General features: G+C 49.7%; 2 protein-coding genes across 15 annotated transcripts; both read right to left on the reverse strand.

Moving 5' to 3' along the window:
• Nucleotides 1-3,015: 3,015 nt before the first annotated feature.
• Nucleotides 3,016-12,532, reverse strand: LOC101007399 (ubiquitin carboxyl-terminal hydrolase 6). Of its 6 annotated transcripts, none has more exons than XM_031661834.1 (5): nt 11,693-12,532; nt 10,394-10,442; nt 9,279-9,399; nt 6,966-7,115; nt 3,016-5,692 (listed from the first exon to the last, which is right to left on the reverse strand). In XM_031661834.1, the coding sequence occupies exons 1-5, from the start codon at nt 12,004-12,006 to the stop codon at nt 5,640-5,642; spliced, it is 687 nt and encodes a 228-aa protein (XP_031517694.1). In that variant the 5' UTR covers nt 12,007-12,532; the 3' UTR covers nt 3,016-5,639. The 6 variants fall into 6 exon arrangements, 2 of the variants coding, with proteins under 2 accessions (XP_031517694.1, XP_031517693.1); XR_004181449.1 differs by lacking the exon at nt 3,016-5,692 and having other exon boundaries at nt 7,000-7,115; nt 8,487-9,399; nt 11,693-11,802; nt 12,129-12,532; XR_004181450.1 differs by lacking the exon at nt 3,016-5,692 and having other exon boundaries at nt 7,000-7,115; nt 8,487-9,399; nt 11,693-11,815; nt 12,129-12,532.
• A 3,192-nt stretch (nt 12,533-15,724) lies between these two features.
• On the reverse strand, nt 15,725-54,667 carry TNFRSF13B (TNF receptor superfamily member 13B). Of its 9 annotated transcripts, XR_002518015.2 has the most exons (9): nt 53,864-54,071; nt 34,927-35,064; nt 30,650-30,895; nt 23,049-23,234; nt 22,394-22,535; nt 17,657-17,832; nt 16,627-16,671; nt 15,965-16,070; nt 15,725-15,837 (listed from the first exon to the last, which is right to left on the reverse strand). XR_002518015.2 is itself a non-coding variant. In XM_031661835.1 (7 exons), exons 1-6 carry the CDS (start codon nt 53,922-53,924, stop codon nt 17,688-17,690), a joined length of 918 nt encoding a protein of 305 aa, XP_031517695.1. In that variant the 5' UTR covers nt 53,925-54,071; the 3' UTR covers nt 15,727-15,837; nt 17,657-17,687. The 9 variants fall into 9 exon arrangements, 6 of the variants coding, with proteins under 6 accessions (XP_031517695.1, XP_031517698.1, XP_031517697.1 ...); XR_004181451.1 differs by lacking the exon at nt 34,927-35,064 and having other exon boundaries at nt 53,864-54,667; XR_002518017.2 differs by lacking the exon at nt 15,965-16,070 and having other exon boundaries at nt 15,758-15,837.
• Between the last annotated feature and the right edge of the window lie 15,544 nt (nt 54,668-70,211).

Raw genomic sequence — 70,211 nt, forward strand, 5'->3', positions numbered from 1 at the left:
AGCCTGAAATTTATTGCACCCACTCGCCCCAGGGACAAAGTCCTCTGCACAGGGCAGGCAGCCAGCCCCTGGACCAACGCCTCAGGAAGGTAAAGAAGCTGGGTCCACCCGCGCTCGTCACCTGATTTTGGTCCAGGGCAAGCGGTCCAGGGCTCCTCCCGCCTAAACTGGTTCCTCCCAGCGCCATCCAGAACCCGGGGTGCAGAGGAGCCTAGTGCTTAGGTCAGAGGCGCCACCTGCTGGTGACCATCAGGAGGTGCTGGCGCCTGGTTCTCTGCTGGAAGACTGGCATCCACTCTGGAGTATCCAGGGCTGTCACCCAGGAGGGCTGTCACGCAGGAGGGCTGTCACCCAGGGAGGCTGTCACCCAGGAGGGCTGTTACTCAGAAGGGCTGTCACCTAGGGGGCTGTTTCAGGAAGGCTGTCATCCAGCCAGGCTTTCACCCAGGGCTGTCATCCAGGGGGTCTGTTACCCGGGACTGTCACCCAGGAGGCATGTCACCCAAGAGGGCTGTCTGCCAGAAGGGTTGTCACCCAGCAAGGGCTGTCACCCAGGACTGTTAACCAGGAGGGTTGTCACCCAAGGCTGTCACCTCTGGCTGTCACTCAGGAGGGCTGTCACCCAGGAGAAGCGGCTGCCCACCCACAGGTGCCTAGGGGCCTTTAGATAAGGTCTGCTTCAAGCTGCTGGGGTGTCCTGTGGCAGTCCTCACACAGTGTTACAAAGGGGGTTTAACACAACAGAAGTTTATCCTGTCAGGCCAGAGTCCAGGATCGAGGGGTCGGCAGGTTCCCCCCTCCTGGCCCCTTCCCTGGCTTCTGCTGGTGGCCGGAAGCCCTCAGTATTCCTGGGCTCTGGATGCAACCTCTGCCTCCGTCTTCACATGGCCTTCCTTCCTGTGTCTCTGTCCAAATGTCCCCTGCCTTATAATGATACCAGTTACTGGGTTAGAGCCCTCCCTAATCCAGCAAGATCTCATCTTTCCTTGATCACATCTATGAAGACCCCATTTCCAAATCAGGTCACGTTCACAGGTGCTGGGTGGACATGACTTTTGGGGAGGTCGCTACTGAACTCAGCACAGAGGTCAGTTCAAACACAGCCCCCTCCCCTCAAAAAAAAAAAAAAGGAAAATTTCCCACCAGAATGCAGATTTACAGCTTATGCTGGAAAATCAGAGCTGCCTAATCAATCAGTGTAATCCATTGCATTACAAGAATGAAGGGAGAAACATGATCTTTTTTTTTTTTCTTTTTTTTTTTTTTGAGACAGGGTCTCCTTCTGTCACCCAGGCTGAAGTGCAGTGGCGCGATCTCAGCTTGCTGCCACCTCCGCCTCCTGAGCTCAAGATCCTCCCACCTCAGCCTCCTGAGTAGCTGGAACTACAAGAATACACCACACCACCATGCCTGGCTAATTTTTTTATTTTTTTGTAGAGACAGGGTCTCCATGTTGCCCAGGCTGGTCTCTAACTCCTGGGCTCAAGTTATCTGCCTATCTTGACCTCCCAAAGTGCTGGGATTACAGGTGTGAGCCACCACACCTAACTGATAAAGCACATTTATTAGTTTATAGTTTATACTTTAAAACAAAGATGATAACAGCCCTTTCCCAAAACAAACCTCCTTCTCGCCTAAGGACTAGACGGCCTTTGTAAGACGAACAAATGAGCCACAAGATTAGAAATTATGGTTTAGGACTCATGCAGCTGGAGGCTACAAGATTCTGCCCCTCCCCAAATTGCTCCTGGGAATTACGTCCCTATTGTAAAACCTAAGATCGGTGCTTGAGAGATTTGCTCTTGATGGATCAACTGGCACCACCCAGATTGATAAACTGCCTCATCTGATTTTGTGGCTCTTACCCAGGAACTGACTCAGCTCGAGAAGACAGCTTCGACTCCCTGTGATTTCATGTCTGACCCAAGCAATCAGCACTCCCGACTCACTGGCCTCCCCCACCACCTACTAAATTATCCTTCCAAACTCTGATCCCCGAATGCTGATGGATCATGCCAATGGAGACTGATTGGAGTATAACTCTGTCTCTCCTATGGCCAGCTTTGAATGAATTACTCTTTCTCTGTTGCAATTCCCCTGTCTCAATAAATCGGCTCTGTCTAGGCCGCGGACAAGGTGAACCTGTTTGGCAGTTACAGGGGCACCCCTGCTTTCCTGGGGTGTCCACCACAGAGTGCAGAACACAGGTGTGTGGCCCTCTGGCAGCTGCCTGTGGTCGGGCTGCCTCCCCATGTCCCTGGGCTTCCCATCCTGTCTCCACTTGCATTTAGGGGTGGCTGCTGCTCTGGGGAACGTTAGGAATCCAGAAGAGAGATGGAGCCACATTAGTTTTCCTCAGGCATCTTTCTAAATGTTTGTATCCAAGTTAATCTCCCTTACTCACTGTGGCATTGCCTTCTACAATGACTCCTGTGCCTGCTGCTAAAGAACTTCTCTACACCCAAGAGGGACAGAAGCCCTGGAGAATCACTGCCGTAAGTATTAGGTCCTGTGTTTGATGTGCTCTTGTGATTTTACTTTGTTAGAACCAAATATTTACATGATGGGTTTGGGAATCTCTCTTTAGCTCCGATCCAATATGAAATTCAGGAAACCAGTTTTGTGACAAACTGCATCTGGCTACCATAAGCCCCCTGCGCCCCAACACACTCACACCAGTGTATGAAAATTGCCTGCATTTCAGAGAGAAGATAAATGACTTTCCTCTTCAGATGCTTGAAGGGAGCTGAGTCAGGGAAAGTGGCACGCGGACCTCCCTCCAGCCCGGGGGCCCTCAGGGGACCTGGGCTGCCTGGCAGGCACTGGAACCTCCCTGGATGTTCCCTCCTGCACCAGCACCACTGCAACATAGAGACCCAGCTGTGACTTATTTTGGCTTGGTGTGTATGCTTTTCATTGTGTAAAACTGCTGTTCTTTTGACAATTCAGGAGACTGCTTTGTTTACTGTAACTTTGAAAACAAAAATTGTAACAAAAACATTCCCATGACTGTGCTGTGGTTGGAGACTTTATTACCAACATATTTACACCTTTCTTTTCCCTCTCATTTTCAGGAGCTGTTTCAGGACTCCTCCTCCTCCCCTAATAACTTGAGTCTTTCCCATGTCATAATAAAGCTACATTTTCTTCTGAAAACTGGCAGGTTCTCCCTCCCCAACACAGACAGCCGAGGAGAGGGTGGCAGGAGGGAGAAGAGCAACCAGGGCACACTGGCCTGCATGGGGGCGTCCCTGGTCAGAGTCAGTGGCCAGAGCTGCAGCCTGCCCTCATGCCCAAAGTCTTGTCTGGGTGTCAGGAAGGTCACGCACTCACATTTCACCCCTTTCCGTGACTGGCTCGCTGTTTGTTGACGCTTGTTCCTTCTTTTTTGAGCAGGAAGGTGTCATCTAGGACTCTGTCCTTGGGTGTGCACAAAAGTCACCTGAGGCCCTTGACCTACAGGAATCCTTGCCAGCCTTGGATTGCAAGACCCAGGCTATGGTACAGCAATGTGCATTTTGTAGCTCCTTGCTTGATTGGAGAGTCACAAATGGAAAGAAATACTATAATCAGTGGAGAGAAGATGTACACAGCTATTCAAGAGCACGGTTCTCTGACAGATCACAAGGTGGGGGTAGATCGCTATGACATCGTCTCCCAGCCACCCCCACATACTTTCCCTGCCCTCAGCAGGTCAGGAGTCTCCTGGTTGGCCTCATCTTCGATTCTGAAGCCTCTGAGTTCTGAATAGTTCTGCCCCCTCCTTTTTCAGATGCCTCTGTGGCAAACCTTTGTTATTTGACTTTCTTTGCATGAAAACACCAAGAACACCAGAGAACACCCTGGGTTTCAGACTTAGTCCTGTCTTCTCATATTAAATAGAGCCATTGTTGTGTTCCCCTGGGGGAAGCTTCACTCTGCCTGGGTCCTCAGACCTTCCAACCAGCAAAGCTCCATTTCTCCAGGACAGGAATAGGAAAACTTTGTGACTGAGACATTCCGTGCAATACTGAACATCGCCCACTTTCACACCTTCACTCTCTCAGAACTACACCTTCTGGCTGTCAGAGAGTCAGCACCGTATACTGGTTTCCAGTAGAAAGCATAACATTTATCTTGTAAAACAAACCATCACTTCAGTGTAACTGAGCGATGCTTCCAGGTGGTGGCTGACGTAGTGAGAACAGTTAGTTCCCTGATCAGGGCCATGGCTCCATGTCCCTCACTGTGAATGGGGTACCCTGGTCGCAAGCAATGCCCTGTGGGCTGCTGTGATGGCAACAGGCAGGGCCGGCGAGTCTGTGTCCAGGTAGGAGCTCTCTGCAGTGAAAGCCGATCTCAACCCTCTCCACAGTGTGGGCAGCCTGCCCACAGGTGGCCAACCGGTCCTCCTGGGAAACAGTGCCAGCCCAGGGATCGACACCAAGTCTCTCAGCAGATGGGGCACTCGGCAGTGGTGTCGGCCTGGTCATCCTGGTCAGGGTACAAGCAGGATGCTGAGCCTCTTGGGTCTCATTCCTGTCTGATGGCCACTTTGTCCACGGGCCCATCCAGCAGTCGTGGTGGCTGGGGAAAGGAGCTGACTCCATCCACCTGGTGTGCCGTTTTCCCCACCTCAGGATCAAGAGCATCCTCTGCAGCGATTCTCTTTGGTGGGAACATGGGAATGTAGATGAAACTATCTTCACAGTGTGAGTGGCTGAGGCAATGACTGCAGGGCGCCTCTGCCCTCTGGGAAGCCCGGCTGGAAGGCGCTTGGCAGTGGTGCCTGCTGTGGCTGCGGCAGGGGCTAGGTTGCAGGACAAGGCTTCCAGGAGGGGGGTGGTACGGCAGGCAGGGCTGCGAAGTCTCTGGGTGCCATGTTGGCATAGCGGACTAGGGCACTCGGGGTGCTGGTGGGCCAGTCTCCGGGGTGCAGACTGCCTGCACTGCAGCAGTGAGGCCGGGAAGAGGCAGCAGTGTTCACAGCTGTTGACCCCCTTGAGCCAGCCCCCCACATTCTCATCACTGCACGGGCTCAGCGACTCTGGCCTGGCTTGCCCAGGTTCTCTGATGTTAATCCTTACAGCATCAGGGCTTGCAGTGCCCTGGTCCCCTGCGTGGTCACCTGAAGGCCTGCGGTGCCCCTCTCCTCCTAGGACTCGGGTTGAAGCCAGGTCCCTCTGGACTGGGACTTGGGCCCTGGGGGAGGGACTCTGACCCACAGGTGGAGTCAGGGGCCCCAGGGCACGCTGCTGGCTGGCTGGGGCTGTGGGAACCCCATGCTCAGCCTTCCCTCCTGAGGCCTTGATGGGACCAAGTCCCCCATTGAATGGGATTTCTCAAGGCCCACAAGCCAAAAATATAAAATAAAAATAAAATAGCAGTAAAAACCAAGGTCCAGCAGCCATCTGGGGCTGTAAGGCAGCTGGACAGGTACTGCCTGGGCTCCTTCCATTCCAAGTTCTTCTTCTACCGAGGGGAGTCACAGGCAGGTGCCACCTTGCTGCTGGGGTATCTCTTGACCGGCCTCTTCTCTGTTATAAGCCAGGGCAGGGCCTGGTGTCGGGGTCCCAGTGGGCTCGCTGGGTGGGGTCTGTCTTTTTGTTCCAGGGCTGTCCACAGAAGATGGAGAAGTGACAGAGTCCCAGGAGCCGTGTTCAAAATGGCAGCACAGGAAACACGGACCCCCGACATGCGGGTCTGTGTGGAGCTGTGGCATAGAGTTCCCGGACAAGTGTTAGTGTAATACAAAGCCTGACCTCACTGGGGGACAGGCTGCCCTCATCTTGAGCTTCTGGGCCCCTCAAAGAGTGGCTTGCTGCCCTGGGTTCTAGGAAGCCCCTTGTGCCACTGGGCCTCAGCCTCGGCCTTGGGGACAGTCCTATCCGGCCAGGCTGGGGGTGACAGGGCTTTTGTTCCAGGGGGACTAATGGCATGAGCTCCTGGAGCTGAGCTGGTGGGGTGGGGAGGGCCAGTCTGTCTCCCTCACAGAGGGGCCCAATGCCAGGGGACACCCTCGAGGACCCTCGCTCCATCTTGGCGGAAAAAAAGAAACATCTTCACTGAGCCCGTTGGGTCCCTTCAGGGCGGGCCCCACAGACCGGGGCCTCTGGAGTCCTCGGGGTCCCTGTGTGGCCCCCTGGCCTGACACTGAGGATGCCCCTGCACGCTGCTGATCCCAGGGCGAGGGCTGTGTGCAGCCTGGGGTGGGGGAGCTTTCAGAGAACCTCAGGTCACTCCCAGAATGGCCCCCTGGGTTCAGGTTGGCTCAGGGCTTCCTGCCTCACACCCTCACCTCAGGGCTGTTCGGCAACCCTGACTCAGAACTCAGGTGGAAGAAACCTTCACTGTCACCCAGCACCTCGCGTGGGGGACTGTCTCCACAGCAGGTGAGAAGTGAATGGGCACAGCTTCCCTCTGCCCGCAGTCAAATCCACCCCATGCCGAGGGCTGGACCGATCCAGCTGGCTGAACTCTTGGTTCTGGCTCTGGGTCAGAACTTCCCCCATCCCCTCTGCCCAAATCCTCTCTGGGTCCAGGACACTGATTCTCTTGTTCCCCTGGCTTGTTGTCTTGATACCTTGGAGGGCACTCCAGGGAGTGAGGGGCCCGCTTGGCATCTCCTGAGGATTTGCTTGGAGGTGGGGGTGGGGGCTTCCACAGCTGGGTGTGACTGCCCCAATGCCCTTCAGGGCCCTTTGAGGGGGTGAGGGAGACAATGTGGAAAGTCGGGGAGGGGTGTTGTGGGGTCCTGCCCATGACCCCTGCCTGTCCACACAGCATGTCCAGCACACACACACATGCTCTCAGAGCCTGCCCTGAGGACCGGCAGACCCATTTGAGTTTCTTAGAGTAGAGGAGGAAGAGGAGGAAGAAGAGGTGCAGGAGGAAGGCCAGGTAGGAGGGCTGATGGGGCCAGGGCACTCCCCACCACTGACTGTCCCAGAGGGTGACTTGGGACGGGACCTGGTGCTGGAGCTCACCTGGGGGTGGCAGGTCCCAATGTTTCCTTGTGAATTCCTTCATGGAGGTTTGAAGATTCCTGAGGACCGCGTTGTCCTCCAGGGCCCAGCTCTGAGACAGTTGCTCCCGAAACTCCCAGATGGTGCTCCAGGAAAGCTTCATGAGGCGCTCTAGGGACAGCGCGGGCATCAGGTCAGGAGGATTCCTTGGGGGAGATCTGTGCCTGCACCCCATTTCCACCAGGCCCACCTCCCACTGGGTGGTGCCTGGTCCTTCTTGGCCACCCGGGGATCCAGCTGTGCACAGGAGGCCACAGCTGGGGAAGGCCAGGCAGGGAAGTGCTCACCACACTCCTGACTTTCATCTGGGTCATGTGGGGGTGGACTCAGTATGATCATGTCTTGTCCAGCCCACCAGGCCAGACCACCCCATCAGGACAGAGGAGAGAGTCATGGGGACAGTGTGAGGACACTTCCCTCAGGCCAGCTGGGATCTGTTCTGCGTGTTCCCTCCCCCAGGCACCCTTGGGCACACAGGACGTATTCCTGTGTATTTTGGATGATTCATGCTCCACGACCATCAGTACCTGCTCGCCCTCCAAGATAAACACATCCCACAGTTGCGGGGTGAGCCCAGAGGATTTCTGTGGGGACAGCAGGTGTGGGAGGACCTGGCCTTTCCAGGCTGGGGCTGATGGCCTGAGCAGGGCCCACCCTGGAGTGCTGGGGACCCCCTCTCCATGGGATGAGATCCCCCATAACACTGAGTCAGACAAGGTTCTGTAGCTCCTCATGGGGGGCTCATCTCAGCAGTGCTGCGGCTTCCGGAAGGAGGGGTTTCCTGAGGACTTGGGGCTTCCCTGGGCCCTCCTAAGTCGGGTCCTGCCCCAGTCTTCCCGCGAGGCTGGGCCGAGCCCTGGCCTCTGCTATGGGATGCCCCTCTTGGGCAGGGCCTGGCTTGTGAGCCCTGCAGGGACCTGCCTGTGCCTCCTGTGAGCTGGGGGTGAACCAGGTCCTCCTGGAGGAGCTGGACCCCTGGGCTGAGGGAGCCGGGCACTGCATCCCTGGGCTGGGGTCTCCCTGTGCCTCCTTATCCCACCCATGAAACACCGGAGGAGCCTCATCAACATGGAACCCTCAGTGCACAGCCCTTCCTTGCCCTGAAGGGAGGAGTAGAGGTGCTCAGGGCCCCCTGGGCTACCCTGAAGTCCTCCCACTTCCAGTCTCCTCTACAGACCCTCCTCCGAGGAGCAGAACCCAGGGCAGTGGCCAGGGGTCCCCCAACCCCTGCCCCATACGCAGATGCCCGATGGACACACTTCCCTCAGCCCTGCTCAGCCAGAGCTTGGCTCTGGTCCCAGCGCCTCTGCTTCTCCCAGGGCAAGAAAAGGAAACCCAACTCCAAACCCACGGAGAATCCCCATCCCAGGTCAGGCTGTGGCTGGGACTTGGCCTCTTGTTAGCTCCATGAGGGACTCGAGCCGCCCCTGGCTCGTGGGACCCAGGGCCTCTGGGGAGGAGCTGGGGGTGTCGTCCACTCACCAGGTGTTTCATGATCTTTGGGAAGGACTTGTGCAACACCTGCTCCTGGTGTGATAGGAGCCTCCAGAGCCAGGCAGTATTCAGACTGTAGAATACTGAGAAGCCCCTGACCCATCACCCCATCAGAGTCTACTCCCAAGAGCTGGGTAGTGGCAGAGGACCCTGGGTCCTGAGGCCTCCCTCCCTCCTATCTGGTGACCCCATCATGCGGCCTCAGCCCTGGGGAGGAGGGCCCTAGCTGGAGGTGCTGCCCAGCAGCATCATGGGTCGAGGTGCCAGGAGGGCAGGCCTGCCTTTGATGCTTTGAGGCAGGGCAGAGGCAGGCAGATGCCAGTGGGGAGAACGGGGTGGGTGCTGGGGGCTGTGTGGCCATCTCCTGGATGTGATGTCGGGCTGGGGGACATGGGATGCATGGGGGACATTGCCTCTGGGCTTCATTGGCCCATTCGTGGGCAGGGAGAGTGGCTGGGAGCGCAGCCAGCTGGGAGGCAGGAGGACACTCAGAGAGGTAAGCGGTGCCTGCACAAAGTTGGGGCTGGCTTCGGGGGACAAAGGCCAGCCAGGGGGAGGTATCAATGACCTCTGCTGTTGGGGGTGAAAGGCATCTGACTTGAGGTAAGAGGGTCCCTGTCCAGACCCAGGCTGCTGTGGGACCCTCAGCAGGGACATCCTGGAGGCTCCAAACAAGCTGGGATGCAAGGAAGGCGCCTTGCCTGGAAGTTAGGATCACCAGCCAGGGTGGCTGTCCCCTGGCATGGCTGTGTAAGGCCCTGGGGGCAGCTGTCCACCTACCCTGCAGGGAGTGCCCCTCACCAACTAGCAGCTGGGCCAGCACCCAGAAAGCATCTTCCTCCAGCAGATACAGGAGGAGGATGGTGGCGATGTGGCTCAGGTCCCTGTGGTAGCCCACCTCCTGCAAGAGCCAGAGTCACCATGGAAGGATGTCACCTGGGAGGGCTGAGGCCACCTGGGAGGACTCATGTCACCAGAGATGGCAGAGGTCCTTGGGGACACCTGCCACAGGCCTCCAGGGATTTGGGGTGGGCATGAGGACTGAGCAGGTCACATATGACTCAGCTGACAAGGATCCTGGGGGGACTCCTGCAGTGAGCGTCTAAGCTCACATGGCCCTAAAGGGCACAGGCAGGGATTGTTCATGCCCCCTCCCCTGGGCCAGGCTGGGGAGGCCACCGTGCCAGGCCTGGAGCAGCACCTGTGAACTGCACCCACCATAAGGGCAGGCAGCGGGGGCTGACCACCACACAAAGGGTCCTGCAACAGCTCAGGGGCTGCCTGCCAGGCACAGGAGGGCGGCTGGGTCCAGACCCCATGTGGGCAGCCCATGGAGTCAGCTCAGCGGCTCTCCCTGCCTGGAATGGTCTGGAAAGTGGGAGTGGCGCAGGAGCAGCCACCTGGGTGACACCCTGCCTATCTGTTGCACTCATATGGCATTCAGGGAAAGGGAAAATTGGATCTTTGCCTGGTTTCTGGTGAAGAAAAGGCTTCCTCAGGATGCAAACTCATTTAATGACAAAAGCCTGGTCCATCAGGCACCTCAGCAACTTGTCAAACCTGTCTCCTGTGAGGACCATCTGCATGCGACCCTGCCAAGCTCCTGGGCTTCGGGGCAACACCAGGAGGGGAAGGTCATTTCTTCATCTGAGACGTGGGGATCGGGTCAAGATGACACCAAGGGTCTGGACCTCAACCATTTTCCATCTCAGTTTGACCCCCTCAGCCAACCCTTGCTTGGGTGTCCACGCCAGCAAGTGAGCTTGAGTCCTGCCTACTACGTGCTGGTGGGTCACGAACACTGAATTTTCCAGAAGTGCTGACACCCCCGAGAGACACCCATGCCTGTGAATATGGGCACAGGGCCCAGGAATATTGCTGCCCGGAATACTCACAGGGTTATATGCAGAATAGGCCACGAGGATGTCACATAATTCCTGCTGCCTAGAAAAGAGGGAAAAGAGGGTTTTTTTGTTTTGTTTTGTGTGGATGCTGTCAGTTTCATTTTGTCTACAAACCCGTACAACAAACACGATTCTGGGTTCAGATGTTCTCCCAAATAAGCAGTGAGCTCTTCAGGACACCTAAGTTTTTAGGAGTTTTTTCAGTAAAATCCACATTCCTTACAGTGCAAATATCGTAGATGTACAGTTAGATCAGTGATCATTTTCACTCTGGTTGATTGTTTTCTTCCCCTTTTGCTCGGGTTGCAAACACAGAAGTCCAGTCTTTGGGATGTGCAGTTCCATGGTTCTGAACCAATGTGCAGAGCCTCCCGTCCACCACTGCAGCCCCTCCCAGAGCAGCTCCTTCATCCTCCAAGTCCCCAGCGTGTCCCCTTTACAGCTAACGTCTCCCGGCTCCGTCAGCCGCTGGCCATCCTGACCCGTTCTCTGTCTCTATGCTTTGCCCTTTCCCAGAATGGCCGATGAATTGGAATCCTGCGGTGGTAGCCTGTGGGGTCTGGCTTCATTCCCTCAGCAATACGCATCTAAGTTCCACCCATGTTCCTGCGGGCATCGGGGATTCGTTCCTTTTCCTCACTGAGTCGTCTTTGTCTGGAGTGGAACCTCCTTCCTCTTAAGTACCCCTGTTGAAGATCATCTCGGTAGCCTTCGGGTGTGAGTGACAATCAATCAAGCAGTGAACGCAGCATGCAGCTTTTGTTTGGACGTCAGTTTTCAAATCAGTGTGGTCAATATCTGTGACACTTTGGGGATGTGTGGTATAAGGCCACCGAACTTTGTGAGCCACAGCCCATCTGACCTCCAAAGTGGCTGTGCCTTGTCGTGTTCCCATCAGTCATGGGTGAGAGTTTCCGGGGCCCCACATCCTCCCTAGTATTCTGGGCTGTCAGTGTTGCCTGAGAAGGCTCCCAAGTCCCACCACCCTGCCACCTTCCTGGATAGTTGTGGGTCATGGAGAGCACTTTTCACCATTTTGCGTAACTTTTTTTGCTGCCTTCCATTTCCTTGGAAGCCACCTGGGTTCTGGCCCCACATGTCCCAGCCCCGCCCAGGGCTTAGAGCCCAGGAGGTGCTCAGTCCATAATGCTGGCTGTTGCCTGGGCCAGGAGAGCCCTTGGCAGCTCTGTCACTCCTCCTGGGTGGCCATGGCCTCTGCCCTGGGGAAGCCCTTATCCCTCTGGATCACCCCATATTTCCCGGGACCCCTGCAGCCCCCATAGGCCTTACTTGACTCTGAATCCTTCTCTAAACATCGTGTGGTTCTGCGGGGTGCGGCTGGCATCTACCTTGATGCGGTGGGTGATCCTGGAGGACCTCTTGCCTTTCTCCTTCATGACCTGTAGGGTAGGGCTGAGAGGAGGAAGCAGCCTCAAAACAGACAAAAGACTTCCTGCCCCAAACGGCAGTCCTCCCACAGTCAGCACTTCTGGAAGAAAGGGAGGAAGGTTTCCTTCTGCAGAAAGCTCTTTTTTTGCCTTGTTTCTGAAGCCAGGGAGGTCACAGGCACCTGTGGTGCCTGTGTCACCATCTGTGCCCAGCATGTGCGTCTGACCACAGCCCCCACCCCCAACCCGGGCTCAACGTTCCCTCCAGCTGGAGTCCTGGGCTCCTGACACAGCCTGGCCTATTTGTCCTGCCCTGGCCGAGTGTGGGAGGGCCTTACCTTGTATTTCCCGGGTTCTGAGACTTGACTTTGTCAATGTCTAGCAGAAGTGACCACGCCCAGCCTCACACCACCAGGGGAATGCCTTTGTACATGCTTTGAGACAGCTACAGACAGAATAACCCTCTAGTGAGACAGGACGTGTGGTGACTGGGGGAGGAAAGCCAGCAAACAGTCCTGCTGTCCTATGGTGAGGATTGGGTGCCACCCACCCGCTGAGAGGCAGATGGTGCCATGTCATGGCCATGGGCGCCTGTCTCCTGACTGCAGAGAGCAGTCACAGAGGCCACTCCCTCCCCATGTTACCTTCTTTTTCTTTTGAGATGAAGTCTCACTCTTGTCGCCCAGGCTGGAGTACAGTGGCGTGATCTTGGCTCACTGTAACCTCCACTTCCTGGGTTCAAGCAATTCTCGTGCTTCAGCCTCCTGAGTAGCTGGGATTACAGGCGCCCGCCACCATGCCCAGCTAATTTTTGCATTTTTAGTACAGACAGGGTTTCGCACGTTGGCCAGGATGGTCTCAAACTCCTGATCTCAGGTGATCCGCCCACCTCGGCCGCCTGAAGTGCTGAGATTACAGGTCTGAGCCACCAGTCCCAGCTGTTATGTTACCTTCCTGCTGTTCTTATATTTTGTCCAGTCTCTGAGTATTTTCAGCCACTTGGCAGTACGTTTTGTTTCCTGACATCTTTGCTGTCAAATGAACCAGGATGGAGTTAGTGGAGCTGCCAGGCCTCCAGCAGCGGCCCATGGATGCTGCGTCCTGGGCTTCCGGGCCCTGAAGGAGCCAGGACAGAGCAAACCCTGGGAGCTGAGACTCTCTGAACTAACTGGAGCTGGTGATCTGGACTGGTGATCCCAGGACATGCAATCCTCAGGCCACAAACACCCCGAGTTTTGGTCGGGCCCCGGCCTTTAGCTGGGGACTTGGTGCAAACAGGCAATGGCCTCTGAGCCAAGATTGTGGTTCTTGGTTTGGGTTTTGGTCAAACGCTCATGGGAACAGAGTCCATCAGGAAAGGCTGCCCGTCCCAGGGACAGCCATGGCCTACTCACCACTGCCTGGGCCCACGGGCCACCCCCTCTGTCTCACCGACCACTCCTGATTCCTGGTCCCTGGACCAGCCTCCCACGCAGCAGGCACTGGCTCTTACGTGCACCTTCAGGGCATTGACATGGGCAACTCTGTCTCACTGTAAGGCAACCCAGGCAGAGCTGAGGACCTGCCCGGGCCAGGAGCCATCCTCATCCATGAAAGGGCCCCGGCCCTCCCCATCCACCCTAAGTCTCATCCCGGGACAAGGCACAGGGAAGGAAGGCAAGGGCCTCCCTGTAGAGCTGACGCCCACGAGACACAAGGACCCTGGAGAAGAGGGAGCTCGAGGCTGGCCTGGCAGGGGCCACTTGGGGCCCGTGGGGTACCTCGGCCCACACAGTGGGACTGCTCCTCCTGGGCTGGACGCAACACCCTCTGCGGGAGCTGAGAAAGTCCAGTTCTGAGACGGGATGGGTGCCGCCTAGGGTGGGTGCCCGAGCCCTGACTGACAGCAGTGCCTCGGGAGTGACCACATCACCCACCAGAGTCCAGGGAGCCTGGCCTGAGAGCTGCCCAGCGCCCTGAGGATGCACCTGGAACCCATCCCACCCGACACTCCCCACAGGCCTTGCAGGGTCTGACCTCCCAGCGTGCACCTGCCTCTGCCTGCGCCCTGGCCGCTGACCCTGCCTGTTCCCCATCGTCGCCCATCCTGCCTGACCCAGAGACTGTGACCCTATCTCCAGCCACCCTGGCCCTTCCCGGACTCTCTTCCTGTCAGAGCCTAGGCATGAGACCCCCAGGTCTCTAACTGGGCTGCTCAGCGCTGCTGGGGAGAAGCCTGGGGTGACAAGGGTGACCAAGGGCCCTGCAGGCAGTGGAGCTGGCCCCACCACCCCACCTACAGCCTCAGTGAGCTCTCAGGGTCATTGACTTTCAGCCCTCAGCCTCCTCCCAACCACTGCAAAAACCAGGACGTGGGATGCCTGCCTGTCCTCCCCCTACTGTCCTACCTACCCCAACTCAGCCCCCCATCCACCCTGCACAGTGCTGACTGAGCCAGCGGGAAGCAGAGTCTCTGGAGGGCCACGCAGAGCCTTGGGGACTGACCGAGTCCCCTCACTGAGGGGTCCCAGGTGAGCCACTGTTCCCTGACCACCCCACCTGTTTTCCTCCCCAGACTATCAGCTCCACCCTAGGCCATCTTGGTTCAGGTGCCTTCCAGAAGTGGCAGGTCTCACGGGCTCACCCCGCCCCCCCCGCCCCAGACTCCTCCCTCTCTCCATCCTGTGAGTCCTGAGGGGTCGGCTCCAGGCTGGGCTCCCCTTACCAGACCCAGGTCCTATCCCAGCACCACTCCCGGGGCCTTCAGCTGCACGCTGTGTTGTTCCCCTGGCCTCACTATGAGATGCCCAGGCCAGGTCCTACCCTTCTTCTCCCCTAGCCTCCCAGGGTCACAGCCCTTGCTGTCCCCATGCCCCTCCCTATAGGATGCCTCAGCTGGGCCCCCTGAGCCCTTGGAGACCTGCTACACAACTGCCCACAGACCTGGCCAGGTGTCCCCTTGCCCTGTGGCCACCACCCTCAGATCTCACCAGGGCAGGCCCCAAGGGGACAGGGCCAGACCCTGAGGCTGCCCCCTCCTCTCCTGCTCACGTGGAGACCTCAGTGCTGAGAGCCCGGGGGCTGACCCAGCCCCTCTCTGACCCACTCACTCTCCCCAGCTCCCTAGATGGGCCTTGAGGCTCTGCCCTAACCCTGACCACGGGCTGGACCTGTAGGAGAGGCAGGGAGGAGTTCTGACCCTAGAGAGGAGATTGGCCTGAGCCGGGGAAACCTGCCCTAACTCAGAGAGACCTTTCTAAAAACAAAACCCATCCCTGAGGTGAGACTGGTGGGTGGGGGGACAGAGGACTCACCACATAACCCAGAGGCGACCGGTGAATTTCCAGATGTCAACATGCTCATGCTCCATGTCCACTGCTGCCCCAGCTCAGCGTCCCTGTGACCCAGCAAGGGCCAGGGAGACAAGGGCAAGGTGAGGGGCTTGGGGTCCTGAGAGCATGGACAGCCTATCTCCACCCTCTGATCCTGGGGATCCCAGGACCCTCTGACCAGGCTCTGACCAGTAGAGGAACTGAGGCCTCACCTTCCTCAAGGGAGCGGCCTGACCTGTACCTGCTCATACTTAGTAATGATGATGTTGCCTTGCCCCTGGGTGCGCAGGGTATCCGGGTCCTCATCCATCTCCATCCTGCAAGACAAAGTCATCCAAAGGCTCTGCCGCACCCGAGAGCTCCAGAGCACACCTGAACGGCTCCCACCAGACCCCCAAATGCTGGCCAGACAGGTAAGCCCCATTCCACCGTTGCTCCCTGAGACAAGAGGTTCCACCCCTGCCCTAGTCTCTAGAGTCCCTGCCCTGGACCAGGAGTGGGCTCCTTCCTGAGGATTTGAACACAGGGAGACCTGGACGGAGAGGCCCATTGTTCCCAAATGCTCTGAGACAGGCACACACCTGCCCTGGCAGGACAAACAGCGTCCACCTGCTGAGGGTAAAGGGTCCACGATGGGCTGTTCCGGGCACCTGGAGGCAGTTGGGGTCAGGAACCAGACGTCTCTTTAGGATCAGCCTCCTGGGATCCTTCTGGGACCATGAAGATGCCCAGTTTTCTGTAGGAAGCAAGACATCTGGTGACTGCTCCGTTCTACTCCAGTTCTCACTCACTCTGGCCAGTGAAGCCGCTTCAGGAACAACGCCAGCTAAGCAGGAGGGTGTTTAGTTTGGGGAAAAAATGACCTATTGAGTCCAAAGCAGCCTCTTTGCTTGTGGAAACCCCCTCTGAGGTGGAGGATGGTGGACTCCGTAATTCCCAGCTGTCAGTACAGGAGGGGGCTTCGTTTTCCTGGATCACCAAGAAAAAAACAACAGAACTCTGGGGCCTTGGTCCTAGAGAACACCCAGGGGGACCATCCTCCTTGAGAATACCTGGGACAAAGGGAGGACAAGGTCTCCAGAGGATCAGACAGAGAAGGTTCCAGTCCCCAAGCCCCTTTGACCAGGAGAGACAATCGTCACCCTCCAGGCAGCCCTCTAGAGCTCCTTCATTTTCCACAACTGCCTGAGGGCAGAGGGCTCCCCACCCCACTCCCAGATGAAGGACCCCATGTGTCCAGTGGGGCTCATGGGGACCATCAGTGACCGCACCTGAAGTCTGAGTTGGTGAGACCTCCTCCTGTGGGGACTCAGCTTCAGACACAGACTTAGACTGAGAATCACCCCCTCCACCCCATGAAGAACCCCAGGGAAATCTAAGGGAGGGAGGCTGGGATCTAAGGGAGGGAGGCTGCAGAGGTCAGGGCTTGAGTCCAGCATGGCACAGGGCACGGCTGAGAGCACAGCCCAGGGTCACATCTGGGTCTCTGGGTCAGTCATTACCTCTCTGACTCTAGACATCTCACCTGTGGAATGGCTACATTTGGGAACAGCATCCACCCACGGAGTTGCTGTGAGGATGAAGGAAAAGGCCGTCCACAAGGTCAGTGCAGAACCTGCACCTGGCGAGTGCTCAGGGATGCCATGACTCATCCCCACTATGAATAGAGGCAAAGAGGCTCCAAGGACAAACCCTCTGTCTGAGGTCATCCAGCGGCCAGCTGGCCAGGCCTCTGCTAGCCAGGCCCTGCTGAGCAGGCCCCTTGACTATTTCCCCACTGATCATACTTTCACTAAGCCCCAGTGTCCAAGTCTCTGCTGACCAGGCCCCCACTAACCCGACCCATGACGACCAAATCCCCCACTGACCATGTTCTCGATGACCAGGCCCCCACTGACCACGCCTCCCTGGCCAGGACTCTGCTGACCAGGTCCCCACTGCCCAGGTCCCAGAGCAGCAGTGCTCAAAGTCCCCTACTCAACTGCCCAAGGGCAGAGGGCTCTTCACCCCACTCCCAGACAAGGGACCCCATGTGTCCAGTGGTTCCCACAATGGCCATCAGTGACTGCATGTGAAGTCTGAGTTGGTGAGACCTCCTCCTGCGGGGTCCCAGCTTAGGGCACAGACTTGGACAGAAGACCACCCCCTCCACCCCACCCATAGGAGCTCTGTCCCAGTGGCTCTTCCAGGGCCAGACTCTGCCCCTTCAGGGGCTGGAACCCCGGGCAGATTTGGAATCCAGGGCAGGGAGGCCACAGAGGTCAGGGCTTTAGTCAAGCACAGCACAGGGCAGGGCTAAGAGCACCACCCAAGGTCACATCTGGGTCCCTGAGCCAGTCACTGCCTCTCTGACCCTAGATCTCACCTGTGGAATGAGTACATTAGGGGACAGCACCTACCCCCCAGAGTTACTGTGACGACGAACGAGACAAACATCTATACCATCAGTGCAGAACGGGCACCTGGTGAGTGCTCAGGGACCTGAGGCCAGCACCGCCCACCAGGTAGCGACTGTCCCAGGTCAACAGGGAGGGAACACAGCAGGTCACACTCACCTGAGTCTGCTGATCCAGCTGTGCCTCTCACTCAGGAAAGCCTCCTCTGCGCAGAACCAGACACCGCTGTGTGTCTTGTCTCCAAGAGCTCCAGACACAGAAGGCAGCCGGGTAGGCGGCCGGGACTCAGCACCAGTGACTGCGTGGTCACGGCACCCATCACAACGGGCCCCCGCCTGGGTCAGCAGGGCCCAGAGTCAGCGTCCTCCACCCCCAAAGCATCAACATGTGTGCATGCAGTGTATTTGTGAACGTGAGCGTGCACACGTATGTGGGTGAACACGTGTGCATATGGTGTGTTGCTTCTATGGCTAGGCCAGGTGGCCCCATTCATGTACACACTCAGGTCCTTGTCACTGTCATCCCCGGCCCTGGGCCTGTGGCCAGCATCAGAGTGTCCACAGGTGCTCCCCAACCTAAGCCCTCCCTAGGTGGGGCAGTCCTGTGGGTGGGGGGCAGAGAATTGAGGGTGGAGGGCAGAGGGCAGGCCCTCTCTTTAGCAGGGGACTCAGCTAGGGTGTAAAGTGCTAGGTCTGTGTGACAGGGCCGGATTCCACACATCTGCTCACCTCCTTCTCCCAGTAGCCCTCTGGGGTGACATGACTGATCTCCACTACAGATGGCAGCAAGCTAGTTCCAAGGACAAACCCCTGCAAGAGGTCACCCAGAGGCCAGCTGGCCAGGACCCCACTAACTAGGCCCCCACTGACCAAGCCCCCCGCAACAAGGTCCCTGCTGACCAATGCCCTCCCACAAGGCCTTCACTGACCAGATCTTGACTGATCAGGCTCTTGATGACCAAGCCCCCAGTAATCAGATCTCCACTGACCAGGTCCTCACTGACCAAGAAGACCCATTGACCAAGCACCCAATGACCAGGTCCTCACTGACAATCCCTCAATGACCAGGCCCCCTGACCAAGTCTCTGATGGCCATGTCCTTTCTGATCATATTTTTTTGTGACCAAGTCCTAATGTCCAAGTCTCTGCTGACCAGGCCTCTCCTGCCCAGGTCTCTGAGCCATGGTGCTCAAAGTCTTCTTTCAATGACCCCCCTCAGTCCACAGAGCCACCCCTCCCCACATTGGCACCCATAGGCCAGCCACTGGGGGTCTTCTCAGGTCAGGGGCCCTCCTCTGGGACACAGGGAGGGACACTGGGCCCCAGGTTTTGGGTGCCCAGCTTCATGTTCACCCCACAAGACCCTCTGGGCCCATCTCAAAGGGAGTGGGGAGGTGGCCTGGCACCACCTGGATACACTGTCTGGGCCTATCCCTGAGCCACACAGCCAGAGGAATTGGGGGGACGTTTGTCAGACCAGGCATCCCGCTCTGTTGGGTCTCCCAGGGCCCTTCCCTTGGAGCCCGGATATAGAGACACAGCACAAAGGCTGCAGGGTGACCGGCCCAGAACCCTTGAGACTAGGCTGCGGACCACACAAAAACTGTCCCCAGACAACCAGAAGACCCTTTGCTAGTTTCTTGATACCTCATTTCTCACCAGCTACCTTTCCCCACCAGGAATCCCGCTCACACAGAGTCAATGAGGAGAGGAAGATGGTCACAGAATCCGTGGAAAGAAAGAAAACAAAAGATGGGTGGGGAGAAGAGTTGGGAGTGTAGCGTTATAAGGGTCCTACACTATGCGTGTTATTTGCGGGTTGACTGTGATTAATTAAAGGTGTATCTTGTAGACAACCATTACACACACAGTATTTTATATATATATATACACACACAGAGAGACACAGAGAGTCTTGCTCCATTACCCAGGCTGAAGTGCAGTGGCCCAAACACAGCTCACTATAGCCTTGACTTCCCAGGCTCAAGCGATCCTCCCACCTCAGCCTCCTGAGTAGCTGGGACTACATGTGTGGGCCCCCATGCCTGACTGCTTTTGAAATGGTTTCTTGTAGAGACGGAATCTTGCTGTGTTATCCAGGCTGGTCTGGACCTCCTGGCCCCAAGCAATCCTCCAGTCTCAGCTGGAAGTGTTGGGATTACAGGCATGAGCCACTGCACTTGGCTTACACATGTTTTTAAGAAGCATAAATATGAAGGTCAGTGTTGCCATGAAGTCAGGCAGGGATTGGTAAACTATGGCCCACAATCCAGATGCAGTCCCCCTCCTGTCGTGGTGAATAGAGTTTTATTGGAGCCACAGTTCCTCCCCTGTGTTCACTTCTTGTCTGTGACTGCTTTGGGGCTGCAGTGGGGGAGCTGAGTAATTGTTGAGTAGGTGCAACAAAGACCACAGGGTCCACGAAGCCCAAGATGCTTACTACCAGGTCCTTTGCAGAAAAATCTTGCTGAGCCCTGGGGAGGGAGCCAGGTGGCATTGGGGAGGCCATCGGGGAGGCTGGTACAGTAATCCAGGCGAAAAATGATGGGAGCTCAGATTAAAGCGATCATGACAAGTGGCTGGAATCATGATGTACTTTGGGGATAAGACCAACAATACATGGATAGAATGGACAGTATTTAGGTATTTAGAGTTTCAGATGTTCTTTCTACCAAAGGACCCGTTTCTAAAAAAAAAAGTACAAAAGATCAATTTAAAAATCTGACCAAAGAAACACCACCACAAGATTATTTGTGTGATTGGAGCTGGGGTTGAGCCTGGGTACCTTGTGTTTTCAGCACCCGTAACACCCCGGCTGTTCCAGAGGCACCCTACAGAGCCCCTTGGGTTCAGACGAGCAGAACTTGAAACCACAGATGGGAAGGAATAGAAATCTGCGCATCTTTCACACAAGCCGTAACGTTCTAAGCCGCATCTTTGCAGCACACTGACGTGGGGCTACTTCACCCACAGCCAGTAAGTGTCTGCACCAGTGCCGGGATTTGTGTCCACCCTGTTATAAGAAGGCAGCTGCCTGCGTGAGGCATGGCGGTGAGGAAACAATGCCACCCAGATCTCACCCATGGCCGTGAGGACTGGCTGTACCATGGGCCAGACGCATGTCTTGGGCAGACACTTTTTAGATGCCAACTTGCCTGTAGACAAAGATGACGCAGAGGTGGCCGCAGGGAGGGCCTGTGTGGTGGGTTGAATTTGTCCCCTGAAATTCCTGTGTTGATGTCCTTAGCCCCAGTGCCTGAGAATGTGATCTTATTTAGAGACATCATCTTATAGAAATAAGTTAAAATGAAAAATGAGGTCAGTAGGGGGTACCCAATCTAACCACTGGTGTCCTTACTATAAGAAAAGGAAATGTGGACAGAGACACACAGAGGGAAGACGAAGTGAGGAGACACAGGCAAGGCCACCTACATGACAGGAGAGAGGCCTGGAACAGAGCCTTCTTGGACCACCCTGGAAAAGGACCTTCCCTGCCAACACTTTGATCTTGGACCTACAGCCTGCAGGACTATGAGACAGTGAGATTCTGTTGCTGAAGCTGCCCAGTCTGTGATACTTTAAGGGAGCCCTAGCAAACCAATGCAGCCTGTTAGCCCATAGATGATGAAAAGATGGAATGAGAGACGGAGCCCCAGGCTACCTGTCTACACTTCCCAAAGTGCGCTAAGGGATCCTTTGGTGGGTGCAGGTTTGCAAGATAATTTTGGGAGGTGCAGGGTGCATAATTTCAATGTACATTATCATGGATTTATCTTACTGTGAAAATGCTTCTAAGAATAGTTTACTTAAGGTTTACATGCTACTCAAGATATAGCTTTAAATGCTAACAAAAAGTGGATGCAGATGAAAACATTCTCTTGCTGTGGTCCAGGGAATCTCGATGTTTTTTTCAGAGACTCACAGCTTTCAGCTAGAGCTGCCCTCCCTTTTGTGTCCACTGCACACCCCCACAACACACACACGTACCTAAATACATGCCCAGACATACACATGGACATACATATACATGCATGCACACACATACATGCACACCCATATGCACACACACACCTGCACATACACACACACTGTGCTTCATGCCCTCACTAAGGAGGCATGGAAGGGAATGTGTGTCTGTAAGGAAATGAAGACGGCTCAAGACCCTGGTTCCCTGGGTGTTTGCACAGGCGCCCTCCCTGCAGACCATTCTTTGGTCTCTTTCTCTCTCTTAATGAGAGAGAAGTAGAACCCGAGTGGGTACCCGGCTGCCTAGCGCTCAACCCAAGGTCACAAGCTTCCTCGGGAGCCTGGTGAGATGGGGGCATCACAGGTCCTCCCAAACCGAGGGGGCAGGGTTCAGTGGAGCCTTGTGCCCAGGAAGGTGATAGACAGGACGTCTTGGTTCATCAAAGACCCAACCACAATGCAGTGAGGAAGGGCAGCCGCCAAAGGTTTTATTCTCTAGGAGGAGGGGCTCTCAGGGTCTGTGAGCAGGAGGCACAAGGACTTTATTGCACATGTGGTTAGGTGATGGCTGCACTGGGAACTGGGACTCAGAGTGTCCCGACCTCCTGCTCTGTCTCTCTCTCTCCCTCTCTGCCTCCTCTGTCTCTCTGCCTCTCTGCCTCTCTTGCTCTCTCTCCCTCTGTCTCCCTCTCTCCCTCTCTCCCTCCTCTGTCTCTCTCTCCCCATATCTCTCTCCCCATCTCTCTCCCCTCTCCCCACTTCTCTTTCTCTCTCCCCTTCTCTCCATCTCTCTCCCTCCTCCTTTCCCTCCCTGACCCCCATTTATGCACCTGGGCCCCCTTCCTGGGCAGGCACACACACAATGCCAAGACCACTGTCTGGGATGTGGGGGCAAGGCTGCAGGACTGTGGTCCTGGTGTGGCACCCCCACCTTCCAGCACAAGTAGGGTCGGGGGTCCCAGGCATGACTGCACTCTCCTGGGTGGGCGCCCTGCACTCGGGGAAGCAGAAGCTGCAGGTCTCCACTGGCTCAGGGGATGTGCCCACAGGGCTGCCAGCTTCCATCGCGTGATCTGCAGAGGCAAGAGTGGAGTGTGTGGGCCAGGCCTGGCCCTGCACCAGGGTAGGGGTGACGGTGTGGGCAGCTGCACTCTTCTCCGACCCAGGAGCTAAGGGCAATCACCCAGGCCAGTGTCAGTGTCCCCCAGTTGCCAACCAGAACCTGTGCCTGGGCAGGGGTGGGCAGGCAAATCTTGACTCTCACTTCAGTCCAGCACCAAGCCTGCCACACCCCCCAAAGGGACACCTCCTCCCGGGCTTAGCCCTAAAGGCCCCGCATCCTGAGAATCCTGGGCCCAGGCAAACCTGAAGGCCGGCACCCCACACCCACCCTTCCTGGGTGCCACTCTCTTGGGTATCTGCCTGCCAGGATGTCTTAAATTGATTTTATCAAGCTACAGCGAATAACAGGGATGAGCCCTGGCCCTCTCCACTTAGAAGCAGGGGCAGTGACAGGACGGAGGGATGGCCCGAGGCTTGTCACCCAAGCATCGAGAAGGGCGAGGACCCCAGTTTCATGAACTCACCCTGGGAAGACTTGGCCGGATTTTGACAGGACCTTGAGCGGGGCTGGCAGGAGCAGGGATCCCCCCTCTTCTTGAGGAAGCAGGCCACTGTCACCAGGAAGCAGCAGAGGACGGCACACAGGCAGAGCCCCAGCGTGCTGTAGACCAGGGCCAGCTGATCCGCACTCAGTTTCAGCCCCGGGAGAGCTGCAAGACAGCGTGAGACCCCTCTCTGCAGTGCCTTCTCCTCTTCCCACTCTTAGATTTAGGAATCTCATAAAGTGACAGAGCTGCCAGGACTCTTAGGGGTCATCAGTGTCACTCTGACATTTACAGGGGGAGATGGGAACTTGGGGTGAGCTGGTGTCACTCCACCAGTCAGTGGCTGTCCTTCCTGTCCAGTGCCCAGATCTCAAAGAGGCCTAACGGAGGAAAACAAGACCCCAGGACCTGCAAACTTGGTGCCACATATCCAAAGCTTACCTGCTCCTACTTGCCTCTGGAATCAAATGCAAACAGTGCCCTGGAGGCATGAGCAGGTGAGACCCTGCCAGCCCTCAGAGCACAGACAGAATGCCGGGCTACAAGTTGTTACTAAGCGGAAATGAACTGCATTGATTCAAGGAGGAAAACAAAACATTTGTGCATATTTCAAACATTTCAACATGAGATTCTGAAATCCAACTGTTCAGAAACCATGCAAGTGTTCAGAGACCATGCCTACAGCATGGTCACCTGACATCGTGTGGACCATCTGGGCTGGGCTGGGCCTCATTCTATCCAGGAGAGTGCCATGGGGGCAAGGCTGTGCCACTCTGGGCCTCCGCCTCAAGAAGACCTGACAGCCTCAGTGTTTGCTCCCTTGGGCCTGAGACACCACTCAAGAAGTCCAGCTGGAGAGTCCCAGTGGAGAGGGGCAGGCCCTGAGATCAGCTGGAGGAGAAGCAAGACCTGAATATCCCAGCATCAGAGTCCAGCCTCCAATAGCTCCATCCCCAGCACCATCTGCATGACAGACCCCAAGCAAGAGCAGCAGAAGACCCGCCCAGCTGAGCCCTGCCTCCCCACAGAGCCACACAAGGTCACGACATGAAGATAAGAATCTGGGGACGAGTGTCCAGATCCAGTGACAAGTGTCCTTATACAAGAAGAGAAGGGAGGAGACACAGGCACGGGAAAGAAGCCATGTGGAAGAGGCAGAGATGGGAGTGATGAGGCCACAAGCCCAGGAGGCCTGGGGCAGCCGCCAGAAGCCAGAGAAGGCAGGGAAGAATCCTACCCTGGAGCTTTCAAAGGGAGCAGGGCTCTGCTGCTGCTTGGATCTCAGACTTCAGGGCTCCAGACCAGAAGACAGAGGATCAGTTTGTGTTGTTTTAAGAACCTAACATGTGCACACTGTCATAGCAGCCCCAGGAAGTACAGCCTATCCTAGGACAGAACGCACCCAGCCAGGGTGACAACCCCTTCAGTCCTGGGCAGGGTTCTGAATGCTCAGCAAACCCCAAGTCACTGAGGCCCCACAAAAGCCCTGGGAGGTCAGAGTCATTATGACCAATTTAGGTGGGGACAGCAAGGCACAAGTAGCCCAGATGCACGTAGGTTAATTCTGATGTCGCAATTTGTTCAATATTTAGATTTCAGCACTAGGGTTTTTTTCCTAACCTTATGTGCTTTGATGCATTCCAGAACCTTATTCCCAGAAGGGGTCACGGGCACCCCCAATGTCTGCAGGACAGAGAGGCTGAGCAGTTCCATGACTGACTACTTCCAGTTCTTTTTTTTTTTTTTTTTTTTTTTTTTTTTTTGAGACAGAGTCTTGCCTGTCGCCCAGGCTGGAGTGCAGTGGCGCCATCTCGGTTCACTGCAAGCTCCGCCTCCTGGGTTCACACCATTCTCCTGCCTCAGCCTCCCGAGTTGCTGGGACTACAGGCGCCCACCACCATGCCCATCTCATTTTTTGTATTTTTAATAGAGACGGGGTTTCACCTTGTTAGCCAGGATGGTCTTGATCTCCTGACCTCGTGATCCACCCACCTCGGCCTCCCAAAGTGCTGGGATTACAGGCGTGAGCCACCGCGCCTGGCCTCTCCCTCCAGTTCTAATCTCATGCCAATGCACTGTCCCTCTGTCCCTTCCCAGGTCCTTGTCATCTCTGGTTCCTATTATTGCCAGAAATAGCTTCTCACAGGGCCCCTGCTGCCATCACCACCATCCAGAGGCAACAGGGCGCTCTCCCACAGCTGTGCTCTGACCCCTTGTCCCATGGCTGCCCCTGTCCCCAGCAAGACATCGGCCTCCCAGTCTGGCACATGGGGCCCACTGTCATCTGGCATCTGGTCCCTCCTGGTGCCATCTCCAACCACCCCTGAATGCTTGTTCTTCCCAGCTCAGTCCTCTGCAGCCCCCACACTGGGGGACAAGGTCCTGCCCTTGGTGCTTTTCCTCCTTCTCTGCTGGACAGATGAGCAGCCCCATCCATGGGGGCAGGCTCCCTGGGCCACCTGTTCCCCTCAGGGAGACGCAGACACTACATACGCACCTGCCCCGGAGCCTGGGCAGGGAGCTCCTTGCATCGGCTTGGAGTTGTCGCAACAGAACCCCACGCCAGACTCCTCTCCTGCTCAACATCTCAAGCCATTTTCAGTCCAGCTTGGGAGCCTGCCCCGCTCTCCCCACGAAGCCCCATTTGTGAGCAGCAGGGCCTTCTGTGCCCTCTTGGTGAGCATGTGGAGCGGTCAGTCTCTACCTTCAAACAGATCTGGGGTGGGGTCCCTCCTGCTTCTGTGGAATGGCCACCACACTCCTGCAGGCTGGAAGCCTGAGAGGAAGGGATTTAGCCCAGTCTCCAGCACAGAGCCCCTCACAGCCTCCCAACAGCCCAGTTCGCTGCTCCTAGCAGCACCTGTATGTGCTGTTGCCTCTGCCTGGAACCCTGTCCCCACCGTGTGGCTTCAACATAGTTGCTTTTTGAATGAGCAGTTCCAGCGCACAGAGCACGTGCTCCCCAAAAAACGTATTCTCCCAAATCACCCTCACAGCAACTCTATGAAGGTGAACAACTCCAGCTTCACAGAACTAAGGCTCAGAGAGGGTCAGTAGCTTGCTCCAGATCACACAGCTTGTGAGGGACATAACTAGGGGTTTGACTCCATATTCCACACCCCCGCCCCAGCCTGCCCTAAAGGCTCCTCCTCCGGGAAACCTTCCTTGTCCCCGTGTCACCTGCAGCTGGGTTACGTGGCCCCCATGCACTGAAAGGAATGTGTCATCTGCATGGCTTGTCCACTGCCTGGCCTTCCACAAGACGGTAAACTCCATGGGTCTGGGACAGGAACTGCCTCATTCTCCCCGCTCCCCATGCACAGCAAGCCTGCCACAGTTCCAGGTTCAACTAAGGAGGGGCAGTTCTGAATGGGATGCAAGAGAAACCTGGAGTCAGGGTGAGGCAGGGCCTGGTAGGGCTGGAGATGGGGGACAACAGATTTCGGGGAGCCCATGAAGAGGGCAGAGAACAGGTCAGCCCTTCCACCGTGTGCAGCTGGACAACTTGGTCGCATGGTGTCCTCTGCTCCCTGCCCTTAAATAGGTCCACCTCTGGGTCCCTCCCCTGGCCATGTGGCTCTGTACTTCCTGTTTGCAATCCACAGCAAGCTCCCCTCCTGCCCCACCAGCCCATGCAGGCATCGGAGGTCAGAACAGAATAGACCTTAGCCCTGGGCCCCTGGAGAAATACAGGGCAGGGCAGTGCACCGCGACAGTCACACAGTCACCAAAAGCCACGCCATGGCACAAGTGTGGCAACTGATGCAGGGTGAGGCGTGGTAATGCCGACCCCACTGGCACCAACACGTCCTCACACAGCCCCCAATGCTCACAGCCTGGGGCTCCATCCCTGGAGCCAAGATGAGGCTCCAAGGTTCTGCCTAGTGGCCTCTGGGAAGGGGGCTTGGCTGATGGTCACACACAATAAGTGGCTAACCTTGTCCCAGGGACGACAGTTCACCCCCAAGGAGCAATAGCCCTGTGGACACTACTTTGGGTCATTTTGCTGTTGCAGAGGGGACAAACTTTGGAACCCCCAGACTGTGCTCAAATCCCAGCTCAGCCATGCACTCGCTGAGTGACTGTCAGCGAGTCACTCCAAATTTGAGACTCTCTCTCGATCTGTGAGGTGGGTAGGAATGACCCACAGGGAAATCTATTACATCAGAGATGGGCAATGTTCCAGGTTTGCAGGAAGTTTCAAACGCATCACTGGATGCAGGGAAGGTATGCAGGTGGCCAGACACCAGGGGGGCAGGCATGGCCACTTGCATCGGTGGCTGGGCTCTTCAGCCCCTCTGTATCCACACCCCCTCCATGTGAATCTGCACTTCCCCTCAGAAGAGGCTGTGCTAGATAAAAAATGGCCTTGAATTCACCATGACTACAAGTTTCCCCCCACCCCCCGCTTGCTCCTTCCACCAAGAGGTGGTGTCTGTTTCCCCTCTCCTGAATCTGCTGGCACTGTGAATGGAAAGAAATGCAGTGGTGGTGATGAAATGCAAGTTCCCAGCCTAGGTGGCAAGAGGCCTGCGTGCTCCTGTCTGCTGCAGTCCTGTATCATCATGAGATGGATGCATCTGGGCAGCCCACTGGTCCCAGGATGGGGATGAGAGGCACATGGAGCAGAGCCAGGCTGGCATAGCTGAGCCCAGCCAAATCCCTGACTCTGGAGGAAGCCCACACCTCCACATTCAGGGATGGCTTGTTAGGCAGCAGCAGCTAACTGGCAGGAGAGCAGGAGATGCCAGGCTAAGCAGGGACAACGGGGTGCTGGGCAACCTCCATCATCAGGCATACAGGCTCTGCCCATGGGACCTTGGCCCTGGGGACTGGCCTCATGGAAATGAGGTTATCACAGGAAAGTCACTGCAAAGGAAAGGAACCAATCAGCCTCGAGAACAGGCTTGCTGTCTCTCCAGGACAGGCTGAGAGCAGGGCAAACTCCATCACTACTGTTTATGGATCCACACAGCATCCCTCTTCCGTCCTTTCTGATGCCACAGAGCAGGGCAGGTGCACCAAGAGGTGGTTGCTGGGAGGACTAATTAGATCATTTCTGATGTCTGGCACTTAGCAGATGCCCAGCTCAACAGGACCCTTCTTCCCATGTCCAAAGTGGCCATCTCCAGCCATAAGTTTTTTCATTTTCTTTCTTTATTTTTTATTATTTTTATTTTATTTAATTTATTTATTTATTTATTTATTTATTTATTTATTTATTTATTTATTTTGAGACACAGTCTCACTCTGTCCCTCAGGCTGGAGTGCAGTGGCACAATCTTGGCTCACTGCAACCTTCACCTCTTGGGTTCAAACATTTCTCCTGCCTCAGCCTCCCAAGTAGCTGGGACTACAGCTGTGCACCACCACATCCCGCTAATTTTTGTATTTTTGGTAGAGCTAGGGTTTCCCCTTGTTGATCAGGCTGGTCTTGAACTCCTGACCACAAGTGATCCGCCTGCCTCTGCCTACCAAAGTGGTAGGATTATAGGTATGAGTCACCATGCCCAGCCTTTTCTTTGTACAATTTTTTTTCCCTCTGGCAATGGCTAATGAACCACAAAAACTTTTTAAATAACACCTTTCCCTTCTCATTCTTAGGAAGCCTCTTTTGCCTCTAAATGGAATCTGATGGATTCACAGTCAGATTCTACCAGAAGCACAAAGAAGAGTTGGTACAAATTTTACTGCAACTATTCCAAAAAATCAAGGAGGGATTCTTTTAACTCATTCTGGAAAGCCAGCTTCAGTCTGGTACCAAAACCTGGCAAAGACAACGAAAAAAAAGAAAACTACAGGCCAATATCCCTGAGGAACATAGATGTAAGATGCAATTAGAGATTTAAATGTAAGACCCTAAATTATAAGAATCTTAGAGAAATCCTGGAAAATACCATCCTGAACGTTGGCCCTGGGAAAGAATTTATGACTAAGTCCTCAAAAGCAATTGCAACAAAAACAAAAATTGACAGGTGGGACCTAATCAAACGAAAGAGCTTCTGCTCTGCAAAATAAACTATCAGTGTAAACAGGCAACCTACAGAATGGGAGAAAATGTTTGCAAACTGCGCACCCAACAAAGGTTTAATATCCATAATCTATGAGGAAGTTAAACAATTCAAAAATCAAACAACAACCACATTAAAAAGTGGGCAAAAGACATGAACAGACACTTTTCAAAAGAAGACATGCAAGCAGCCAACAAACATGAAAAAATGCTCAACATCACTGATCATCAGAGAAATGCAAATGAAAACCACAATGAGGGACCATCTCACACCAGTAAGAATAGCTATTGTTAGAAAGTCAAAAAACAACAGATGATGGTGAGGCTACAGAGAAAAGGGAACACTTATACACTGTTGGTGGAATGTAAATTAGTTCAGCCACTGTAGAAAGCAGTTTGGAGATTTCTCAGAGAACTTAAAACAGAGTTACCATTCAGCACAGCCATCCCATTACTGGGTATATATCCAAAGGAAAATACACCATTCTGCCAAAAAGACACATACACACATGTGTTCATCACAGCACTATTCACAATAGCAAAGACATGGAATCAATCTAGGTGCCCATCAATGGTGGATTGGATAAAGAAACTGTGGTACATATACACAATGAAATACTATGCAGCCACAAAGAGAAAAAAAATCATGCTTTTTGCAGCAACATGCATGCAGCGGAGACCATTATCCTAAGTGAATTAACGCAGAAACAGAAAATACCACATGTTCTCACTTAAAAGTGAAATGTTAAGCAATGCATACAGATGGACATAAAGACAGGAACAACAGACACTGGGGCCTACTAGAAGGGGGAGGTAGGGAGGGGGTAACGGAAGAAAAACTACCTACTGGGTGCTATGCTCACCACCCGGGTGACAAGACCATTTGTACCCCAAACCTCAGCATCAAGCAACACACCCATGTAACAAACCTATACATGTACCCCCAGATCTAAAATAAAAGTTAAATTATCAATAAAATAATAATAGACCATCCTGGCTAACACAGTGAAACCCCGTCTCTACTAAAAATACAAAAAACTAGCCGGGCGAGGTGGTGGGTGCCTGTAGTCCCAGCTACTCGGGAGGCTGAGGCAGGAGAATGGCGTAAACCCGGGAGGCGGAGCTTGCAGTGAGCTGAGATCCGGCCACTGCACTCCAGCCTGCGCGACAGAGTGAGACTCCATCTCAAAAAAAAAAAAATAATAATAATAATAATAATAGAAATAAATGGAGTCTGCAGCATTGGTGGAGGGCAGGTGGTGGCTCTGCTCAGGTGCTCACACAGGTGGGTCTGCTGCTTACTCATGCTTGTGCTTTGAGAACTGGCACAGCTTCAGCAGCCCTCAGTACAAGGCTCTTCCTCACATGGCAGGTCCTTTCTCCTGCTTTCTTCTTGTCCACAGACTTCTGGCAATGTTGTGTACATTGTTTTTTTAATCCTGGGATGATCTCCCTGGCTTCTGCCCATTTGCCTGTGCATAGTTGACTCTCCTGTTCTAGGCCTGGCATCAGGCCTCCTACCCTTTCTGACCCTGCGTGACACCATACAGATTCACCTGGGGTGGCTTACCTGGACTTGCTTCTGAGCCTCTGTGCTCCGATCCTTGGTACCTTCCCGAGTTGTCTGAATTGTTTTCAACTTCTCCACTCCGCTGTCTCCTGAGCTCTGGTGGGAGGTTCACTGGGCTCCTGAGCTTGTTCTCACAGAAGTATGCGCATTGCTTAGGATGCTGTCCACAGATGGAGGCACAGCTGATGCAGTCCCTCAGGAGATGGTCATAGAACCTGCCTTGCTCCTTGCGGCAGTTGAGTGACCCTGGGAGACAGAAATGCGTAATACTGCTGGGTAACAGACCAGCAGGAGTTGTAGGTTTGACCACAAAAGACATCAAAGTTAAAAAAAAAATTACGGTAAAATTCCAGCAAGCAATTCCAGAGTAAGGCAAGTACTTTGTCCTCTAAGTACTATTTTAGCTGCGTTGCATTTTGATGTGTATTATTTTTCCTCTACCTAGTTCAAAATGTACTTATTTTTCATTATTATTTCTTCTTTGACCAATGGGTTATTTACAAGTGCATTTCTTAGTTTCTAAACATATGAAGATTTTCAGTTATCATTTAAAATTGAGACCTAGATTACATTGTTACATAAGAACTTTACTTGCATTTTTCAAGCCTCATCAAGGAGAAATGTATTTCAAATTATTTCAAATATTTTGATTATCAAATATTTCAAATTATTTCAAATATTCAAATATTTCAAATATATTTCAAATTATTTCAAATGTATTTCAAAATATTTCAATAAGGAATGAAGGGGAAAGGCCAGAATCCTCTTTGGCAAGTTGGGGCAGGGGGCTGGAAGGAAGGTGGAAAAGTTCATATGAATAGTGTTTCTTCTCTCTTACTACTAAATAAGAATTACAGCAGCTTACACAAGTATCAGTGCCAAGGCACAGAAGCCAAGGAAACTGAAGCCCAATCATACTTGCCTTAAGAGAGCACAGTGGACCCAACTTTGAATGCATAAATAAATCTATTTGGAACAATCAATTATCTTATCTAAAGCCTCAGAATATTTCTTTCTAATTTTTTTTTTTTATTGAGATGGAGTTTCGCTCTTGCTGCCCAGTGGAGTGCAGTGGCACGATCTCAGCTCACTGCAACCTCTGCCTCCCAGGTTCAAGAAATTCTCTTGGCCGGGCGCAGTGGCTCAAGCCTGTAATCCCAGCACTTTGGGAGGCCGAGACGGGCGGATCACAAGGTCAGGAGATCGAGACCATCCTGGCTAACCCGGTGAAACCCCGTCTCTACTAAAAAAATACAAAAAACTAGCTGGGCGAGGTGGCGGGCGCCTGTAGTCCCAGCTACTCGGGAGGCTGAGGCAGGAGAATGGCGTGAATCCGAAAGGCGGAGCTTGCAGTGAGCTGAGATTGCGCCACTGCACTCCGGTTTGGGCGACAGAGCGAGACTCCATCTCAAAAAAAAAAAAAAAAAAGAAATTCTCTTGCCTCAGCCTCCTGAGTAGTAGCTGGGATTACAGGCGACCATCACAACACCCGGCTAATTTTTGTAGTTTCAGTAGAGATGGGGTTTCGCCATGTTGGCCAGGCTGGTCGTGAACTCCTGACCTCAGGTGATCTGCCTGCCTCGGCCTCCCAAAGTACTGGGATTACAGGCGGCATGAACTACCGCACCTGTCTAGCCTCAGAATATTTCTACATGAAAGTTTTTACGTGAAAAAGGCAAGTTTCGTTTGTCTTTAGAATAAGGTATTTATGTGAAATTGTGGCTCACACATATATTTTAAGGACACATTTCAGAGGCAGTGCAGAATAGTGGATAAGAACCCAAATTTCAGAACCAAATTTCAATTGGGGTCATCCTCAGCTGTACCACTTGCAGGCAGTGTGGTCTTAGCCTTTCCATGCCTCAGTTTCCTCTTTTCCAATATAGGGAAAATAACAGTACTGACTTCTTCTTAGGGCTGGTGGCAGAGTTGGAGGACCCAACACAGTGCCTGGCGCATACTAAATGCTCACTTAATGGAAGGCTTGAGTAGAATATTCATTTGAGCCTCTTCACAAAGCAAACACACACCCGTTCTTGTGTCTTCGACAGAGTAAAGGAAGGAACTAAAAGATCACGGAATTGGGACCTTGGGGAAAACTCAGATGGCCCACATGGGGCCAGTGACCTCCCCTGTTCTGGCCCTGCCCTATGCCCAGGGCTCCCCTGAACCGCACAGAAACTGACACCTCCACTCTGTGTCACATAGGGTTAGTCCAGCATTGGTGTCCTTGGGGCTTTCTGTGACCTCTTCTCCTGTTGCAGGTGGTGCCTGAGCACCCCAGACCACTGGCCCTCCCTGCCTGACCTCACACCCTGTCTCGTCACCCCACCCCAGGACTCGATCGTCCCTACTGTGTTTCCCACCTCTGCACCTCTGCGCATACTGCCCTCTTTTCCAGACATCCATCTGATTTCCCCATTCTGTGGCCTCTTAACAATCTGCCTCTGATGGTGCTTCCTGTAGGGACACCTCCCCACCCTGCAGCCCTTCAGCTGAAAGTGGTCTCTCCCAACTGCAGCTTTCTACCTTGACACATAGTCATTTCTCCCATTAGATGACACTGTCTTTGAAGGGCCACGCCAGATTCCTGTTTCCATGGGGCTGGAGCACTCCATCTATGTTTGTGGGATGAACCAATGAATATTCTAATTCATTAATGGGTAGTGGTTCAGTCATGATTTAGGAGTGGGAGTCCTGGGTTCAAACCAGGATGTCGCTATGACATCTCCAGTTTTAAACTGGGTGATCTTGGGTAAGTCACTCATCCTCTCTGAGTTCTCCTCAACAAGTATTCATGAAGGACTTACTATGTGTCAGGCACTGTGTTAGGCTCAAGTCAGACATGGTTCCTCCCCCCAGGGAGCTCTCAGCCTAGTGGTTGAGTCAGACATAAAACACATACACACGAAAGAACAAAACAGCAAATCGTGGTAAGTTCTATCAAGGAAAAGGACAGGTTATGAAAAAGAACAGCAAGCAATGAATAGTTTTCAAGACAATCAGGGAAAACTGAATATGGCCTGAGTATTAGATGATGTCAATAAAGTACTGCTGGTAGTGATAGGATATTTGGGTTATGTTTTACAGGTCTTCATGGTCCAGTATCTGCAGGTAAAATTATATGAGATCTTGGCTGTGCTTTAAAATACACAAGGCAGGCTGGGCGCAGTGGCTCACATCTGTAATCCCAGCACTTTGGGAGGCTGAGGTGGGTGGATCACCTAAGGTCACATGGAGAAACCCCATCTCCACTAAAAATACAAAATTAGCTGGGCATGGTGGCACATGCCTGTAATCCCAGCTACTTGGGAGGCTGAGGAGGGAGAATCACTTGAACCCGGGAGGCGGAGGTTGCAGTGAGCGGAGATCGAACCATAGCACTCCAGCCTGAGCAAAAAGAGCAAAACTTCATCTCAAAAAAAATAAAAAATAAAAAATAAATTAAATTAAATAAAATTCACTAGCCAAAAAAATTGGTTGAGAAAGTACAAGGCAGAATTTAAACAATTTGTGAAGCTGGTGATGGGTGCAGAGGGCGTCATTGTGCTATCCTGTCTATGTACATGTGTGATAAGTTCTGTAATAAAAAGTTTCGGCCGGGCGCGGTGGCTCAAGCCTGTAATCCCAGCACTTTGGGAGGCCGAGATGGGCGGATCACGAGGTCAGGAGATCGAGACCATCCTGGCTAACACGGTGAAACCCCGTCTCTACTAAGAAATACAAAAAATAGCCGGGCGAGGTGGCAGCGCCTGTAGTCCCAGCTACTCGGGAGGCTGAGGCCGGAGAATGGCGTGAACCCGGGAGGCGGAGCTTGCAGTGAGCTGAGATCCGGCCACTGCACTCCAGCCTGGGCGACAGCGCGAGACTCCGTCTCAAAAAAAAAAAAAAAAAAAAGTTTCAAAAGAATGTAACAACAGACAGTGACAGGAGAGGGCCTAGTTCTACTGGGTGATCAGAGGAGACCCCTGATGTTTGGGCTGAGACCTGAACGTTGAGTAGGAGGGAGCTGAGGGAAGATGATAGAGGGAATGCATTCCAGGCAACGGGAACAGCATGTGCAAAGGACCTCAGACAGGAAAGAATGTACTATGTTTGAGACACTGAAAGAAAGTTGTGTGACCAAAGCAGGAAGGTGGAGGGGTAAGAGGTGCCGCACTGTACATCTCCTCCTGCCACCCTTTCCTCAGCCACCTGACTGTGGGGCCAGAGGGTGCTCCAGAGAGGAAGGAGGAGGGTGATTGCACTGTCCCCTGGGCTCAGGCCCCAGAACTCACTGCAGAAGGTTGCACAGGTGCGCTGGCTCTGATGATTGCAAATGGCTTTGCAGGACATGCAGGTGCCCAGCAGGGGATCCCAGTACTGCTCTTCGGGGCAGGATCTCATAGCCACCCCTGTCCACAGGCCCTGTGGAGCTGAGAGACCAGGAGAGTGAGGGCACCTGGCAGGCGGCCACAGCCCAGCTTCTTGTCCCTGACGGGAACCCAGACAGCCTCTCCTGCCCACATTCCCACAGACAACCTTTCTGTCTCAGGAGCAGACAGGGCAGACAACCCCCACTGCACTTGCTGGAGGCTCGGGGCAGCCACCTCCCCTCTCCAGCCTCAGTTTCCCCATCTGCACATGGTTGTTTTCAGGACCTCTGCTCTCTGACATGAGCAGTACCATGCTGGGCCCTAATCCCTGCCCTCCTTAATGTGCCATGCCTCTCCCTGCCACGGGGTCTTTGCACATACTATTCCCTCACATGACGTGCCCTTCTCCCCAGCCCCTGCCCCTCAGCTGCTTATTCCTTCTCAGGCTTATTCCTTCTCAGACTGAGACCTCTGTCTAAACCTGATCTCCCAGGGAAGGCTTTCTGACTCGCCCCCAGACTAGGACGCGGTCCTTCTTCCACTCACTCGCACAGCCCTTTACTTGTTGCTGTGGCCACTTTCCTTATTTGATGCTGGCTCCTACACTAACTGTGAGCACCATCTGGCAGGGGCTGTGCCTAATTTTTCTTGTTAATTGCTGAGTCCTCAGAACCTAGACAATACTTCGGACATAGTACGTGCTCATGAAATGAATGATTAATTAAAAGCAGACCAAGTCAGTGCCTAGCACACAGCAAGAACCAAGAAATGTCAATTTCCTTTCCATTTTCTTTTTTTAACTAAAGTATGAAACAACCACAATGATGTGTGTGTGTGTAAAGTGTGCAAAAAGTGGAAGAATACAGCTTGGTGACATTTGATGTATGTATGCACCTGTGTCATTACAGCCCACATTGAGATGTAGAATATTTCCTGCACCCCTGAAGACTCCCTGGGGTCCCCTCCCACCCAATGCCCACTCCTAGAGGCAGCTACTGTTCTGTTGTTACCCCCATAGGCTAATATTGCCCCTTCTGGAACTTCCATGTCTGGTTTTGTCCCCCCACGTGGTACCTGAGACTCATCCATGTGGGTGCTCTCTGTGTGTCTGGTTTTGTGTTACTGTGAGTCTTCCGCTGTGTGCAAGCATCACCTTCTCTATCCTTTCCTGATTTCGTGACATTTGCTTCCCCCAATAACTTCTCCTTAAAAATGTTTAAAAGCGGCCGGGCGAGGTGGCTCATGCCTGTAATCCCAGCACTTTGGGAGGCCGAGGCGGGCGGATCACGACGTCAGGAGATCAAGACCATCCTGGCTAACACGGTGAAACTCTGTCTTTACTAAAAATAATAATAATAATAATATGAAAAATTAGCCGGGTGTGGTAGCAGGCACCTGTAGTCCCAGCTACTCGGGAGACTGAGGCAGAATGGCGTGAACCCAGGAGGCGGAGGTTGCAGGAAGCCGAGATCGCGCCACTGCGCTCCAGCCTGGGTGACAGAGTGAGACTCTGTCTCAAAAAAAAAAAAAAAAAAAAAAAAATGTTTAAAAGCATTTTGCAAGACATGTATTTGTTCTTTTTTTTTTTTTTTTTTTTTTTTTAAACCTTCTTGAGAACAAGCAGGCTGCCCATAAAACTCTGTTAGTTACAAAGTCAGGACATCTCAAAAGCAATCCTGGGATGTGAGGAGTGACATGGAGGAAAGCAGTAGAGTGGCAAGCTCTGGGAATCTGTGCCTCCTGCTAAACGACTGCGGAGCTGCCAGCCACTGTCTGAAGTCACTATTTGGGAACTCTGGAGTTGTCCAGGGGAGAGCTTGATGGTAAATTTTAGGAATGTCAGCCTATCACATGGTAGTGGCTACTATTCCACAGCAGTGCCGCTTGCTGGAGCCAGGATAAGCAAGAAGGACCCTTGTCCTCCAAATATTAGGGTTGTGGGTTCTGATTGCTGATGACCGCCTGTGACCACTGAGGGGCCAGCACAAAGGACATTGTTTCAACCCCCAAAGACTGAAGTGGCTTCCAGGGGATTTAAAGAGAAAGTATCCTTCTCTGGTCTGGGAGCCAAGCACTTAAGGAAATCTTTGTCAGGTCACTGGTTGACTGCAGAGATAAAAGAACAGAAACTTCAGTGACTACACACAACAAGGAATACATACCGTGCAAAAATACAAATTAAAGTTGGGAAAAAACAAAGCTTAAAACTAAAAGTTTGGAAAAGTCGCAAACAGATAGCTTCAGCCCTTAACAGGCAAGGTTCAGAATCCTTGAGGAGTTTGGTAAAGTTAGATTTCCAGTCACCACAACACAACACTCAAAATGTCCAGGTCTCAAAAAAAAATTACAAAGCATACAAAGCAGCAGCAGTGTTGCCACATTTACAGGAAATACAGACTCTGACAGAAACCATTTCCAGGGAAGTCTATATATTGGGATTACTAGTCAAACGTGTGAAATCAAGATTTGTGCTAAGTATGTTCAATGAGCTTAAGGAAACCATAGACAAAGAACTAACGGAAGTCAGGAAAATGTTGTATGAACACGATGAGTGCGTGGTAAAGAGACAGAAGTGGTAAAAAAGGAACCAAAACTTGGAAAGCAACCAAAATGTCCTTCAGTCGGTAAATGTATGAATCAAGTGTGGTATATTCAAACAATGGACTGTTATTCAATACTTAAAAATGAGCTATCAGGGCATTAACAGACATGGAGTAACCTTAAATGCATATTACTAAGTGAGAGAAACAAAGCTAAAAAGTCTACTGTATGATTTCAACTCTATGACATTCTGGAAAAGTCAAAAACTATGGAGACAATAAAAAGATCAGTGATTCCCAGGGGTTGGAGGACAGGAGGGATGAATAGGTGGAGCACAGAGGATTTTTAGGGCAGTGAAGCTACTCTGTAAGCTACTCCAATGGTGGACAGATGTCCATGTACATTTGTTCAAAGCCATGTACCACACTGAGAGTGAACCCCAATATAAACTTCAGACTTCAAATGATAATGATGTGTCAGTGTAAGTTCACTGATTGTAACAAATGCACCATCTGGTTTAGGATGTTGATAGTTGAGGAGACTGTGCCGGGGGATGTGGACAGGGATGTGGGAACTCTCTGTGCTTTTGCTAAATTTTTCTGTGAGCCTAAAAATGCTCTAAAAGTAGTTTAAAAAAAAATACAGAAGTTCTGGAATGGAAAAGTCCAAAAAGTGAAATACGAACCTTAATGGACGGGGTTTATCAGCAAATTTAAGCAAGCAGAAAAAGGGATCGGTGAACTTTTAAGTTTATCTTGGCCGGGCGCGGTGGCTCAAGCCTGTAATCCCAGCACTTTGGGAGGCCGAGACGGGCGGATCACGAGGTCAGGAGATCGAGACCATCCTGGTTAATATGGTGAAACCCCGTCTCTACTAAAAAGTACAAAAAACTAGCCGGGCGAGGTGGCGAGTGCCTGTAGTCCCAGCTACTCGGGAGGCTGAGGCAGGAGAATGGCGTGAACCCGGGAGGCGGAGCTTGTAGTGAGCTGAGATCCGGCCACTGCACTCCAGCCTGGGCGACAGAGCGAAACTCCGTCTCAAAAAAAAAAAAAAAAAGTTTATCTTTAGAGAAAACAATTGAAGTAATTGTCTGTGTAACAAGAATGAAAAAAGATTGAGGAAAATTGAACAGAGCCAAATGTACTGACATATGCTCATAGAAGTTACAGAAGGAGAAGAGACAAAACGGCAGAAAAAGTATTTGAAGGAATAATGGCCCCAAACATCCCAAATCTGAAAAAACATGTGAATATACTCATTCAGGAATCTCAATAAATTTGATGCATGAAAACCTCAAAGAAACCGACACCAAGACATATTACAATAAAATTGAGGAAACCCAAGGCCAGACAGAATTGCGAAGGCAGCAAGAGAGAAGCAACTTCTTGTGTACAAAGGATCCTCAATACGGTAACAGCTGATTTCTCCTAAGAAACCAGCCAGAAGGTAGTGTAATGATATATTTAAAGTCCTGAAAGAAAACAATAAGCTGTCAACCAGGAATTGTATATACTTTTAAATCACCTTTCAATAATGAAGGAGAAATTAAGACATTTCCAGATAAACAAAATCTGAGGACTGCACTACAAGAAATGCTAAAGGGAGTCTTTCATGCTGACATAAAAGTACTCTCGATGGTACCTTGAAGCCATAAGAAAAAGTGAAGTAAATATAAAGGTAAATAAATAAATATAAAAGCTAGAATTATTTTACATTTGCATGGTTTGTAATTCCTACTTTTTTCCTATATGATTTAATAGGTAATGAGTAAAACAGTGATTACAAACCTATGTTAGTGACAATAGAATGTACAAAGATGCAATATGTGACAATAACAATATAAAGGGAAAGGCAGGGAAATACAGGAACAAAGCTCTTATGACCCACTGAAACTAAGTTGATATTATTCAAACTAGGGTGTCATAAGTTTAAGATATTAATTGTAATCCCAATAACTAAAATATGTATAGAAAAAGAAAGAAAAGGGGACTCAAAGTGGCCCACTACAAAAAAAATCAACAAAATACAAAAATGAAGTAATTGAAGAAACAAAAACATATGAGACATACATAAAACAAATATATAAATGACTGAAGTAAATCTTTATCAGTAATCATGTTAAATGTAAATGAACTAAACTCTGCTAGTAAAAAAAAAATTGGGCCGGGCGCAGTGGCTGACGCCTGTAATCCCAGCACTTTGGGAGGTTGAGGCGGGTGGATCACAAGGTCAGGAGATCAAGACCATCCTGGCTAACACGGTGAAACCCCGTCTCTACTAAAAATACAAAAACAAAATTAGCCAGGCGTGGTGGCGGGCGCCTGTAGTCCCAGCTACTCAGGAGGCTGAGGCCGGAGAATGACGTGAACCCGGGAGGCGGAGCTTGCAGTGAGCCGAGATTGCACCACTGCACTCCAACCTGGGCGACAGAGCGAGACTCCATCTCAAAAAAAAAAAAAAATTGGCAGATTGGATTTAAAAACCCACAGGCTTTATGTATATTCTGTGTATAAGAGACTTATTTTAGATTAAAAAAAAATAATACAAAGCCAGAATTACTTTACATTTTGCATGGTTTGTAACTCCAATTTTTTTCCTATATGATTTAATAGACAATGAGTAAAATAGTGGTAAAATAGAAGTTGAAAGTAAAAGAATGGGAAAAGGTATTTTATGAAAATAGTAACCAGAAGAGAGCTGGGGCAGCTATACTACTGTCGGACAAAACAGACTTTAAATCACAAAAAGTTTACAAAAGACAAAGGACAATATATATTAATAAAGGGGATACAGCATAAAGATGTAACAATTATAAATATATACACACCTAATGACAGGATTCCAAAATATATGAAACAAAAATTGACAGAATTGAACGGAGAAATAGATAGTTCTACACTAATATTGGGATATTTCAGTACCTCACTTTCAGTAATAAGACAGAACAACTAGACAGATTAAATAAGAAAATAGAGGACATCGGCCGGGCGCGGTGGCTCAAGCCTGTAATCCCAGCACTTTGGGAGGCCGAGACAGGAGGATCACGAGGTCAGGAGATCAAGACCATCCTGGCTAACACGGTGAAACCCCGTCTCTACTAAAAAATACAAAAATCTAGCCGGGCAAGGTGGCGGGCGCCTGTAGTCCCAGCTACTCGGGAGGCTGAGGCAGGAGAATGGCGTGAACCCGGGAGGCGGAGCTTGCAGTGAGCTGAGATCTGGCCACTGCACTCCAGCCTGGGCCACAGAGAGAGACTCCGCCTCAAAAAAAAAAAAAAAAAGAAAAGAAAATAGAGGACATCAAGAACACTATAAACCAATTAGACATCACGGACACATAGACAATGCTCAATGCAACAACAGCAGAATACACATTCTTTTCAAGTGCACATGGAACATTCTCCAGGATAGACCTTATGTTCAGCCACAAAACAATGCTAAAATTTAAAAACTTTTAATTTTTAAAAACTAAAATTATTCAAAGTTTCTTTTCTGATCATAATGGTATAAAACTACAGATCAATAGCAGAAGGAAAACGAAAATTCACAAATATGTGTAAATTAAACAACACACTCTTCAACAACAAATTGGTCAAAGAAGAAATGACAAGGGAAATTATAAAATATCTTGAGACAAATGAAAATGAAAATACAACATACCAAAAGTTGTGAAATACAACAAAAGCAATGCAAAAAGGGAAAATAATGCAAATACATACATTGAAAAAGAAGAATCATAACCTGATCATAACTAAATCATAACCTAATTATATACCTTGAGGAAATAAAAATAGAAGAACAAACCAAATCTAAAAACAGCATAAGGAAAGAAATAATGAAGACTAGAGCAGAGATCAATAACAGAGAATGAAAAAACAGTAGAGAAAATCAACAAAACAAAAGCTGGCTCTTTGCAAAGATCAACAAAATTGACAAACCTTTAGGTAGATTGACTATGAAAAAGAGAGATGACTCATATTATTAAAATCAGAAATGACATTAAGAACTTTATTACTTATTTTACAGAAATAAAAAGGATTATAAAAGAATGCTATGCACAATGGTACACCAAATTTGATAACATAGATAAAAATGGACATATTCTTAGAAACACACAATCTACCAAAACTGACAAATGAAGAAATAGAAAATTTGGATACACTTATAACAAGATTGAATCAGTAATCAGAAACCTATCAGTGACAAGCTCAGGACAAGATTGCTTTTGAATTCTACCAAAACATTTAAAAAGGAATGAACACCAATTCTTCTGAAACTCTTCCCAAAAATTAAAGAGGAAAGAACACTTCCTAACTCATTCACGAAGTCAGGATTACACTAATACAAAATCACAATAAAGATATCACAAGGAGAGAAAATTACACACCAATATGCCTTATGTATGCAAATTGAACTCAATGGCACATTAAAAGTTTATTCACCATAACCAAGTGAGATTTATTTCTGGAGTGCAATGGTAGTTCAACATACACTTTATCAACTAGTAAAATGCACCACACTAAAGAAATGAATAGTAAAACTAAATGATCATCTCAATTGATGCAGAAAAAGTGCTTGACTAAATCCAAATTTTTTTAATGATAAAAACACTCAAGAAACTAGGAATACAAAGTAACTTTCCTATCATGATAAAGGCCATATTTGAGAATCCCACATTCTCAATGGTGAAAGAGAAAGCTTTCCCCTAAGATCAGAGCAAGGCCAGGATACACATATTTGCCACTTCTCTTCAACATAGCACCAGGAGCACTAGCCAGAGCACTTAGACAAGAAAAAGAAATAAAAGTATCCACAGTGGAAAGGAGAGCATAAGATTATCTCTTATCACAGATAACCCAATGTTATATGTAGAAAACCCTAATGATTCTATTCAGTGGGGAAAAGGATAGTCTTCCACAAATGATACTGGAAAAATTTGATAATCACATACAAGAGAATGAAGTTGAATGCTTCCCTAACACCACATACAAAAAATAACTCAAAACGGACTAAGGGCTAAAACTATAAACCTTTTGGAAGAAAACATAGTGGGAAATCTCCATGCACTAAATTTGACAATGATATCTTGGATACAGCACCAAAGGCATAGGCAATGGAAGGAAAAAACTAGATAAATTGGACTTCATCAAAATTTAAAACTTTTGTGCACCAAAGGACACTACTGAGAGAGTGAAAAGACAACTCACAGGATGGGAGAAAATATCTTCAAATCATATATCTCATGTGGGAGTAATATCCAGAATATATAAAGAACTCCTAAAACTCAACAACAAAAAACCAAACAACTCAAGTCAAAACTGAGCAAAAGGCTTGAATCAGCATTTCTCCAAATAAAACATTCAAGTGGTCAATAAGCACAAGAAAAGATGCTCAACATCATTAGTCATTAGGGAAATGCAAATCAAAACCACAATAAGATATCATTTCACACTCATTAGGATGGCTATTATTTAAAAGTGGAAAATAAGCAGTGCTGGAGATGTGAAGAAAGTGGATGTGAAGGCACTGCTCATGGGAATGTATAACAGAGCAACAGCTGTGGAAAAGTCTGGCAGTTCCTTAAAAAGACAAACATAAAACTACCACATGACCCAGTAATTCCACTCCTAAGTAAATATCCAAAAGAACTGAAACAGGGATGCAAACAGGTACTTGTACCCCAACATTCAGAACAGCATATTTGCAACAGCCAAAGGTGGAAACAGTCCAGTCATTTATCAGCATATGAATGGATGAAGAAAATATGTTACAGGTACACAGCGGGATACTATGATGATATTAAAATGAATGGAATACTTATACATGCTACAACATGGATAAACTTTGAAGATATTATGCTAAGTGAAATAAGACAGTCATATAGAGAAAAATATTGTACAATTCCCCTTACCTGAGGGAAGTAGAAGAGGCAAATTCATAGAGTTAGAGAGTAAAATAGAGGTTAGCACAGGCAGGCTAATTGATTAATGGGTTCAGAATTTCTGTCTGGGGCCGTAAAAAGGTTTTGGATATAGATAGTGGTGCTTGTGCATGTACGTAGTGCCACTTAATTGAATACGTCATCATGATTAAAATGGTCAAAGTTTCATTACATATATTTTACCAGCAAAAAGTGGAAGCAGAAAGCAGAAAGTAAGCAGAAAATGGAGCAATGCCTTAAAGTTTATGATAGAAAGTTATTTTCAGTCTAGAACATTGTTATCTATCAAGTGCGAGGTAGAATAAAGACTTTCTCAGACATGCAAGATCTTGGAAGCTACTGGAGGACTTGCTCCACTGAATCTGGGGAGCGGACAAAAAAAAAAAATCAGGGGTGGTGAAGAACAGGACCCCTCTCAGCGGAGAGGGGGAGGTGGGCATTCTCGGAATGATGGTGAAGGACTTCCCCAGTGACAGCTGCTTGGAGGTCTAGAGGGTACTCTATTCCAGCTAAAATGGAAGAAGGGTAAACGTCACCAGTGAAAACACAGAAGTGATAGGTAAGTGAGGATGTCTGACCAACTGACAGGGTGGATTTGTCCCAGAGCTGGAGATGAATTACATGCATAGAAAACAGAGGAGTTACCAACTCCAGGGAAACAGAAGACATCACGAAGAAAAGAAAAGTAAGCCAGGTGTGGTGGCTCATGCCTGTTATCCAATCACTTTGGGAGACTGAGGCAGGTGGATCATTTGAGGTCAGGAGTTCGAGACCAGCCTGGCCAATATGGTGAAACCCCGTCTTCACTGAAAATACGAAAATTAGCTGGGTGTGGTGGTGCATGCCTGTAATCTTAGCTACTTGACAAGCTGAGGCAGGAGAATCACTTGAAACCAGGAGACAGAGGTTGCAGTGAGCTAAGATTATGCCACTGCACTCCAGCCTGGGCCACAGAGTGAGACTCGGTCTCCCCTCACAAAAAAAAGAAAGAAAGAAAGAAAAGAAAGGTAATCATAGGACATGAATAGCAGCTCAGCTGTGGGCAATATTTACATTGTCATAAATAAATGAACCATCCGAGTCAATGAATAAGGTGGAGACTTGGAATTATTCCTTCTGTAAAAGAATTTACTCACTGTGAGAGCCATTAGACCATTGTCAGCGAACAAAGGCAAAAACAGCCTTTCTAGGAGAGAGGAAGGAGAGCGGGGAGAACAGAACTGCAGAGGAGTTGACTTTCTGGGGCAGAGCCGGCAGCCAGCAGGTCTATCTTGCCTCCAACTGAACACGTACCCCTACTTCACTGGGGGCCTGGGGAGGGGAGGCTGCGTGCACGCAGATAGTGACGTCCACGTTAAGTTCTCACCTTAGAAAGTGGGAAATCAATCCAGAGCATCTAAAATGGATAAGTCAAGGACCAGCAGGGGGAGTGGACCAGGTTCTGAGCCACTTTGAGGATGAGCCTGGGGAAAGTCACGGGGCAGTCCTGCTTGGGAACCCTGGGCTGTGAGTCATGGGGCTGGTACTCCTCGCTGTGTGACCTCGGGCACAACTTCCCCTCTTGGAGACCCAGCGTCCTCCCCTGTAAAATGAGGATGCTGTTGCTACTCACAGAATCACTGCGAGCAGCATATGCATGGCAGGTGCCTAGTACAGTATTGAGCACGATAGTAAAGGCAACCCCCTGAGCTGCTGCCCTTGTTAATATTGCCGCTTCCTGTGATAAGGAGTACTGTGCTGGACAAGGCCCACACCTGGATCGAGAAAACAAAACTTTTAAGGGCCAATTCCTGTTTGCGTGGGCCAACTCCATCTTTTCCTCCTTGGTGGGGAGGGTTCTGTGCAGGAGTGAAGGAGCAGGGTTGAGGGGAGGGGTCAGCTCCTCGTTCTTGCCCTTTACAATTTCACCAAGAAAACCTGTAGATGTGGCTGGAAGAGAAGGAACAGTAAAAGCTTGGCAGATAGGAGGAATTTCTTATCTAGTTTGTTTTTGTTTTTGCTTTTTTTTTTTTTTTTGTTTGTTTTTTTTTTTTTTTTTTTGAGACAGAGTCTCGCTTTGTCGCCCAGGCTGGCGTGCAGTGGCACCATCTCTGCTCACTGCAAGTTCCGCCTCCCGGATTCACGCCATTCTCCTTTCTCAGCCTCCCGAGTAGCTGGGACTACAGACGCCCGCCACCACACCTGGCTAATTTTTTTGTATTTTTAGTAGAGACGGGGTTTCACTGTGTTGGCCAGGATGGTCTCGATCTCCTGACCTTGTGATCCACCTGCCTCGGCCTCCCAAAGTGCTGATTTTACAGGCGTGAGCCACAGCACCCGGCCTTTCTCATGCAGTCTTTCAAGCAAACACTGATTGCAAACTAGGGCTGGGGGCTATGAGTTGAGCTCACCAGTGGGGTGGGGACAGGAGAGGATTCCAGCGTGCAGAGACAGGGTGTGTGCCCCGATGAGGCTGCAGCCTGAGACCTGAGGGACGTGCATGGGAATGGATGGTGACCTTACAACCTGGCTTCTGCTAACCAGGAAGGAGGAGGAAGAAGAAATGGAGCAGGAAAAGAAGAATGAGGAAGAGGAGGCAGAAGAGGAGAAGAAGGGAAAAAGAACAGAGATAAAGAAGACAGGGAAGAGAAGGGGAGGAGAAGGAAGGAGGAGGAGGAAAAGATGGCTTTTGGTTTCTGTGAGTTGTATTTTGAAATAGACCACCATGGCTGCTCCCATCTCCACTCAGAATGAACCTTCAGAGATGTTCAGGGTTGGGAGTCCACCATCCCCATGCTTTTTGTTTGTTTGTTTTTTTCTTTTTTGAGATGGAGTTTCACTCTTGTTCCCCAGGCTGGAGTGCAGTGGTGAGATCTCAGCTCACTGCAACCTCTGCCTCCTGAGTTCAAGCGATTCTCCTGCCTCAGCCTCCCGAGTAGCTGGGATTACAGGTGTGTGCCACCACACCCAGCTAATTTTTGTATTTTTAGTAGATGGGGTTTCGCCATGTTGGTCAGACTGATCTCGAACCCCTGACCTCAGGTGATCTGCCTGCCTCGGCCTCCCAAAGTGCTGGGATGACAGGCATGAGCCACCACGCCCAGGCTCCCATGCTGGTTCTAAAGGAAGAAGAACTTAGTTAGGTCCTGGGAGAACTGGTCAAGTCACCTTCTCAGTTTTCTGTTTGTGAAATGGGGACAGCCACTTCCACCCATCATAATTTTCACCTCCTGTCAGCTCATGTTGAAAACAGATTCGCCATGGTTCGGTGACCCAGAGTGTGCCGGAGTGAAGTGCCCATGGTGGGGAAAGCACGGCTGAGTCATCTTGGGAAGGACTCAGGCTGTGCACAACCTCAGTTTTCCTGACCTGTCAAATGGGGATTCTAGGCTTTCTTTTGTAGATCTTCTCAAGGGTGTGTACATGACAAGCATGTAACTGGCCCAAGATATGGCTGCTAGTATAAATATAAATAGTGTGAAATATAATGGGTTAATAGTTATCATTTTATGATAATATAAAATAATTTTAATATTAGTGATAATTAAATTTTCTTTTATAGAGACAGGGTCTTGCTCTGTCTCTACAAAATTACAGTGGTGTAATCATAGCTCACTGCAGCCTTGAACTCCTGGGTTCAAGTGATTCCCTCCCCTCAGTTTCCCAAGTAGCTAAGACAACAGGTGTGATCCCCTGTGCCCAGCCAATGATAATCATTAATAATGACAGTAGCATCAAATTAGTACTCTGGGCCAGGAGAACTTCTCCCAGAACCTGAACTCCCAGCACCCACTGCTGGGTGACATTTCTTGTTGGTAATGTGACATTTCAGGGTGTAGCCATTCTGCCTCCCCCTACTATCTCATTCGTCTCTGAATCCAGTGCCTTCCATGACAGCAGGCACACAGCAGGTGCTGGATAAATGCTAATCAGTAGCTGGATTCCTTGTATATAGTTGTCCTCAGTAAAGACCTGTGGAAGGAAAAGCAAGCCGCATTCTTGCACTGTGCCTGATAGACAGCTGGGCAGGGATCGTATTGAGTTTCAGCAGCAGCTCCCTCCCTGCCTGCATCTCCTCCATCCAGGGAGGACGCAAGGAGAGGTGCCTTGATGAGGAAAGGGGAAAGTCCTAGCTGTTGCTTTCAACCCTCAGAAGAAAAGATTCTTGGCACAAAGTGACTGGGCCAGAAACGAGCACGGGAAATAATTTCCCTCATATCAAAAAGCAACCCAATAAAATATTTAAATGTGAAAAGAATAAAAATATGTAAATTTAATAGAGAAGAAACCATTTCATAACTGTTTTCCATCATCAAATTGTGAAAGGCCTTTCTATGACCCAAAATCCATAAAAGAAAAGATGCATAACATAGAATCCACAAAACAACAGGCAAACAAAAAAACTTTTTCGGCTGGACACAGCAGCTCATGCCTGTAATCCCAGCACTTTGGAGCCCGAGGTGGGTGGATCACCTGAGGTCAGGAGTTCCAGGTCAATTTAACCAATATGGTGAAACCTTGTCTTTACTAGAAATACAAAAATTAGCTGGGCATGGTGGTGTGCACCTGTAATCCCAGCTACTCAGGAGGCTGAGGCAGAAGAATTGCTTGAACCCAGGAGGGGGAAGTTGCAGTGAGCTGAGATCGCACCACTGCACTCCAGCCTGAATGACAGAGTGAAACTCCATCTCAAAAACAAAACAAAGCAAGCAAACAAACAAACAAACAAAAACAACAACAACAAAACTTCTTTATGACAACAAACACCCAAGTCCAAAGACATATGAAAAACAGGCACAAAACCTTTGCAACTCAGATCTAAAGATCTAAAGAATAAACAGAAAAATAAAGATCAGCTACCCATGAGAAAAACGGGCAAAGGACATGAATAGACAGTTCACAGACAGGGAAATACAACATAAGGATGTCTCATTCAAAAGAGACAGGCAAATTCAAACTACACTGATACCATCTTCACCCTGAGATTGGTAAAACTCCAAAAGCTTAATAGAACCTTCTATTGGCAGAGCCTGTGGGGAGAGTGGCATTCTTATTCGTTACGGAAGGAGAGTAAATAGAAATAATCCCCATGGAGGGTAATTTGACAACATTTGTCAAAATTACTGATGGATTTACCCACTGACCCAGTAATTAAACTTTGAAATTTATCCTGAAGTGTGAAATTATAAATTTACTGCAGTAACATTTTTTTTTAGTATATGTGCTGCCAAGGTGAGCACAACATTTGCTTTTTGTGTGTTTTTTTTCCTCTTTCTTTCTTTCCTTTTTTTTTTTTTTTCTTTTGAGATGGAGTCTCATTCCGTCTCCTAGGCTGGAGTGCAGTGGTGTGATCTCAGCTCACTGAAACTTCTGCCTCCTGGGTTCAAGCAATTCTCCTACCTCAGCCTCCCGAGTAGCTGGGATTACAGGCACCTACCAGCATGCCTGGCTAATTTTTGTATTTTTAGTAGAGATAGGGTTTCACCATGTTGGCCAGGCTGGTCTGGAACTCCTGACCTCAGGTGATCTGCCTGCCTCAGACTTTCAAAGTGCTGGAATTACAGGTGTGAGCCACCACATCTGGCCAATTGCAGCAACATTTGTAATAGCAGAAGATTAAAAGTAACCCAATATCCATCAGCAGGGAATTGACTGAGTAAATTACAGTACATTTATACACTAGATTGTTATATAGCTATCAACAAAAGTAATGAGGAAGCTCTCTGTATGTTGCTATGGAAAGAACAGCAAGACATATTAACTAAAAAAACAAAAACAAAACAAGGTATATAATGGCATGGCTCATAGGCCCTGTTTTTGTTTTGGAGGTTATTTTTGAAAAAAGGGGAAAGTTCTAATCATATTTGCAAATGGTCATGTATGCATAAAAAAATTCTGTTACAAATAAGAAACCAGGCCGGGCACAGTGGCTCACACCTGTAATCCCAGCACTTTGGGAGGCTGAAGCTGGCGGATCACGAGGTCAGGAGATCGAGACCATCCTGGCTAACACAGCGAAACCCGTCTCTACTAAAAATACAAAAAAAAAAAAAAATTAGCCAGGTGTGGTGGCAAGTGCTGTGGTCCCAGCTATTCGAGAGGCTGAGGCAGGAGAATGGCGCAAACCTGGGAGGCAGAGCTTGCAGTGAGCAGAGATGGTGCCTCTGCACTCCAGCCTGGGCAACTCTGTCTCAAAAAAAAAATTTAAAAAAAAAATAAATAAGAAACTAAAAACACTATTTTAAAGAAAATATTTAAGAAAAAAATTAATAAAAGAAATGAGAGACATACATGAAAACTAAAAAACATTGCTGAAGGAAATTAAAGATTTAAATAAATGGAAAGCCATCCCATGCTCATGGATTGAAAGAAAACAAAGCATAGTTGGAAGACTCATGGTTCCCTACTTCAAAACTTATTGCAATACAATGCTAATTAAGATAGGGTGGGCCGGGCGCGGTGGCTCAAGCCTGTAATCCCAGCACTTTGGGAGGCCGAGGCGGGTGGATCACGAGGTCAGGAGATCGAGACCATCCTGGCTAACATGGTGAAATCCCGTCTCTACCAAAAATACAAAAAACTAGCCGGGCGTGGTGGCGGGCGCCTGTAGTCCCAGCTACTCGGAGGCTGAGGCGGGAGAATGGCGTGAACCCGGGAGGTGGAGCTTGCAGTGAGCCGAGATCGCGCCACTGCACTCCAGCCTGGGCCACACAGCAAGACTCCGTCTCAAAAAAAAAAAAAAAAGATAGGGTGGTACTGGCATCAAGACAGGTATAAATCAATAGAATGAAATTGAGAGTTCAAAAATAAAGCCTAACAGTTATGATCAATGGATTTTCAACAAGGATACCCAGACAATTCAATGGGAGAAAGAATAGTGTTTTCAAAAATATTGCTGGGTCAACTGGGTATTCACGTACAAAAGAATGAATTTGGACTGTTATCTCACACCACACACAAACATTAAATCCAAGTAGATCATAGACTTACATGTAAGAGCTAAAACCACAGAACTCATAGAAGAAAACATAGAATTAAATCTTCATGATTTGGGGCTAGGCAATGACACCAAATTTGCATGTGATAGAAGAGAAGATTGATCAAAATTGAACTTAATCAAAATGAAAACTTTTGTGCTCCAAAGAAAATCATGAAGAAAGTAAAAAGACAATCCACAAACTTGGAGAAAATAGTTACAAATCTTATACCTGATAAGGAGCTTGTATCCAAAATATATAAAGAATGCTTATAACAGAATAATGAAAAGACAAATAACCCAATTTTTATATGGACTATTTCCATAGACATTTTCCCCAAAAAAACATATAAATGGCCAAAAAGCACATGCAAAAGATGCTCAACATCATTTGTCACTAGGGAAATGCAAATCCAAACCACAGTGTGATACCACCTCACACCCCCTGGGATGGCTAGAATGAGAAAGACGGTCAATGACAAGTGTCAGTGAAGACGTGGAGAAATCAGAACCCTCGTGCCTGAAGTGAATTATAAAATAGTGCAGCCACTTTGGAAAGCATTTGGCAGTTCCTTTAAATGTTAAACATAGAATGTATCATATGACCCAGCAATTCCACTTGTAGGTATCTGTCTACTTAAGAGAAAAGAAGACATGTTCACTTAAAACTTAAACCCAAAAGTTCATAGAAGTATTGTTAATAATCACAGTGACAAAAAGTAGAAACATCCCAAATGTCCATCCACTGATGACTGGATAAGCCACATGATATATCCATAAAATGGAATGTGATTTAGCCACAAAACTGAAGGAAGTACTGATACCTGCTACAACTTGGATGGCCCTTGAAAACATTATGCCAAGTGGAAACAGCTAGTCACAATACACCACATATGATTCCATTAATGGAAAATGTCCAAAATAGGCAAATCTATAGAGACAGAGAGTAGATTAGCCTGGGGCTAGGGAGGAATGAAGACTGACAAAGTTTCTTTTTGGGGTCATCGAAATGTTCTAAAATTAGCTTACGGGGATGGTTGCACAACTCTGTAAATATACTAAAAACACAAACTTGTACACTTTACACAGGTGAATTTCACGACATGTAAGTTATATGTAAATAAAGCTACTTATTCTAGGGGAGGTGGGAACTTGGCAGATGGAGGACAAGGAGAAAAAAAGACTTTCTATTATATATCTTTCAATACTTTCTGCGTTTCAAACCATCTGACTATACTATCTATTCAAAAGCAAATCTAAAATCAAAGGATCAAACAAAATTAAAGACAGACCCCTGATTCTCCCCATATTTGGGTGGAGGAGCAAAGAGGGAGAAAGCCACCACCCACCGCATATCACCGTGAAGGGTTGGTTGAGTGGAAGGTGGGCAGGAGGTTCTATGTGACAAGGGCAGCCTTGGAGAGGTTCCAAGACCCATTCATTGCCTGGAAGCCACCAAAGCCACTGGACCTGAAGGAGAGATGGAGCCTGACTGAACAGATGGCAGATGCCAAGCTGACCAGTGGGCCTGTCCCTGCCCCCTCCTCTACCACCATATGGACCTACATAAAATCCCAGAACCATCATCAAGTGCCAAAGGAGGGTGGGAAAACCCCATGACTGACACCAGCCAGGCAGAATAGAAGCTTGAGAGAGAAGCTCCATTGACGGAAAGGGAAGAAAGGGAACTCCTATCTGACACTAGCTCTGTGGGCTGGGCTCACACTCTGGGCCGCCACAAATTTGGATGCAAGATGGAAACTCTCTCCTGCATCCCGAGACCAGACAGCAGCCAAGGAGGGTGATTCTCAGAGCCCTCTGCTTGTCCCTTCCCTCCTCACGTGCTTGGCTGGTTAACAGGTGCTATACCAAGAAAGATCTCTGTGATCAAATTAGTTTGAAAAACACTGGGTTAAAGAAAGTCAAGGCATTTTTTTAACTGCAGGTCTTCTCAGAGCCTTTCCTCGTGACTCCCCAAGAGGGGGTCTGGCAGTTTCATCAAAGCACTTTTGTGTTTTTGAGGGATGTCTGGTACGAAAGACAGTCTTCTTCATTTTACACTGAGGGGAAGCGGCTCAGCCAAGGTCCCAGAGTGGCTCAGGGCTGATTCGGCAGCACCAGACAGCTTCTGCCACTGCCAGGTCACAGTTCTAGCTGCGTCCTGACTCGTGGTGCCAGAGGCCTGGGCAGTTTCATCCTGTGTCAAGGCAGCCTCTGGTCACTGCCTTGTCCAAGTCTCTCAGAAACTTTATGTATTTGAGCCCCTGACTTGGTAGATTCTGGGGACATGGTGGCTGGACACAAAAGAGGATGGGAGAACAGATTTGCTCCCTGCCTGGGGTGTAGGACAGAGCAGCAGGGAGAGGCTGTGAATCTAGGCTGTGCCCCGGTCCATCTGGCCATAGGTTCTGTCTGCACAGTGACGGACCTGGGGCCCTTTCATAAAACCTTAGAAACTCACTCTGATAAAAATGCTATAAGGGCCGGGCACCGTGCCTCACGCCTGTAATCCCAGCACTTTGGGAGGCTGAGGCAGGTAGATTACCTGAGGTCAGGAGTTTGAGACCAGACTGGCCAACACAGCGAAAGCCTATCTCTACTAAAAATACAAAAAAATTAACCGGGCGTGGTGGTGAGCACCTATAATCTCAGTTACTTGGGAGGCTGAGGCAGGAGAATAGCTTGAACCCTGGAGGCAGAGGTTGCAGCAAGCCAAGATCAGGCCATTGACTCCAGCCTGGGTGACAGAGCGAGACTCTGTCTCAAAAAAACAAAAAAAAAACTATAGGATAAATAGTCCAATTTTGTCAACAAATAAGTAACCGAGGAAAAAAATGGGTGGAAACTGTTATAGATTAAAACATAGCCAAAAGTCTAATGTGGGCCAGGCTGATTTGAACAAATCAACTGAGAAAGACATAGATGAGACAGTCGGGGCAGTTTGAACCCTGGCGGGCTATGTGATGATGTTCAGGAATTGTTGTTTCAGCTGGGGTGATGGTACGATGCTTAGTTTTTTGTTTTGCTTTTAGAGTTTGTGTTCTTAAGGAATAGATCCTGTGGTCTCTACAAATCAAACAATCTGGTGTTTGAGATTAGCATTAAAATGGTCCAGCGGGCATGTAAGGGGGAAAATGGGGGGTGTGCGGGGGCCGTGGTGACAAAGGGAATTCCTGCTGGTGTGGCCAACCCTGCAGCCTCGGTGGCTTCTCTCCCGGAAGGCAAGCCCCATACCCCAGAGGCATCCAGATCCAGGGCTCTCCATGTGCCGGGGCTTGGGAGGCTGGGACTGCCCCAGTGTGTGGATCTGCTGTGGGCCTTGCACCCACCGGACCCTGCCAACCCCCACGGCACTGAGGCCCAACCCTCCTCATACCTCACACCTGCCCTCCTGCCCTCCTGCCCTCCTGCCCGGCTACTCACACCGCTCCTCCTGGTCCACACGGCTCCGGCCACCTCGCCTGCTCCGGCCCAGGCCACTCATTACTCAGGATGCTTATTATTAGTCTTAGATTTGATTAGTGCCTGGGCTGCACTTCCTGGGTTTTCCCCTCAACCTGTTGGATGTAAATCAGCCACACCCACTCCCGCCCCCATGCCTGTGCACTGGGTCTAAGGAGCCCAGGTGGGTGGCCGCAGCCCAGGCTCCTGGCGTCCCATGGGGTACACACAGAGCAGTGGAAGGCCTGCCGGGCCCTGCGACTATGGGATGGCCCAGGCTTTTCTAGATCTGGGCCTGGCCATCCCTTGGTCCTGATCGCCTGCCCCCCGGCACACATCCCAAGCCAGGCCAGCTCTCCAGCCTCCCAGCAACACTCAGGCTTTTCCCTCTTCCTGGTTATACTTATTCTATTCATTGCCTGGTCAGCCCCTCCTGCTCTTCCCTCAAGGCTCCATTGAGGTGTCACCTCCTCCAGGAAGCCGTCCCTGACTGTCCCAGTCTATCAGGTGGTGCTCATTCTCTGTGTCTCGTTGACCCTGTCCAGCACCTAGCAGAGCACTGGAGAGGCTGGACCCCAGGGCCAGACAGCCTGGGTTTGAATCTTGACTCTGCTGCACACCAGTGGAAGGCCTTGGTGGCAATTTATGGAACTCCTCTGTGCCTCCATGTTCTCCATGTAAAACAAGGATGAGGTCGGGCCTGATGGCTCACGCCTGTAATCCTAGCACTTTGGGAGGCCGACGTGAGTGGATTGTCTGAGCTCAGGAGTTCGAGACCACTCTGGGCAACATGATGAAATCTCATCTCTACTAAAAAAACAAAAAACAAAAAACAAAAAAATTAGCCGGGTGTGGTGGCCTGTAGTCCCAGTCCGTGCCTGTAGTCCCAGCTATTTGGGAGGCTGAGGCAGGAGAATGGCTTGAATCTGCGAGGCGGAGGTTGCAATGAGCCGAGATCGTGCCATTGCACTCCAGCCTGGGCAACAGAGACTCCATCTCCAAAAAAAAAAAAAAAAAAAAAAGGATGAGAACATTGCCCGTCTCACAAGTGGTTATGAGCATGAAGTGAGGGAGCACAGTTATGTTCTTAGAGCAGGTTCTTGGCACACAGTAAGTCCTCAATAAAGGCCATGGAGGATGAACACTACAGCCCATATTGCACTGCATGGCGACTACACTCCTGTGTCTTCCCCATCCTCTGAAACCTCCCAGGAGATGGGAGGCCCAGAAACAGCCAAAGGCAGAGTGAGAGGAACGTAAAAACCAAAGAAAGCCCATGGGCCCTTAGGAAGAAACTGAAAGACGAGGAGGACGCGGGCAGGTGGAGAGTAAAGAGGGAGGCTCCGGGAAGCAGCTGGAGCAGGGTGATGGAGCACAGAGCAGGAGAGGAGATGCAAACGGTCAGCAAACACGGAAAACGTCCAGTCTCCCAAAAATCAGAAAAACACAACTGAACAATGAAAAACTAACTTTCACCCACCAGGTTGCAAAGTTTTAATGTTTGATAACATCAAGAGCAGGGGGTGATCTACAGAACATAACCTCACGTCCCGCTGGAGGGAGGGAGCTGGCAGCAGCGTTCTGGAGGGCAACTGGCCAGGGTCAGTTAAATGCAGAACACAGACCTTACCCACTCCCCAGAAATTCTCCTCCTCAGTGAGCCCCCTAATGACAATGAGACACTGGAAACCATGTAAATGTCCACACAGCAGAGGGTGCCTGAATAAGCAGGGTGCACAGGGCAGAGCCAGGAGTCAATGCCACAGTTAAAAGAATGAGACATCTCGAAGCTGTCGGGACAGACGCTGAGTAAATAAAAGTAGCTTATAGCATGAGCCTTACAGCATGATGCCTTTAGCAAAACAAAAACAAAAACAAACAACACACACACAGACACACACACAGTACAGCACCGTGTTGTCCGTGATCACGCACACATAACTGTGAAGCATAAGAAGTCTGCAAAGGCCGGGCGCGGTGGCTCAAGCCTGTAATCCCAGCACTTTGGGAGGCCGAGACGGGCGGATCACGAGGTCAGGAGATCGAGACCATCCTGGCGAACACGGTGAAACCCCGTCTCTACTAAAAAAATACAAAAAAAAAACTAGCCGGGCGAGGCGGCGGGCGCCTGTAGTCCCAGCTACTCGGGAGGCTGAGACAGGAGAATGGTGGGAACCCGGGAGGCGGAGCTTGCAGTGAGCTGAGATCTGGCCACTGCACTCCAGCCCGGGTGACAGAGCCAGACTCCGTCTCAAAAAAAAAAAAAAAAAAAAAAAGAAGTCTGCAAGGACATGCATGACGACTCTGGCTCTCATCGGTTGGGGCAAGAGGGAACCAGGACTGGGGGTGACCGTCAAAGGGGAATTTAGCCCTATTTGTAACTTTTACATTTAATTACTTGTGGCAATGAACAGTAACAAAACCATAGCTGGGCTCTGGCAGGTGGATTTCTAAGAGAGAGGTAAGAAAGAGATCCTATTGTCAGGAACTTTCTGCCTGTTGAAATAAGTAAGCCCGAAGTCACTACAGGATGCCCTCATTGTGTCCCCCGTCACCTCCTGTTTGCACACCCCCAGGGTCAGGGCTCTCACCACCTCACGGAGCAGCTGGCTCGCTGGAGGTTAGCTTTGATGGTTAGAAAACTCAGTTCTAGCCTGGGCAACATAGCGACCCTGTCTTTATAATTTACTTTTTTTTTTTTTTTTTTTGAGACCGAGTCTCACTCTGTTGCCCAGGCTAGAGTGCAATGGCATGATCTCAGCTCACTGCAACCTCCACCCTCCTGGGTTCAAGCGATTCTCATGCCTCAGCCTCCTGAGTAGCTGGGACTAGAGGTGTGAGCCACCACTCATGGCTAATTTTTGCATTTTTAGTAGAGATGGGGCTTCACCATATTGGCCAGGCTGGTCTCGAACTCCTGACCTCAGTGATCCACCCATCTTGGCCTCCCAAAGTGCTGGAATTACAGGCGTTAGCCACTGCACCAGACCTAATTTTTTTTTAATTAGCTGGGTGTGGTGGTGTGTACCTGTAGTCCTAGCAACTTGGGAGGCTGGAGGATTGCAACCCTGGGCTGGAGCTCAGGAGTTCAAGGCCACAGTGAGCTATGATCGCACCACTGCACTCCAGCCTGAGCTACAGAATGAGACCCTGTTGCAAAAAAAGAGGAGGAGGAGGAAGAAGGAGAAGGAGAAAGAGGAGAAGGAAGGAGAAGAAGGAAAGACAGCAAGTTCAGCTTTGTCCAGTGAGCAGACTGTGCTTCCAGACTGTGCTTCCATGGGACTAACTGCTGCTCTCTGCAGCCACACACATTGTCCTGGTCAATCTACAGAACTTTGGAGTTTTAAAGCCAATACCTGTTATGCATGAAATGAAAAACAAAATCCAGCCTGATTTGGGGAGTGGCTGAGAATTGAATGGCAGGGTTCCCTAATGTCTCATTGCCAATCACAGCTTGTTAATGCTTTTGCTCAAATGCAGTTTACAGAGAACGGATTTAATTTGCTTTCTATTTTCTTTAATTAGATGGGGTAATTTACAGACAGTGAAATGCACCCTTTTAAAATGGGAAGTTCAGTAAGTGTTCGCGTACATGCACACCCAGGCAACCACAACCCAGATCACGACTTAGAGCATGCACAGTCCCCAGAAGGCCCCTCACTGCCCTCTTCCAGCCAGCACACCCGACTCCATCCCCAAAAGAGCCACGATTCTGACTCCCACCACCACAGATTCATTTTGCTTGTTCCCCGAACTTTGTATAAATGGAAACGTACAAATGGAATCATTTCATGAAACACAAAAATAGATTCCCCCTCTGCACTGGCTCCCCCAGAAGACTGAACAGGTGCTGGAGGTTTCTAAACCTCATTCTGAGACCAGCCTTTTTTTGAGCTGTCTCCCAAGAGGATGCAGGATTCTAATTTTAAGCCCCACAGCCAAGGTGACAAAAGAGATTTAGAACCCAGAGTAGAGCTAACTTATATACCTTAAGGTTTTGGATCTGGTTCATTTATATATGTATAATTAACGAGTTAAAATGCACACATAGTAAAGAAAAAAATTCAAGCAGTGTAAAAGAATGTGGCAGAAGTAAATTTCTCTCCTATCTAGTTATCCTAGGCCCGTCAGCAAAGCCCAGGCATTTCTGAGCACGTGTGTGTCGCTAGAGGATGTATTTCCCCTCCCTTTCCCCCTTCATACCTTTTTTTTTTTTTCTTTTACACAACTGCTGGCTTATACAGATCAAGCTCGCTGTTTATCATGCTACCTTTTCCATTTAGTATAGCCTGCCAGACAGTTCTTAACTTTTTAAATGAACTCCTACAGTGGTCATTGGGAGTAACAATAGGGAAAACTTAGGGCACTATTCTAAACACGTAACATCTGCTCATTTAATTCACGTTTTACCGTTTTTGTGTCACCTTGAAGGGCATGAGCTCCTTAAGTGAAATTGTTTGATGAAAGGGAACACTATTCTGTCGATCAGTATTTCCCAGGGAGATGGTTCCACTCTGCACTCGCATGTCCGTGGCATTTTGGCCCTAAAAACCCATGTGCAGGTGCTGTGGTCTCTTTGAGCTCCCTCATGTCTGCCACCTACTCCTGGTCCCTTGAGGCCCTGCTGTTGAACCTCCTCTGAGACAGTTCTGGGTGTAAGACAAAAGGAAGAGTCTCCAAAAGAGGACATTTCTTAGACATGCAGCGAAAGCCCTCATTTTCATTATTGCCATTTACATAGATGACTCAGATGTGCTGAATTTCCTGTTGCTAATGTAGCTGTTCCTTTGGGTTAATTTCTCAGAAATGCTAGATACCATTACTTTAGCAAAACTCACTTTGAAAAAGCAAAGAGCAGGGTTTTAAAAATGATAATAAGGGTCCCCAGTGTTCTGTGGGAAGATCTAGTTTCTCTACTTTAAAATGTTTCCTTCCTAACTTTTTATTATGAAAAATTCAAAACTTCAAGAAAGTTAAAAATATAATGAAGACTCAGGGACCTTCCACTGAGATTCAACAGCTCTTCACCTTGGTGTCTACATGGCTCCATCCATCTCTGTCTCTTCCTTCCTGCCTTCCTGCTGAGACCCCGAAGGCAATTTGCAGACATCCCGACACTGCAGTCCTAAGTGTGTCCACAGACACTTCTTAAGAAAATGGACATTCTCTCATATAGACTGTCATGATCACATCTAAGAATGTCAATCACAGTTCAATAAGATCATCTGATGTCTAGTCCACATTTAAATGGCCCTGGTGGTTATAAGAAGTTTTCCATGGCTATATCTTTTGAATTGGAATCCCACTGGGGGTCACATATTGCATTTGGTCATTGTATCTGTGTAGTCCTTTTTTGGCTAGAGCAGTCCCTTCCCTTTTGCTGTTTTTCTTCTCTTTTATCTTCTTTTCCTTTGTTTGTGTTTGACATTGACTTTGTGAAGAGACTTGGCCGTGGTCTTGTGAAATGTCCCACGACTGATGTCTCGGGCGGCGTCCTCCTGGCGTTGGTTCACGTGTTCCTCTATCCTCTGAGAGCTCCTGGAGGTGCATGATGTTGGCTTTTTCTCCCAACAGTGATGCTGTCAGATCCCTTCTTAACATGGTGACACCAGCTGCCCCCTGTGGAGGCACACTGTCCCTTTTGCAATTAGTGTCCCCTGTGGCAATGCCTTGTGAGCGTTCTGGTTCCCAACAGAAAGGACGACCCTTCTGTTGATGGTAACTTTCTAAACCTTTTAGATTCCTTCTACATTTTTTAGCTGGTGCTTTTCTGTAAATAGAGCTTTCTTTTTATTTTCCCCTTTGAAAAAAATATACAGAAAATAACCATGAAAAATATAACCAACATCCATATTTTCACCACCCAGAATTTGTGTTAGAATTTTGGCATATTCACCTTCCATTTTTTCTTATAAGAAAGAAAGGGTCAGCCAAGATGGTGGGTCAAGCCTGTAATCCCAGCACTATGGGAGGCCGAGACAGGCGGATCACGAGGTCAGGATATCGAGACCATCCTGTTCAACCCGGTGAAACCCCATCTCTACTAAAAAAATACAAAAGGCCGGGCGTGGCCTGCCTGTAATCCCAGCATCTTTGGAGGCCGAGACGGCGGATCATCAGAGGTCAGGAGATCGGTGACCATCCTGGCTAACACGTGAAACCCTGTCTCTACTAAAAAATACAAAAAATCCAAGGCCGGGCGAAGGGCGGGCTCTTCTGTAGTCCCAGCCGCCTCGGGAGGCTGAGGCAGGGAGAATGGCGAAACCCGGAGGCGGATGGTGAGCTGAGATCCTGCCACCGCACTCCAGCCCTGGTGACAGAGCCAGACCACCAAAAAAAAAAAAAAAAAAACAAAAAACAAAACAAAAAACTAGTCAAGGTGGCAGGCTGTAGTCCCAGCTACTCAGGGAGGCTGGGAGGCAGGAGAATGGCACCTCGAGGTAGTAAGAGCTTGCAGTGAGCTGAGATCCTGCCACTGCACCCAGCCTGGCGATAGAGCCAGACTACCCCAAAAAAAGAAAGAAAGAAAGTGGAAAGAGAGAGAGAGAGAGAGAGAGAAAGAAAAAGAAAGAAAGAAAGAAAGAAAGAAAGAAAGAAAGAAAGAAAGAAAGGAAGGCTAAAAGGAAGGAAGGAAGGAAGGAAGGAAGGGGAAGGAAGGAAGGAAGGAAGGAAGGGAAGGAAGGAAGGAAGGAAGGAAGGAAGGGAAGGAAGGAAGGAAAGTGAAAGAAGGAAAGAAATGGGTGATGTTTGCTCTTGTGGATCTGAGCTGCTAGGGAATACTCGGTCTCTCCCCTAGAGAGCTCACTCTCAGCCAATCGAGGCACTAACAATCAGGTGGCTATCATGAAGGGAATGAAATTATTCTCAATTGTCATTGCCCTTATATTTGCATGAATAATATTGTCACCTAGTACTTATCACCTGCTTTCTATGTGCCAGGCTTTATTACTTTACTCACTTTATTTGATCCTCTCAGAAATTTATGTATTTATTTTCAGATAGGGTCTCACTCTGCCACCCAGGCTGGAGAGCAGTGGCACAATCACAGCTCACTGCAGCCTCAACCTCCTGGGCTCAAACAATCCTCCCACCTCAGCCTTCTGAGTAGCTGGGACGACAGGTGTGAACCATCATGCCTGCCTAACTTTTAAATTACTTTTTAGTAGAGAGACAGTCTCACTTGTTGCTGAGGCTGGATTTGAACTCCTGTGCTCGGGTGATCCTCGCAGCTCGGCCTCCCAAAGTGCTGGGATTATACACGTGAGTCACCTTGCCAGGCCTAGGAATTGATTTATTATTTCTATTTTTCTGAAAAGGAGACAGAGGGTCAGAGAGGGACAGTGACTTGCCTAAGGTCAGAGAGCTGGTAAGCGATCTGCTTCCAGAGCCCAAACCCTTCCCTCTACAGTATTGCTCCTCCACACTCCTCCCAGATGCCCAGGCAGTTCCCAGGGAGAATAAAAGATGGTTTCGCACTGAAAGAATAAGATTCGTTCTGGTTTTCTGATCTCCTTACCTGGTTCCTATGGCTATGAGCAGAGAAGTTGTTTGTTAACCAAAAATTATAGCCTTGCAAATAACTCCCAGCCCATTTGCCCAGGTTTCTGGGTAGGAGACAAGCAGAGCAGGCAGTTATAGTATAGCCGGCCCTTCATATCTGCAGTTTCTGCCTCCACAGATTCAACCACTAACCACAAGTAGAAAATAGAAAATACTGGCCAGGCACGGTGGCTCATGCCTGTAAACTCAGCACTTTGGGAGGCTGAGGTGGGTGGACTGCTTGAGGTCAGGAGTTCGAGACCAGTCTGGTTAAAATGGTGAAACCCTTTCTTTACTAAAAATACAAAAATTAGCCGGGCGTGGTGGTGGACACCTGTAATCTCAGCTACTCGGGAGGCTGAGTCACGAGAACTGCTTGAACCCAGGAGGCAGAGGTTGCAGTGAGCAGAGATTGCGTCGTTGCACTCCAGCCTGGGTGACAGAGCAAGACTCCATCTCAAAAAAAAAAAGAAAAGAAAGTAAAAGAAACAGAAAATAATGCAAATGAAAATAATACAGTATAACCATCTATATAGCGTTCACATTGTATTAGGTGTTATAAGTAATCTAGAGATTATTTAAACTGTATGGAAGGATGTGCATAGGTTATGTGCAAATACTACCCATTTTATATCAGAGACTTGAGCATCTGCATATTCTGATATTCTTAAGGACCTGGACCAGATCCCCTGTGGACACTGAGGGACAACTGTGCTTCTTTCTCACTCCAGGTTAGGAAGGAAAGTGGGTTGGTAAACTCTTAATCTCTTCTAGTTTTTGGATTGGTTGTTGCCTGGGGCAGCGGGGTGGGGGTGATCTGGGTGTGCAATGGAGCCACAGAACTGAACATTCAAGAAACTTTTAGATCCTAAGTTGGGAAAAAAGAATCTCTCTCTCACTCGCTTTAGTTAAAGTCCTCTGTTGTACATGTGGTATTGGGTAGAAATATGTACAGGCTTCTCCGGCGTCATCAGAACTCCAGAGGAGCGGTGGCTTCTAGGTGGATGAGCCTTCAGGACTTCAGTTCCAGTCTGACCATTTATAAATAGGAAAGCAGAGGCATTGAAACCTCTAGGTCCTGGGCTGCTTAAGGACATCAAAGTGCCTGACTGGTCCTCAGAGCCTAGCAAAGTATTCAGCTTACAACATACATTTCATGAATATTTGTTGAATGAATAAATAAATGGACAAGAAGGCCAGACGCAGTGGCTCACGTCTGTAATCCCAGCACTTTGGGAAGTCTAGGTGGGTGGATCACTTGAGGTCAGGTGTTCGAGATCAGCCTGGCCAACACAGTGAAACCCCCGTCTCTACTAAAGATACAAAAATTAGCTGGGCATGGTGGCAGGCACCTGTAGTCCCAGCTACTTGGGAGGCTGAGGCGGGAGAATTGCTTGAACCTGGGAGGCGGAGGTTGCTGTGACATGAGATCGTACCATTGCACTCCAGCCTGGGTGACAAGAGCGAAATCTGTCTCAAATAAATAAATAAATAAATAAATAAATAAATAAATAAATAAATAAATAAAGGACAAGAAGTTTGGAAACTTAAAACAATTGCACAAAACCCCCAAGCTTTTGATTCCTTTGGGTTCTGATGGGTGGAGGGGACCTATTTGAGGAAGGAGAATCAATGAACCGGGTCCTTCGTGAGAAGATGGGGCCAGGTCCTGCCGTGAGGCCCTGGGTGACTCAGTGAGCACTCCCTGTCCACAGCTCAGCGACTCACAGATGTCCCCGGGGAGAAGTACAGAAGCTGAGAGTCTGGATGAGGCCCCAGGCTGCCTGGCCCCTGCCTTCCTGCTCTTCTCTCCCACCTCTCCCCATTCACTCTGCTGCAGCCACAGCCATCTCGGTCTTGAGACAAACCAGGCCCGTTCTCCGCTCCGGGGCCTTGCCCCTGCTGCTGCCCTGCCAGGAGTGCTCAGCCCATGGCTCTTTGAAGGACTGAGTCCTGCTTCCAACAGCACCTCCTTAAAGAGGCCTTCCTGGAAATCCTGGCCAGAGTTCCCACCCTGACCACCCCCAACCACTCCCATCTGGTTTATTCCCTGAGAACTTGCTCCTGCTTAGACTGACCTGGCACGTTCCTGTGCTCGCTGTTGGGCTATCTGCTTCCCTCATCTGAATATCACTATGTCCCCGGCATCTGAGGCTGCGCCTGGCATGTGGTAGGCACTCAACAGACAGCTGGTGCAAGAATGAAAGAAAAAGAGGCTGGGGCTGAGCGCCATGCTGACGCCTCTGGCAACCTTTATCTCTGAGCAGTGAGGAGCCCCCGCTGGAAAAGGCCACGTGGCTCATGATGAAGGTGATGATGATGATGCATGTGTGTGCACGGCAGGTGTTAGACTAACAATAAGTGGCCACAGTTAGCTGAACTCCTACTATGTGCCAGACACGAACTTGATTTTTAAATCAGCCTATCCTCAGAATAAGGCAGATGCTGCCGTGACCTCCTTCTCACAGACAAGGGAGTCCAAGCCCAGAGAGACTGAGCGTTTTGCATCCAGCCTGGGGTGTGGGGAGCTGAGATGTACTCCCACAAACACCTGACCCCAGAGCCCAGGTTCTTTCTAGTGGGCAATGAATAGCTGAGGCTGTTACCAATTTTCATCAGGCTCTGAATAGCAGCTTAACTTCCCGCTGACCCTGCTGTTCTTTCTGCCCAGGGACCCCCTACCCTCTCAGAGCAGAAGACAGGCCCAGAAACAGAGTGTCCACTCACTCAGTCCACAAACATGTATTAAACACCTACAGTGTGCAGGGGTGCGGGGATCCAGCAGGGCTTAAGTGAAAGCTCACGCACTGGTGGAACTCACAGTCTGCAGGGGGCATAACAAAGAAGTAGGCAAAGGAGTGGGCAGCAGATACTGGTCTGAACTGGGACAGTCAGGGGACAGGACCAGGAGAGCTGGGGCTGGGGACCTGGGTGTGGGGAGTCAGCCAGCCTCTCTGCGGAGGAGAAGCCAGCTTGCAGCAGCCCAGGTGAGGGGCTGCCCAGCAGCCGGTGCACTTAGGAGAGAGTGGACCTAGCACACTAGTGGAGAAGAAGTGGGGTGGGGGTGGGGAGCAAGGTGGAAACGGTTACTGAGCTAACAAATATTGAAATATCATCTTGGGTTCCCCCAGTGCCTGGCACAGAGAAGACCCTCCAGAAATGTCTGCAATGAATGGAATTGGATCAGGTCAGTGCCCCACTTGGCAAAAACACAAAAAAACAATTTCTGGTGCAGCCTGTCTCACAGAAAAATTTCCTTCAGGGAGGAGGATGAAGGTGAACCTCCTAGTTTTAGCAAACTAAAACAATAAATTCAGATGGAATGAGGCAGATTAGCAATTCTCAGGTTGCAGGTTGCAGAGGCAGAATTTAAACATTTTGGGTAAAAAAAAACAAAAATCCACTTAAAATCTTTTTTTTCCTTCTTTTTTTTTCTTTTTGAGATGGAGTCTCATTCTGTCACCTAGGCTGGAGTGCAGTGGCATGATCTGCAACCTCTGCCTCCTGGGTTCCAGCAATTCTCCTGCCTCAGCCTCTTGAGTAGCTGGGATTACAGGTACCTACCATCGTGTCTAACCAATTTTTTTTTTTTTTTTTGTATTTTTAGTAGAGATGGGGTTTCATCCTGTTGACCAGACTGGTCTCAAACTCTTGACCTCAAATGATCCACTGCCTTGGCCTCCCAAAGTGCTGGGATTACAGGCGTGAGCCACTGCACCTGGCCCCACTTAAGACCTTCTATGTTGCAGGATTTGAGCTTAATCTCCCATTGCTATTGAAGGTTTATCTATTTTTCCCTTTTTGCAGATAAATGAGGAGTTGTCTCTGGTACAAGAACTAAACCAGCTTTGGGATCCCTAACGGCTGGGCTGGCCTAGTTGCTTCAGCTCTGGATTCAAACTGGCCAAGGATGCAGGAGCCCGGGGGTGGGAATGGTAAGATCCTGCTTCCAGCTGCCTGCCAGAATCATTGACTTAACTATATATAATAACAGGAGCTAACATCTAATCATCTTAATAAAGCTATGAGGTGAGTATAAGTATGGCCTCACCCAGAGATGAGGAAAATGTGGCTCAGAGAGAGTAAATTACCTACTAAATGTAAGACATCCCAAACCGCTTCCTTCCCGAGTCTTTCCAATTTCAGTAAATGACACCACCCCTTACTGTACTAAATTGCTCATACCAGAAATCTGGGGGTGACCCTTGATTCTTTCCTTGCCTCACCCCCACATCTTACCCATCACCAATTTATCTGTTCTATCTTCCAAAACACAGGATGTCCTCAATGTGGCTATTGCTCTTCCATTCCTCCCTGCTGTCACCATCACTGTACCCACCCTCTGCTCTCTGCTGAGCCACTAACTGCCCTACGACTACCACCCATTCTCCTCCAGCAGTGGCAGGTGATCTTTTTAAAACCTAAGTCAGATGCCATGTCAGCCCTTACTGAAAACTCTCTAATGGCTTCTCATTGCCTTTATTTTTTTCTCTGTCTAGTTGTAAGATTTTTTTCTTTGTCTTTGATTTCCTGTAATGTTATACTGTGCCTAGGGGTGATTTTCTTTTTTTTGAGATGGAGTCTTACTCTGTCCCCCAGGCTGGAGTGCAGTGGCGTGATCTTGGCTCACTGCAAGCTCCGCCTCCCGGGTTCACGCTGTTCTCCTACCTCAGCCTCCCGAGTAACTGGGACTACAGGTGCCCGCCACCACGCCCAGCTAATTTTTTGTATTTTTAGTAGAGACGGGGGTTTCACTGTGTTAGCCAGGATGGTCTCGATCTCCTGACCTCGTGATCCACCCACCTCGGCCTCCCAAAGTGCTGGGATTACAGACGTGAGCCACCACGCCCAGCCGGGTGATTTTCTTTCTATGTATGCTGCTAAGTGTTCACAGTCCTTCTCAAACCCATGACTCGATGTCTTTCATTTACTTACAAATATTCCACACATACTCACAGCTATTTCAAAGTCTGTGTCTGATAACTCCGCTATCTGGATCCCTTTGGACCTGTTTTTGTTGTTTGTTTGTGTTTTTCCCTCTGAATTGTGGTCAGATATTGTATTCTTGTGAGGATAGACATTTAATAGGAAAAATGGTTGAAATAATTTATGTCATCTTCCTCTTTACTTTTACTTCTTCTCAGGGATTATACCTGGATCTCTGACCTTTGGGCTCCCTACTTCCCTGGTGCCATGTTTCTGCCCTCTGCCTCTCCTGATGTGATTATTAATTTTTTATGTCAACTCAGCTAGGCCACAGTACCCAGCTATTTGGTTAAATACCAGTTTAAATATCCCAGTGAAGGTATTTTTTAGATGAGGTTAACATTTAAATCAGTCAACTTTAAGAAAAGCAGATTGGGGTGGGCGTGGTGGCTCGTGCCTGTAATCCCAGCACTTTGGGAGGCCGCGGCAGATGGAGCACTTTGGGAGGCCGAGGTCGGGAGTTCAAGACCAGCCTGACCAACATGGAGAAACCCATCTCTACTAAAAACACAAAATTAGCTGGGCATGGTGGCACATGCCTGTAATCCCAGCTACTCAGGAGGCTGAGGCAGAAGAATTGCTTGAACCCAGGAGGGGAGGTTGTGGTGAGCCGAGATCATGCCATTGCACTCCAGCCTGGGCAATAAGAGCGAAACTCTATCTCAAAAAAAAAAAAAAGAAAGAAAGAAAAAGAAAAGAGAAAGAAAAGCAGATTGCCCCAAAATGTGGGTGGGCCTCATCCAGCCATTAAAAGGTTTTACAAGAAAAGGCCTATGGTTCTCCTGGGGAGGAGGAAATTCTGTCTCCAGAACATCTTCAGGCTCGAGTTGCGATATCAGCTCTATCCTGGGTATCCAGCCTGATGGTCTGTCCTGCAGATTTCAGATCCACTAGCCCCACAGTCACCTGAGCCAATTCCTTAAAATCAATCTCTCTCTCTCTCTCTATCACACACACATGCACACACACACACACACACACCCCCAACTGGTTCTGTTTCTCAGGAGAACCCTGATACACTTGGCCTGTGTTCAGTGACAGCACCCAAATTCCTATCTGCAGTCTGGGCCTCCTTCTGGGCTTCAGAACTGAGGATTCATTGGCCTCCTCTGTGTCTTCTCTAGGATTCCTAGCGGGCATCTCAGTCTTAGCACAGCTTCACCAAAGTGAGCGCCTGACTTCAGCTCCACGACCTGCTGTGTCTCAGCCATCCTGGTCTCAGGAGCTGGCATCCATTCTTCTGGTGGCCCAGGCCCGGCTGTGGTCTGAATGTGTCCCCCGAAATCCATGTGTTGGAAACCTAATCCCCAATGCAAAAGTGTTAGGAGGTAGGGTCTTTGGGGAGGTGTTAGGTCACGAGGGCTCTACCCTCAGGAATGGACTAATGCTGCTATAAAGAGTCTTGTGGGAACGGGCTCTCCATTCTCCTGCTCTTCCACCATGTAAGGACTCAGTTCATCCCTTTTTGTCCTTCCACCTTCTGTCATGTGAGGATCCAGCAAGACGGTCCACACCAAATGTTGGCACCTTGATCTTGGACTTCCAGCCTCTAGAACAGTAAGAAATAAATTCCTATTCTATATAAATTACCCAATCTCAGGAATTCTGTTACAGCAGCACAAAATGGACCAAGGCAAATATCGGTAACAGGAACGTGGCTGCTGTAACAAACGCCTAAAAACGTGAAAGCAGGTTTGGAACTGAGTAATGGGCAAAGTCTGGGACAGGATGGACGTGCATGCCAGGAAAAGCCTGTATTGCCATGAACAGCCCATTGAGGGTGATCCTAGTGAGGGCTCAGAAGGGGACAGCTGTAGGAACAGCCCGAATCTCCTTAGAGATTACTTGAGTGTTCATGAAGAGAATGCTGGTAGAAACATGGACAGTACAGGCCATTCTGATGAAGTCTCAGATGGAAATGAGGAATAGGGTATTAAAAACAGGAGGGAAAGTGATACTTGTTCCAGAGTGGAAAAGAACTTGGCTGAATTATGTCCATGTGCTAGGACTTCATGGAAGGCAGAACTTAAGAGTGATAAACTATGACTAGGCACAGTGGCTCATGCCTGTAATCCCAGCTCTTTAGGAGGCCAAGACAGGAGAATCATTTGAGCTAGGAGTTCAAGGCCAACCTGGACAACATAACAAGATTCTGTCTCTACGAAACTTTTTAAAAATTAGCTGGCGTGATGGAGTATGTCTGTAGACCCAGCTACTCAGGAGGCTGAGGCAGGAGGATCACTTGATCCCAAGGGTTCAAGGCTATAGTGAACTATGATCACGCCACTGCACTCCAGCCTGGGTGACAGAGTGAGATCCTGTCTCAAAAAATAATAATAATAATTGAAAAAGTAATGAACTAGATATGTGGCAGAAAAAATCTCTAAGCAAGAAAGTGTGCAGGATGCTATACATCCTCTCTTAGCTGCTCATAGTAAAATGTGAGAGAACAAATGATTTAAAGATGGAATTTATAACCACAAACGAAGCAGAACACAAAGATTTGGAAAATTCTCAACCTGGCAGTGTAAAGAATAAAAAGGTGTGTTTAGGAGAAAATACCAAGGGTACAGTCAAGTGCCCATGTGACAAGGAGATGAGTATGGCTAGAAAGAAGCCAGGTGCTGTTCATCAAGATAATGGGAGAAAGACTCTGAAGGCATTTGAGAGATCTGGATGACTCATCTCATCATAAGCCCAGAACCCTTGGAGCTTGAGGGCAGAATGATTTGGGGGGATGGGCCAGGGGCTGGCTGCCTTGGGTCTCTACTCCCTGTGTTTTGGCACAATGCTCCTTGGCCACCCCAGCTGTGGCTCAGGTGGGCCCAGGTGTGGCTTGGGCTGCTGCTCCAGAAGGTGCAAGCTTTGAGCCTTGGCAGCGTGCATGTGGTGCTAATTCTGCAGGCACACAGAGTGCAAGAGCTTTAGGGGTATCATTGCCTCCACCTGAATTCAAAGAATGCCACAGAGGGATAGCCCCCATTAGGGCAATGCCCACCAGAATTGTGGAGTTGGGCCTAAGACTAAGACAGGCCCTAAATTCCTGGAGTCATCCTTGACTTCTCTTTCTCTCCCTGTCTCCTTCCCTTCCACCAATCCATTAGCAAACACCTTTGGCTTTACTTTCAAATAAACCCAGTCATCTGAGCACTTCTCACCACCTTCATGCCCGCTTCAAGCCATCCCCCACCGGCCCCTCCTCAGTGGCCCCCCGCCCCCAGGTGCCTGTTAGTACCTGAGCTACAGCTGAGCCCTCCACTGCCCAGGACCCTCTGCCACTCCCCAGCTGCTCTGACTGGGCACTGGATCCTTATAATGGCCCTGGGCCTTGAACCTGGGCCTTCTCTCCCTGAGCCATCTGCTGCTCTCCCCTGCTCACACCAGGCCAAGGCTGACAACTGCCCTCTGTGCCGTTCCGCTGCCTGGAATGCTCTCTGCCCCGACGTGTGCTTGGGTGACTGCTCGCCTCCTAGGAAGCTTGCTCAGATCTTGGCTTCTCAGTTAGGATAGCCCTGGCCATTCATCTCGAAGGCAAGGGGCACAGAGTGTGGGCTCAGTACGCGTATGGGGGAGGAGGAAGGGAGGGAGGGGGAGAGGGAGGAGGAGGAAGGGAAGAATGCACAGGCCATTTCATTCCAGTGAAAACGGGTTACAAGGAACACCCAAAAGCAACCCGGGCGGTACAAAATTAAAGATGACCAAAGGCCACCATGAATGGGTGGGAGAGGGCAGCTCTGCTCATCAGCCCTGGGGCAGATGTGGAGACTCCAGATGTGTCACATCTGGCCAGCCCCTTCTCTGCCCC

The sequence above is a fragment of the Papio anubis genome, unplaced genomic scaffold (genome assembly GCF_008728515.1).
Source record: "Papio anubis isolate 15944 unplaced genomic scaffold, Panubis1.0 scaffold262, whole genome shotgun sequence".
Taxonomy (NCBI): Eukaryota; Metazoa; Chordata; class Mammalia; order Primates; family Cercopithecidae; genus Papio; species Papio anubis.

Excerpts from the sequence above, each read along its gene's own strand:
- LOC101007399 (XM_031661833.1), bottom strand. The coding sequence starts at position 12,006 with ATGCTGGGCACAGATGGTGACACAGGCACCACAGGTGCCTGTGACCTC. Across the intron at positions 10,443-11,692 it reads AGAGAAGGATTCAGAGTCAA|GCAGCAGGAATTATGTGACA; the intron begins GTAAGGCCTATG and ends CCTCTTTTCTAG. Across the intron at positions 9,400-10,393 it reads CCTATTCTGCATATAACCCT|GAGGTGGGCTACCACAGGGA; the intron begins GTGAGTATTCCG and ends TGGCTCTTGCAG.
- TNFRSF13B (XM_031661835.1), bottom strand. The coding sequence starts at position 53,924 with ATGAGTGGCCTGGGCCGGAGCAGGCGAGGTGGCCGGAGCCGTGTGGAC. Across the intron at positions 35,065-53,863 it reads TGTGGACCAGGAGGAGCGGT|CTCCACAGGGCCTGTGGACA; the intron begins GTGAGTAGCCGG and ends CTGGTCTCTCAG. Across the intron at positions 23,235-30,649 it reads AGGCTCAGAAGCAAGTCCAG|CTCTCCCGGGGCTGAAACTG; the intron begins GTAAGCCACCCC and ends GCTGTCTTGCAG.